Source organism: Quercus lobata, chromosome 5 (genome assembly GCF_001633185.2).
Source record: "Quercus lobata isolate SW786 chromosome 5, ValleyOak3.0 Primary Assembly, whole genome shotgun sequence".
NCBI classification, from domain to species: Eukaryota; Viridiplantae; Streptophyta; class Magnoliopsida; order Fagales; family Fagaceae; genus Quercus; species Quercus lobata.
Genome location: NC_044908.1, coordinates 71,699,241 through 71,771,329, shown reverse-complemented (window position 1 = coordinate 71,771,329; position 72,089 = coordinate 71,699,241). Strand labels below are relative to the sequence as shown.

Sequence of the window (72,089 nt, the reverse complement as noted above, 5' to 3'; positions counted from 1 at the left end):
TGTATTCTTTATTTTTTGCACTTTACATTGATATGATTATATGATTGTGTGTTAACCTAGATCTGAAATTTGGACTAAGTAATCACTTGGCTAATTGACTAGGTTAATCCAATTATGTTTTAAGAGGTCTAAAAATAAACAAGTGGTATCAGAGCGGGTATCTCTTTTGTTTTAGATCTTTTGATCTAAAGTTGATCCTTGACCCCTGTTGTCATGGAACACGGACACTCTCTTGTTATTCCACCTCACTTTGACGAGAATAATTATGCTTATTGGAAAGTAAGGATGAAAGCATTCTTGAAATCAATTGATGAGAGAGTCTGGAACTCTGTTGAATACGGATGGGAGAAGCCCTACCCCTATTAGTGAGTGGCAAACTTCTCAAAAAGAAGCAGTCGCGTTCAATAGCAAAGCTATGAATGCTATCTTTAACGCTGTTTCTATAAAGGAATTTAAGAGAATCTTAAATGTTGAGGTTACTCACACTGCTTGGAATATCCTCCAGAGTGTGCATGAAGGCACAAAGGTTGTCAAAATTAATAAGTTGCAGCAATTAACTTCTAAATTTGATAGCATTAGAATGTATGATGATGAATTCTTTAATGAATTCTATGCTAAACTTAATGATATTGTTGATTCTACTTACAATTTGGGTGAAATCTATGATCAACCTAAAATTATTAGGAAGATTCTTAGATCTTTAACTGAAGATTTTAGACTTAAAGTGACTGCCATCACTGAGAGCAAGGATGTGAACTCCATCCCTGTTGATGAACTTGTAGGATCTCTTCAGTCCTATAAGTTAGACCTACCTGAGACTAGCAAATCCAAATCAATGGCTCTTAAGTCAGTTGATGATGTTGATGTTGGTGGATTTGATGATGAGCTTTCTGTTATAGAGATTGCCTACCTTACCAAGAACTTTAGGAATTTCCTCAGAAACAACAACAAAAGGGCAAGAGATAAGAACACTACTGAACCTAGAAACTTTAGGAAGAATGATCCCACTAAGGTTAACAACACTTATAAACCTAGAGAAAAAGTAGGTCAATCTTCTAATAATTCTATGGGTCCTCAATGTTTTGGATGTCAAGGGTATGGTAATATAAAATCTGAATGTCCTACATACTTGAAGTCTAAGGGGTAGGCTATGGCTGTAACCCTTAGTGATGATGAAGTTTCTGATGATAAGTCTGGTTATGACAAGGATGGAAACTTCATTGCTTTCACTACTACTATTGTAATCAATGAAAGTGTGTCTACTGAAGAGAACCCTTCTGATGGGGAACTCTCTGAGGATGTAGATCTACAAGAAGCCTACAATAAACTTTGCAAAGTTACTGCAAAGGATGCTATGAATGTTGAATTAGGCTTAAAGAAAATTGTATCTCTTGAGCTTGATAAGAAAAATTTGCTTGTGAATTTATTTGATGCTACTGAACTTTTGAATAATGTGAAGACTGAGAATATGCTTTTGCTTGAAAAAGTCAAGAATTTGGAACATGAACTATCTGTTGCTAGAGAACAAACTGATAGGTCTGCAAGCTCCAAACTAGATAACGTGCTAAGTGTTCAAAAGTCTCTCTCTGACAAAATTGGCTTAGGTTTTGTAGAAAGCATCTCTGTGTCTGCACCCCATTCCACAAACTTTGTTCCTTCTTCTTCTTCCGAACCCCCTGTGAGTGATATTGTTAAACCCTTTGTGAGTGAGGCTAAATCTATAGAAGTTACACCACCTAGGAAGATTAGGGTTGATCTGAAAGAGTCTAAACCTAAGGAGTCTACCCTTACTAAGGACAAGTTGTATGGTAAGCCTGCTTGGGTTTGTCATTTTTGTGGAAAGTTTGGACACATTCGTCCAAACTGTTACAAGCTGCAAGCTACTAAGAGAGCAAACAAACCAAAAGTACATGTGCCTCAAGCACAAGATCCTATGATACTCATTAGTGAATTGGTAAAAGTTCTAAACCTTTATTCCAATCCTGGAGTTGGAAATCATTCCCATGTGAATAAGAACTCCAATACTCATGGTGCATCTAAAAGGTTTTGGATACAAAAGGGTCAATCTAATTGAGTCTTTCTGACATGGTCCTTGTGCTTCAATGCTCTACTCTTTGTGACCATTGTTCTTTGTTTTTGTTTTCTTTGTTTCTAGGATATGCACTGCATTACATTCATGCATTTCATTCTAAGTTTTTTTTTATTCTTTTCAAATAAAATTAAAAAAAAAAAAAAAGAAGCAAAATGTGTTTTGCATTATTTTCTTGGCATTGAAAACAAGGTTGGTCGATTTATTTTCACATAACATGTCTTTGTACCTTGTTTAGCTTGGATGAGCTTGTTTATTGCACTTTACTAGTTAAAGCTTTATAGTGCATGTTGTGTGGGAAAGATATTTATAGTTTTTGATCACTTTGTCGTGATCTTGAAGTCACATGTTTTTGATTGTTGGATTTGAACCTTTGGAGAAAGGCATAAATAACCATCTCACCACTATTCACTAGCCAATCATGAACACCTTAGTGCATATCGTAAGATTTTGTGCTCGAGAAAGTGTAGCACATGCACAAAAAGAAAATAAGGTGAAGCCTTAGTTAAATTGCTTAAAATTGGTGTGTATATTATTGGACTTAAAGTTAAATCAATCAAATAAAATAAGTTTGTACATTATTCCGGCTATTTTAATAAGTTTCTACTCAATTAAAATTGGTGTGTATAATATGAGGCAAATCAAGAAACTTACATGATTGCAAGCTTATGATTTAGGAGATGTGGGAGTTATATGATGTAACTCTTAAAGTGATAGTCTCTTTCAAATTCTATGTGATGAATTTTGTAGACTTTGTGTTTGATTTCTATCCATATATCACCTCACATGTATCTCAAGCTTTTGCTAGTTGCACACACTACAAAAGTTACTCTTTGCTAAACTTTGTACATGTTATTGTGTGTGTCTTTTGCATTTATTTACATGTTTCATGCATTAAATCATGTGATTTGGGGAAAATTTTGAACCTAAAAATTCTTGTGGTTTTTATTGATTCAACTTGGTTCTCTTGAAATTGATCAATGGGTTTTTGTTCTAAGCCTATATATAATTGTTCTTGTTGGTTTAATTTGATCAATTTATTGTGTCGTGAGAAATTGAAATTTATAGGGCTTGAATATACCCGAATTGGGGATTTTGTTCAAATTGGGTTTAATTGATGAAATTGGCTTGTTGGATTGATTAATTTGATCATTATGAACTGTTTTCTACCTTGTGTGATGATCAATCGGTCAATTTGGTATAAATTGAACAAGTGGTTTTTCAAAATTTTGGTTTTTGTTGTAAACCCTATGCTCAAGCCAATTTTGTGATTCTAAACTTAAATTGAACTTGTTCTCACTGTATTAGAGCATGCATCATGACATTATACTGCTCATGCATCATATAAATTGTTTCTATTTTTTTATTTTTTTGTGCTAACTTGCAGTCTGCCCTTGGTTTTTTTCTTTTTGTTCTTTTTGATCTTGTCCTTGTGTCTTGTCCTTACCCTAGCACTATGCCTAGGAAGACTAGAGCCCATAGGACAGCCTCCTCTTCTTCTGAGCCTTCCTTTCAGAGTGAGTTGTTTCCGAGTGAGAAAAACAAGGAGCTGTATGAGACTTTGAACATTAAGAGAAAGATTTGGGCTGAGCGTAAGGTTTTGCTAGATGAGCTAGATCCTACCATTAGGGCAAACTTTAAGCGTAGTGGCTGGTTGCCACTGTTGGATATTGGTCATCCTCCTCTAGCTGCCCTAATTAGAGAGTTCTACTTAAACCTCTCTATCCACATCTATGATTCCAACACTTTAGTAAAGAGTTGGATACGAGGTGTAGAGTATACCATTACTCCTAGGGTAGTGGCTGATGCTCTTAGGGTACTGTTGGTCTAGCACCTTGTTTATCCCTATGATGAGTCTCCTCCCTTGGACAACATCATGTCTTACATCACTGGGACTTCTATCTGGTGGGGTTTTGATCCTCGAATCACTTCTACTGAGCTCAATGAAACTACCTATCTTTTCTTTAGGATAGCGTGTCATTTCTTGTGGCCTATCTCTCATCTGCACACCATTCTTTAGGATAGAGTATACCATTTTTGTACACTCTTGTTACTGATGCTCCTATCAATTTTCCTCATTTGTTTCTTCATTTTGTGAATGAGGTTTATAGGAGTTCTTCTGTTGCTCATGCTCTTTTTCATCCTTTTTTCATTCATCAGATTTTGCTGTTATTAGGGTTAGATGACTTCCCCGCTTCTGAGCCCATACACATAGTTGCTTCTATAGGTGCCACATTTCTTAGGCAAAGGGCTACTCATATGAGAGAGAGCTCTAAACGTCCTAGAGTTGAGCCTTCTGGTATCGCACCCCCTCCTCCCTCTTCTACAGGTACTACTTCTAGTGAGGCATCTGCTGATTCTGTTGGTGCTGTTGCTGCTGCTGTTCCTCCACCATCTACTTTAGATGACTTTGACATTCGTCGTACGTTGGAGACTGTCATGACCGTTCAGGCGGCTCATGGTCAACTTTTGGTGGACATGCTTGATGAGTTCCGTGCTTTGCGAGCAGATTTGGCGCATCTTAGACATTCACCTACGCCACCTCCTTTTCATGATGGTTTGTGATTGCCCTTTAGCATTCCATCAAAAAAAGGGGGAGTACACTTGTAGAGGATTTTTGTAGTTAGGGGGAGATTTTTGTATGTTGAAGCTTGTGGAGCTATTAGATTGTATCTAGGTGCTTTATTGTGTACTTACTTTTTGGCTCTTGATGTATTGTTTTGGGGTTATACATGATAGGGGGAGATACATTGAGATACATTGTTATCTATGTTTCTTGTTTCACTACTTATTGATTTATATTTATGAGTTATTCATGATATATGTCTTTATTTTGTGTTTTGTGAAATAAAGAAGTTATTTTTGTTTTGCTTGTATTTTCCACACATGCGTTTATGTGTTTGTTGAGTATTACAGGAAAAATACAGGTTGATTCAGTCATGCTACTGTCTACACTTACAACTGATGGATAGTAGTTAGGTTGAATTTTTTTTTGGTAATGGGCTTTATTGTTTGTAAAGGGTTGTTTTCCTTATAACTTTGAGCATTGTGTTTGTATTTTGTCATGAATTTATAAGTACTTAGGAACTTATGTATTAAAACTCTAATTTATATTGTTGGCAAACCATGATTAAAACAGGTTTTTAGTCTTGTTTAGACTTGCTCAAAGTATAGGTCTTTTGCGTAAAGTTGGAATCGAGCTATTGCAGAATTCATTGTGCAATTTGATCTGGCATGATTGATTGAGAATTAGGCTCGATCGATCGAAAGTCGGGTAAAATGTTTTTCTGTAGAATTTTCCAACTCAGCCCTAAGCCCATATGATGTGCAGGGTTTTATGTTTTGCCCTAGGTATAAAAGGGAAATCCTAGCCACGTTTTTTACGTTGCTCTATTTGCTAGGTGTGTGAATCTCTTGTGAGATCTAGGGGTAGTTGCCTTCACACATACTTAGGATTATCAAGAAGGAGATTTCATTGAAAGCTTGATGATCATTTAGTTGCTGCACTAAAGATCTTAAAGAAACACAAGCGGATGTGCTTGTATTTGCTGGAGAATTCAAGAAAGAAGAAGTCCGTAGTCTCGGAGCTTGCACGTGGTCGTGTCAGTAAGTTTCTATTAGTGGGTAGCAATAGGATGTTAGTGGTCTAAGTCGTTATTGTAAAATTTCGATTCTTTCATAGTGGATTCAGGTTTACCTTGAGGATAGCTAGGTTAAATCCTCCACAGATTTTTACCGATTTGGTTTCCTGGGTCATCATATCTTTGTGTTCTTTATTTTCTGCACTTAACATTCATATGATTATATAATTGTGTGTTAACCTAGATCTGAAATTTGGACTAAGTAATTACTTGGCTAATTGACTAGGCTAATCCAATTGTGTTTTAAGGGGTCTAAAAACAAACACAAATGATATATATATATATATATATATATACCTCATTTAATGAGGTAGTTGGCCAATGGCGAAAATAGTCAAATACCACATTTTGGTAAAATTTGTGACAAATTAACACTGTATCAGAAATATTTAACAATTTATCACTTTTTTAGTACTCGAGTTTCACAAAATCGAGTTCTAAATAGTACTCAAGTTCAATGAACTTGAGTTCCTCGATGAGTCGCAAGTGTGGCACTGTTAACCTGGAATTTGTATAATTTAAAAAAGTAATATAATACTCGATATTACGGAAATCGAGTACTTCTTTATAGTACTCGAGATTAACAAAGTCGAGTACTTTTTTTTTCGTTTTTTCCTTTTTCTACTTTTTGTTTCGTACAAAACTTTTACTTATTTAATCTTCAACTACTTGTGATCGTTGTGTCCACCAAACTAAGCACAATGTCTGGACTCGAAAAAGTTCATGTGCAAGTAACTGGAGTTGCAATTAGCGAGGCACAAAGTAACTGGAGTTGCTTGCTCACTCACTCACACAGTTCTTCAAGATTGCACTTAGTCCTCACTTTCTCTGGGACTTCACTTCTTGCTCATTGGCCGAATGACCTGTCCTTTTATTTCTTCATATTTTCCTTCTTTTCTTCCTTTCACACTCTTGATAGCAAATCACAATAAATGCAATTCACTTGCCTTGACTTTGCTTTAGCCACTTTCTTTTTCCTTCAGCTCTCCCTTAGGCTGAATAGCCTTAATGCATCAACCCCTTTCTTTTCTTCTTTTTCTCCTTAGCGTGTCCAACACACCTAAGTCATTGCCCAAGAAGAAAATAGGCTGACTTTCGTGGCTTGTCCAACCACCTCTTTAATGAGGTGTTTTATCAAGTGTGGGCTGGACCCATGGTGCTATGATACACCCAACATGCTGGACACAATAATCACAAGCAATTGAAGATGAAATAAGTAAAAGTTTTGTACAAAACAAAAAGTAGAAAAAAAAAAAAAAAAAAAAAAAAAAAAAAAAATGTATTCGACTTTGTTAAGCTCGAGTACTATAAAGAAGTACTTGATTTCCACAATATTGAGCACCACATTGTTTTTTTAATCCTTCAAATTCCTAGTCAGTAGTGCCACACTGGCGACTCACCTAGGAACTCGAGTTCATTGAACTCGAGTACTATTTAGAACTCGATTTTGTGAATTTCGAGTACTAAAAAAGTGGCAGATTGCTAAATATTTCCGAAACAGTGCTAGTTTGCCACAAATTTTGCTAAAACGTGGTATTTGGCTATTTTCACCATTGGCCTACTCCTTAAATAGTAACATTTCCTTAATTCTAAACTTTTTTTTCTTCTGTAGCCAACTTTTATGCATAATAATAACACAAATTCGGCTACATTTATGAAGATGTGTGTGCTATGTGCTGGAGATATATATATATATATATATATCATTTGTGTGAAATCCATATAATTCAATTTCTTCATGCACCATTTGACATATAAGAATGAAACTTGAACCCATAAATAGGTATTAATAACAACAAAGAGTGGCAAGTTGTTCATGGTAAGAAAAAAAATGATGTTAGTATTGGGCTCAAATAAAAACTAGTAAAAACTGATCATCTCAATTATTGTAAAAAATGATATGAAAATTGCTATATTTGTTGCATTACTCAAGAAAGAAAGAAAAAGACTACAAAAACATAATACAATCTAAAAACTAAAAATCTATACAACCAAATAAACAAAATTTTATTTTTATTACACTTAAACTCTACTCATGAATAGTGAGAGACTACCCATACAATAACAGAGTTTACCGCTACTTAGACTTACAAGGTGGTGGATTATGAGAGCTTCCTACTACTAAGCCATGGACCTTAGTGATGACCAAATAAACAAGTTGCAACAGTATTGCTACTATTGCATAATATTTGTTTAATTTTTTTCTGAATAATATTTGTATAATTGTGATTACCTTTCCTAAAACCAAATCCTCAATTCCCACACTAACCTAACTGGCTTTGAAATTAAGGTATTGTGGGACAAATCTAACATACCAAAAATAACAAACATATTGGCAACCTAGTAATTAAGCAAGTTCTTGCTAATCCTAGCCAGTTGCAGCAGTTTGGTGACATGACAGACCAACAGCTGGCCACAACGTGACACACAAGAACATATCAACCTGATTTCTGTTACCGACCATATAATAATACATTTACAATGCTTGTACTATATTTTCCCAACAAATGTCAAGCAACAGTCTTTTATTAGTTATAATATGCTTTCATTATTCTAGCCATCGGTAATAATTGGTTATATAAAATTTGTTGTGAAAATATTGTACAAATATTTTACACGGTAAACCTATAGAAAGTTAAAAGTAAATAAATGATAGCCAATTTCTATGGCTTGATATCTCATCTCATGGAAGCAAGGACTGTGTAATGTGTATCTGATATCTCATAAGCGAATCACGCAAAAATCCATTTCGATCCACAATTTGTGGGTCTATCTAATATCAGAATTCTCAAAGTCATAAAGTTATGTGTCTATATTTAGTTTATTTGGCCCATAACTTTTACCAGAATTGAAATATTGTAATAATAAACATTTTGTTTGTAAAAATACAGAATAACAAACAAAAATGAAAAAAAAAATCCATAATAAGATTTTTATATGGGTATATTACAAATTTGAACGAAAGTTTCGAGACTAAAAGAACTGTTAAATATGTTTAGTAATTATTTTATTTTATTTTAATTTAGTATCATACATATATTATCTTAATATATTTATATAAAATGTTATAAAAATTCATCTAATTAAGATTTAATTAATTTTTGTATATATCTATCTTCAAATTTAGTTCTATTTTTAAGGAAAATACATAACAAGTGAATGAAGGAAATTATTTTTAATATATTCTTCAATGCACTTAGCCAGTAAAAAGTATTTATTGTATCATGTTATAATAAATTCAAATAATTTTTAGTTTTATTTATTTTAAATCCAGTATAGATTATATATGGCAATAAAATCTAGATTAAAAACTTAATAAATGAAAAAAAAAATTCATGATTATAATAAAAACATGAAAAATTTTCATTTTAAATATAACAAAAAAACATGAAACGATATTAATTTTAAAATTTTAACTGTTATACATATTGACATGTTAAATTAAAAATTATACTCCCAATAAAAAGATTGAAGTTCAATTTAGTTGAAGTTTTATTTGTACAAGTATAATATGAAAAAGGTTTAATACATTTTTAATATTTTTAATTATAGAAAATGTGTATTTGTTCAGTGTTTTTGTTTTGTACTATAAACGGAGTTTTTATTCAAAAAAAATACTTATGTACATGTATTGTTAACCATGGCTAGATAGTTGTGTGAAAGAAAAATAAAATTATGTGAAAGAAAAAAAAATATTTTATGTGAAGTACTATAAAATAAAGTATGAGATGTAACATGTATTGCTAAAATGGTAATGTAAAATAGATATATTGATTTTTTGGTAAGCTAGAATGGTTTTTTTTTTTTTTTTCATTATAATAATTCTGTCCCAAATCTTTTGGAATCTGTTTGTTGGACCTTCTTTGAATTGGAAAAGGTTTCTCTCCAAACCCTTTAAATTCTGTGTATATCTTTTGATTGATGTGAATTTTGAAAATCTGATTTTTGAATTGTATGTTCTTATTATATTCACAATTCTTGTAAAATTTCAAGAAGGTTAAAGGTTAATAGCATTTTCATCAATAACATGTTTAAATTTCAAATTTTTGTGGTAAACAATTATACATAAAAAATAAGTTTATTGATTGAGATACTCTTAGATGCACGGAGCTGGTTTGTCACTATATGGATACACCATTTTTTTCCTACACTTTTAATTAAAATAAATGAGGTTAAGTCAATAAGACTAGAAGTATAGGACATTAGCTTTTTGTTTCCGTTAATGATTTTCAAGTCACATTTTGGCAATTTTCGTTTTGTTTACAGCACAGAATGATGTTGTACAGATAGCATCCCAAGACTCAAATCAATAACAGTAAATAAGCGAAAATCAAATAACAAGCACACATAAATAACACAAGAATTTACGTGGTTTGGCAAACTGCCTACCTCCACGGAGATGACGGAGAAATTTCACTATAAAAATAGGGAGATACAATAGTACACAAAAACACTCTCAAGAAACCCAAATCCCAATTACACCCTAACTCTCTCTCTCACCCACAAGACAAGAAAACTCTATTCTTCTTCTTATGCGGTTGCTGCTCACTAGGTTAATTGGAATAATCTCTATGGCTTCCCTTTCAACACAAACCTAATATATATATATATATATATATATTATAGGTCGGCTGTACTAGGAATTATATTCCTAGTTGAATTCAGTTTACTTGTGACTGACTTTGGGCTTGTGGCAATTCAAGCCACACACACGGCCCACTTCAACAAATCTCCACCTTGGCTTGAATTGATCAAGCTACACGAGCAAACTCCTCCATCGCCTCTACCTTAGCCCTTAAGGGCTCATAAGCTGCAAACACCAACCAAGTCCAAGTAACTCTTGAACTTATCTGTTGGAACTGACTTTGTCAACATACTAGAGGATTCCCAAGTCTTATTCTTCTGTAGTGACCCCATCTCTTCTACATCCCTGTAAGACAATGGATCTCCATTGCTAGTTATAAGAGCAAAGCTAACCATGTCTTCAAAGCCATATCTCTGTGGTGCTTTGTGAACCCGCTTCTCTCTACCTTTAGCAATTGAATAAGACTCTTCTTGTTTCTGTTGTGGATCAATCTCAACATCACCCTTTTCACTGGGTGAACTATTCTCGTCAAGCTCCACCTCAACAGTTAATTTTTCCTGTGGACTATCATCACATGTTTCTGCTTCATTCTATTTCAACATAAAGGCTTCATCAAATGTGACTTCTCTGCTGGTCATCGTTTTCTTTGAGATTGGATCCCAAAGCTTGTAGCCTTTAACACCTTTTTCAAAACCAAGAAATACGCATTTTCTTGACTTCGAATCCAATTTAGAACACTCTCCACTCTGCACATGCACATAAGCTGGACAACCAAAGATTTTTAGACTCGAATAATCAACTGGTTTACCTGACCAAACCTCTTCTAGAATCTTGAAATCAATGGTTGATGATGGAGATCTATTAATAATGAAGCTTGTTGTGTTAACTGTCTCTGCCCAGAACACCTTAGGCAACCCTGCATTCAATCTCATGCATCCAGCTCTTTCTGCTAAAGTTTTGTTCATTCTCTCTGCAACCCCATTTTGTTGTGGAGTTCCTTTAACTGTGAAGTGACGAGTAATGCCTTCTAATTCACAAAATCTTATGAATTCTTTATCTCTATATTCTAGTCCATTACCTGTTCTAAGGTATTTTATTTTCCTGCCAGTCTAATTCTCAACCTATGCTTTCCACTTTTTAAATATGCCAAACACATCAGACTTATGCTTCATAAAATAAATCCATACCTTTCTAGAGTAGTCATCAATGAAACTGACAAAGTACTGAGCACCACTATGAGAAGAAACTGATACTGGGCCCCAAACATCTGAATAAATGTAGTCAAGAACACCTTTACTTGTATGAGAGTCTGTCTTGAAACTGACTCTATGCTACTTCCCGTACACACAATACTTGAAAAATTCTAGCTTGCATGTCTTCACCCCTTTTAATAAATTTCTCTTGTGCAATTCTAACATACCATGTTCACCAATATGGCCAAGTCGCATATGCCATAATTTTGTGTTGTCAGTGCTGGAATCTATCGGAGTGGTGACTGCAACTCTTCCTACAACTGTGTTCCTAATCAATCTGTAAAGCATGCTTACTTTCTGTCCCTTCATCACCAACAAAGCACCTTTGGTAATCTTCATGATTCCACCCTTTGATGAGTATGAATAGCCCAAATCATCTAATACTCCTAAAGAAATTAAATTCTTTCTAAGATCTGGAACATGCCTTACATTACTAAGAACTCTCACAACTCCATCAAACATCTTGATCTTCACGGTACCAATTCCAATAACCGGGCATGTAGCATCATTATCCATTTGGACCATACCACCGTTGTAAGGCTTATACGTGTCAAACCAATCTTTCTTTGGAGTCATATGATATAAGCATGCTGAATCTAAAACCCAAAATTCCAATAGAACATTGTTACTTGATGAAACTGAAAGTAAATCTGCACCAACTTCACTGTCATCTAATGTTTCTTCAGCAACACTAGCTGATTCTAGGGGCTTCTTTCCATTCTTCTTCTCCTCTAAATGCTTTTTCAACTCTTTACACTGATTCTTGTAGTGCCCTTTCTTGTGACAATAAAAACACTCTACATCTTTCTTTGCATGTGATTTAGACTGTGATCTATTCCTATTGGAGTTCCGTCCTCTTGACCTACTTCTACCCCTATTGCTCGACTCAAACTTTGCAATAAGTCCATCAACTTGAGAACCATCACTATCTTGCTTCGTCTTTATGTGTGACAAGAGAGCACTAGTCACCTCCTTGAGTACTATAGTCTCTTTCCCGTACATCAACGTAGTCACTAGATGATCAAAAGAAGTAGGAAGCGATGCTAATAAGAGTAATGCTTTATCTTCGTCCTCATAAATCACCCCAAAACTTGACAGTTGGGTGTTCAACATATTAAATGTGTTGAGATGCTCCAACAGATCTGAACCCTCCTTCATATGCAAACTATATAGTTGCTTTTTCACGTACAACTTGTTCGTCAAAATTCTTTCTCATATAAAGACCTTCTAGTTTTTCCCAAACCTCCTTTGTGGTCTTTGCTTCTAGGATGTTGTGAATGACCTCATCACCTAGGTTGAGACGAATAGCGCTAGCTGCTTTCTCATCCATCTCTACCCATTCTACATCCTTCATTGTTTCCGGTTTCTTCTCCTTCCCATGCAAGGCCATGTGAACTCCATGTTGAATTAGGAGATCCTTCATCCGTCTTTGCCAAAGAGAAAAATTTCCCTTACCACAAAACTTCTCTACATCATATTTTGTGCTTGACATCTTTATTGTATTCAAAGAAAAGGGAGACATTTTTGTTGTCTTCTTTTGCCCAATAAAACATTAACACTGAGTTTTACCTGTTGGGGAAAGCCACCAATCTCATTCTGTGCATTTATTAATAACATTATGCCACGAAGCAAAGGTGTTGCTTCCCATTCAGACTGTGCAAGTGAAAAAAAAAAAAAAAAAATGACACACTAACTAGTTATTAAGTAAAATAAGACCAAATCAATATATATATATATATATATATATAACCGAATCTTTTGAAACTCCCACAATTTTCCATGTAAGCATTTATTTATTTCTATTTTTCAAATTTTGATTTTTTTAAACTTCGATTTTTTTTTTTTTCCATTCTTATGCGACTGACTCTCTCTAACCTATACACATTCTTAAAACCCAAAACCTTAATCTTTGAGCTTTCTCTCTGTGTGCTTTGTCTTGGGTCTCTCTGTTTCCCCTTTCTCTCTTTATTCCGTAAACCAATTTTTTAAAATAAAAATTACATGAAGAAGAGAGCTTATCTTCAGTTTTGGTGCTACATACAGTTTAAGGACTTTGGAAAGTAATATGGAATTCCAAACACAACAGTAAAAGTTATTCATAGCAGAGTTCCATGATAGCTACGAGCAACAAACTAAGACCTTCAATATATGCAGATTCTTGCCAGGATTGTAACAGGTTAGTGCAGTACTAGTAAGGCACTAAATTTATCAAATATACATTTATGATTGATATAAAAATCAGAGTTATAGCTGTTGAATTATCGTGATTTGAATTCAGTTTCTGCTTTTTTTCATTAAAAATATACAGATTGCATTAGATGGTTGAATTAGAACTCTGTTTTAGAAAATTAGGGTTTGTTTTCTTCTTCTTCTATTTCTTACTTTTTGAGATTTTTTATCAAAATTGCATAAAGTTGATTTTTTTTTTTTCATTATCAAACTTAGGGTTCGATTCGATTAATTAGCAATCAATTAAAATAATTGGATTTTCTCTTCTCTCACAGTCTCTTTCTTTTCTCCTCCGATATTTTCTCTAAACAAAAACAATGTTGAGTACTTCGACTTTTTTTTTGTATGTGTGTTCGGATCTGTAAAACTATTTGTTGATTTGAGTAAAAACTCTATGGATTTTCAATGGACTAGAAATTTAACTAGGGTTTTGTAAATTTTGTTCGATTACTAATCTGCTTGATTCTGATTTGATCATTTTTTTGTTGTTGAATTTTTTCGATGAACCTTTTGGTCTTCACTACTCATTTGATCTATTGAGTTGATTTTGCTTTTGAGTCCATTTGATCTATATGTATATTTGTGTTTTGTTTGTTGTGTACATACTATGTATGTATTTAAGCTTTGCTGAAATTAATGCTATGTGTTTCATATTATTCTGTCGGTTTTGTATTTTATGACTAGGTTTCTGTGTTTGTGTGGTTGGCTTCAATGTTTTGCTTAATGAAATGATTTGGGACATGAAATTTTCTAAACTTTGTTTTTAGTTTTTAACTGCCTTGATTTAAAGCTTTGAGAACTTCTGATTTGTTCACTTGATTGTGGTTTACTTTTATGCCAAAATGAGTTGTGCTTAGAAAAGATGTATTTTCTTTTGGGGAAAACAAAGATTCTAATGTAAAGTTCACATCATTTGTAAATCTCTGTAAGCTGAAATTTTATTTTAGTCTACCACCAAGAGTATTTAAGTTTTTTTTTTTTTTAATTTTTTAATTTTGGGTTGATTGTTTTTTATTTAGGTATTTGGGTTATTGGTTTTGATTAAGGTTGAATGATGAAGAAAAACGAAAAGAATTGCACAATCGAAGACACTTACAACCCTACATAGAGATGAAGCAAAGAATGGGTTTTTTCGGTATTGGTTTCTTTTGGATTGTATGTACCAGTTGAAATTTTAGATACAGTAGGTTTGGATAGATTGGTGGTTGATTAGAGTTTAAATTTCATGTTGTTTAGTAGAGTTTAAATTTCGTGTTGTAGATGAATTTGGGATACCCAAATTTATTTTTAATTTTTATGAATGACCAAGTTTGTGATTTTTTTGGTATAAATAGTTATGTGGTTTGGCATTTTCTGTTTCATATTTTGCAACAAAGTGAAAAGAAATCGAGTTAATGCTTCTATGTCATGTAAGGTTTTGAACATTGGAAGTTTAAATTTTGTTGTTTGTTGCCTTTTCATAATTTTTTATACATTAGTATTGCATAAATTGTACTAGCATAAATTGTTTTATTTTTTTGTTTGTAATCTTTACATCTATGAAGTTAGCTTGCAATTACAATTAAGGCTTAGTTGATTTGTTGAGTTGACTAATGGTTGCTCTATTATTTTATTTGTTGAATTTTTTTTTTTTATGCAAGTTGAGGTTGTTCCATTTTGTTAGAAATTACTAGCCAAGAGGCTTTAGGCTTTGCTTGAGGACTTGTGCTTTTATACCATAAAATTGTTTCTTTCCTTGCCTTTGTATTGATAAGTAACAGCTATTAATAAATGTGTGGCCTTTCAAAAAGCCACACGTTGCATTATTCCTTTGTTTAAAATTCAGTTGTAAAGGCTTAATGGAGTTGCAAGTTATTACTGAGAAAAGATAGTTTACCCACCAATTCATGAACTTTTCTAGGTTTGACATGTTGGATTATATTCTCAAAATTTTAATTGAGCATCTGTTTGGGTGTTGAGGAAAAAAAAATAGTGAAACAAAAGTAAATGGAAGAACAATCTTGTGAAGGGTTTTTTTAGATACGTTGGTGAACTGTGAGTTTTGCTTTGTTAATGTTCAAAGTGTTCACCATTGTGCACATGCTGTCTTTTTTTATGCAATAAATCTTTGATTACTTATCATCCCCCCCCCCCCCCAAAAAAGAGTGAGTTTTGCTTTGTTAATTTGCCAATTGTGGATTACTTTATAGGTTTTGGTAGATATTTTCTATTTGATTTTCATTGCTTATCTTTTCTACAAATTATTCAATCCAACATATTTGTGGATAAGCATCTCACTTTTTTTTTTTTTTTAGGATATGCATCTTGCTTTGATTGGTAATTTGGTGCTTTTAATTTTTTTTTTTTGTTTACAGCATAATTTATATTTTTCACAAATTTGTTATTCCATAAATATTATGAGCTATATTTGTTCCTTTTATATTTGTCTATGGTATTTGGATCCTGTTTCAATGGGTGGGCCCATACAATTGGGTGTGTAAGTATAACAACTTGAATTTTGAGGTGAATACTGTGTGCTTTTTTATCAATATGTTTATTTTTTTTTTTACGTCAAAACTTTTTGAGATGGTAGTAGATTCAAAGAATTCATGTGTAATTTATTCATTATTATTTTTTCCTATAAAGATAACTTTTTCTCTCATCATCACCATTATCAATTCATCAATATTTTTTCTCAAAGTTGAGTTTTAAATTGTGTGTGTGTATACCCTCTCTCTCTCGCACATGTTTTTATTGGTATAATGGTTGAAAGAATGATATAAGAATTGGTATCCTTTTGTGAAAATAAGCCAACCCTAAGTGTTTGACAAAATGTCTCAATGAAATTAGAATCAATGTAGATTAAAGGTTTGGTAAAAAATTTACATCTGTTTTGTGAAAGTCCTCTATTTTGGATTGGTAAAAATTAGAATATGTTTGGATTGGTTGAAAAAGTCTGGAATTTTTTATTGCTCTCTTTATATGTTATTGTGCTGTTAAGTTTAGTATTTCAGGTTATTAATTGCTATAAGTTGATTTTTTTTTTTTTTTTGGGTTATCTTTGAATTACAGCAGGTACTATTGGTGAGAATTTGTATTGCAACTCCCAACTAGAACGGTGAGTTACAATTTTGTTAATAGAGAACTATAAGCGTTTCGAATTTTGGTTAAGAGTAATGATTTTTACTAATAAATTCTCTAGAATTTTGGTTTTCTTTTTAGATGTTGTGCTTTTATTTAAGTAATCATTTTAAAAGGCTGAAAATGATGCTGCAACCTATGACTTCTCTACATAAAATTCTTTTTAGTTGAATATATGTAGCGTAAATGGCAAAGCTATGTAATAGCATTCTAATGCTATGCTTTGGATATCACCTTATAATATTAGGTTTTGTCTAAAATTTTCGTATGGAATAGATGTATTAAACACATCTTTTATATGTATGTGGGATTGACCTTTGTAAGCTCCACATACATATTCATATTGGTATATTCAATTTGTGTTTTCCTATTGGGTTTGTGTGTGACCTTGGGTCCTTGCTATCTAATTGTTACTTACTTTCTCTCTCTAAAGGCTAAATACTTTGATATGTTGAGTTATTTGGGTTTCATTATTTTTTGCAGGTAATCTGGTGCCAATCAGGAATTGTTGCTTTACTCAAATTTGTATCTACCGACCCTTCTAAGAAGCCTTTGAATAGGTCTCTAAAAACCTAATTAGAGCATGATTTGGTCGCCCTAATTCTTGCAAGCCTGAGTATGAGTCCTCCATGACCAGCAGTTGCACTTCAAATCCAAGGTTTTCTTTCTTCAATTATATTGAATTGAAGAAAATAATATAGTAACAGTATCCCATTGCTTTCAATTTATTTCTCCTTCCCCCAATTCCACACAGATACTTTGACATATTTTATTAAACAAGTCCACGCATTACACCACAATGACTCACTAAATGCATTGTATGTAATTGTGGTAGATTTGGTTTTGAATTAGAATTGGTTTTATAGTGGTTGAAACCCTGATTTTGGTCCAATTCTATATACAACCCTCTATATACATCCACTACCACTGGTAAGGTTTTTGTTTTCCCTTTTTAAAATTTGAATTTTAAATATGACTTTGGTTTTGATATTGTGGTGGATTGGTTTTGATTTAGGAAATTGGGTTAGTTTATGGCCAACATAAAAGGTGTTGCGTAAGAAATCATTTGGGAAGAACATGCACTTGGCATTAATTTGTAAAGCGTAATTTTTTTTTTTTTTTTCATGCAATTTTGTGAACAATTATTAGTGAGTATTAACCTCTTATATAGCATATGTATACATGTTATTTTCAGATCTGTAATTGATGTTTTTGGTCAATTTCACCATTGCCTTTGGTAATTATTATGTATAAGCTACACTTACGTCATCAATTGAAGGAGTGGTGTTCCTTTGCAAAGCAACCAATAAATATACAGCTATCAACTTCATTTTCTTTTGTTTTTCCATGAAGATGAGGGGGATGCATGTTCACTAAGCTTGAGTGCATGTTTAAAGAAAAGAGATGAGATTCTAGAAGGAGAATGCTTGGATCTAGATTGTTATAGCATTGAGCAACAGTGATAGCTATTGCAGTTGCTATTGGCTTCTGTATAAATTAAATGCCTACAACAAATATAGATGTGACAATAGTGTTTATTGGAATTCTTTTAATAGTATTTGATCTACAAAATACATTAGAGCGAAAAGTGAATTTATGTAGTGAGACTGATTTACAATTAATGTGAAGTATGTTTTCATTGTTTCAAAATTGAATTTGGATTTGACCTTGAGCCTAGTAAACGTACAAAGGTTGCAATCCCTTGCAAATAGATTTCTTATTGTTTTAATGTTGCTTTAGTTTTCAACATTATTTTCTAAAAAAAAAAAATTACTTTTTTCTTTCTTTCTTTTTCAATATCTTTTTTTTTTTTTCCTTTCCTTTTTGGCTTTTTCTTGGTGGGAAAATCAGCCTTTCCTTGATTCTTTTAGCCTATTCTTTTAATTTGAGGTTGATTAACTAAATATTTATTTAACTAGCCTTTTCTTTTAATGTAAGGTTGATTAATTAAATATTTATTTAACTATCTCGTGCATCGCACAGGTTAGCGACTAGTTATTATTATTTTGTTTACATTTAATTTTTAATCATCTAAGCAAGATGTAAAGTTAGTCCAAACAAATGCTTATAAAAGATATAATACATATTACAAAATATATGTATTATCTATCCTTTAAGGGGATAATTAATTTGTTCTCAATACACTTGATGATACCCTATAAATAAATACACTTGATGATACAGTCAAATAGTATTCATATATTTCAATTTTGTATATAATTTTAAATTTCAAAAAAAAATGAAAATTAAACATTTTGTACATGGGATGGTTATTAATGTTTGATTGCCTTTATATTTTGCATATATGTAGGATATAAGGTCACAATGTAATTTAACAATGATTCTGTTAAAAAGAAAAAATATGTACAATAAAAAATTATTGACTGGTGTACGTATCTTAAACCTATTTATTAATAAGAACTAACTCAACCCATATATCTTGATTCTTTATAGATTTGCAATTTTATTTTGGTCTGATTTACTAAAGATTTAATTTTTCTAACTTAATTACACGTGACATGAACATATACAATCAATGCAAAATCAAAGAGTGAAATAGATAAAGCATGATATATATATAATGTTGTTGTTTAGACCACTTTATACTTAGATTGTTTAACCTAATTAATTAACCAAGTTGATACTTAGGTTTATTATAAGATCTAGGTTAAATACATAAAATCATATTACTTAGTGTGGGAAAGTAAAGAAGGCAAGCAATATGATGACCCAGGATCAGGAAAACTAATGAAACCAATAGTTTTAAGGTAAAAACTTGAGGAGGATTTAACCTAACTATTCTTAAGGTAAACAAATTCACTATGATAAAATGAAAGTGTACAATAGATTTTCTCCCCAAAATCTAAAGCTACATTTTTTAGAATTTACTCACACAACCATGTGTAGCTCCGACTCCACGAACTATTCTATCTGAATTTGCTAAATACAAACACCTACGTTTGTGACTTTGAGATCTCACTCAAAAGTTTTAGATTACCACGGATTCTTTATGCAGCAACTTGTATTTTTGCACAATTGTGACTACCATTCATGAGAACCAACTCCTCAATTCCCACACTAACGTTAACTGCCTTTGAGGAAATGAAGGTTATGGGACAACTCTAACATACATATAAATAACAAACATATGGGCAACTCAAAAAAAAAAAATATATATATATATATATATATATAAATATATACACACAGATACACGCGGAATGTCCCAATTTTAGGAAAAAAAAGAAAAAAGGTATGGATAGAAATGTTTTGGGTCCCACATTCCCCACCTAACCCATCACCCCCACCACTCATTCACACAAATATCTCCTCTCTCAACCGGCCTTCCTTGTCCTCTTCTCTTTTTATTTATTTATTTTTTTCACTTAAACACACACACTTCTCTCAAACTCCCTCACACACTCTCCCACTGATACCACCATTCCCACCATCATTTTTCCGGCAATGTCACCAGAAAATCCTTAGGAACTTTTAAGCATTTTCATTTTTTATTTGAGCTAAAAGTTTCTAATCTTTTTGGTGGGTTTATATACTTTTGCTTGAGATTCTTTAGTCTAACCTTTGATAATGATATTCATGTAATTTATGAGTTTTGGAAGTGATATTCATGTGTTATTATGTATGAGTTTTGTTTTGGTGGATTTATTTGACGAGTGAGTTTATGATTTTTACAATGGTGACTATCTAAGTGGTGAAGATTTGAGGGTTTTGGCTTTTTAATGTGAAAGAAATGGTGAATGTAATTTTTATTGATTATTTGGAGCTAGTTAAATATTCAAATTGTTTGTCTTGGGGGACATTATGATTTTTGGTGTCATGGGTCTCTTGCTGTTGTGGTGTAAATCTTGTGGGAACTACTTATTAGTTGTTGAGATTTTGATGTTAGAGATAATACCTTGGATTAGTCTTGAATATTATGGGAGTCTATGCCTTGTAATTTTTTTTGGTTGAGAAACTTTGGAAGTGGAAAATATTATTTTTGAGGTTAAACACTAGGCTTGTCTAATTAAATGCTTATTTGGCAATTCCTAAATTGTAGCTAGATACAATTTCAAGCTCTATGCTTATTGTGATAGGTTTGCTTGATATTGTTTAGATTCTAGCTAATCTCCTTTGGAGCTTGAAGAATTAGGCTTTTGCGAGTTGCAAGGTAAGTAGCTTTTAATGGGATTTTTGAAAAATAATCATGTTCCATAAACGTTATTTTTGGGTTAAACAAATTTTGAAAAATTATATATGGATATATATTTTCTTAAAATTGTTGTGTTGTGACCCTATTATACATTATTATATATGAATAGTGCATCATATTTGGTATTGCATTTGGGAAAATGCATGAATTGTTGACATGGAAAAATTGGCATCTTTTATTTAATTTTTGATACGAAAATCATGTATTTTATGGTATATTGGAAAATTAAAAAATGCTTATCTTGTCTTGCTATTTGGGAAATGATAGAAAATCTTTTTTACAAGAATGAAGTTGAAAATCTTACAAACTTTGTGGAAGTTGGATTATTTAAGTTTTTTTTTTTTTTTTTTTTTTTTTTTTTTTTTTTTTTTTTTTTAATTACTTGGATGTAAACTATGTATTTGAAAGTATTTATATACCTGTGAGCTTTATGTGGTTTTAACCCTATGCTATGTGTGATTTCCTGGTGATTACCCAATTTGGTTTTCGTAGTCTTTGTGACAACGGAATCAAATCTAGGTCAGTGCCCTTTCACTTTAGATGACGCATTCTTCCTTACTGCCCATGGGTGGAAGAGGTTCCTTAATTGTATGTGGGTGAGACTGCTGCCCATGGGCCAAAAGACCACATGCAAAAGAGGTCCTATTTAACTTGTTCTCCCTACTGCCCATGGGGGGAGAGTAAAACCTTGAGGGCATGGGTGAGGTTGCTGCCCATGGGGCCAAGAGACTGCATATCATAAAGGACAATATCATGCCAATTGTGAATGGGTGGATCCTGTTAGGACATATGTAGAACTTGTTAGAACATATGTCATATAGAATTAGCTAATCCTTTGACAAAACAAACTTTACTTGTAATTTGGTAGATCTAGGATGGGTCTAATACTTCAAGGAATAAGAGTTCAAGTCTAGTATTGAGGTCATGTAAATCTGTCCAAGAATCTCAAGTGAAGAAGTATTGTTCATTAAAGTTCGACAAATATATCTATCGAGATTTAATATGTGATTCTCGACAGCTCTCGACGGAAGCTGTATCCATCGAGAATTATGAAATTCAAATTTCCAGGTCTGTTTTTCATGCATATCCAAGCTATTTGTGTAGGGTTTATTTTCTCACAATCCTAGATATATATAAGGATTATTTTAAGGGCCATCTAAGGTGATACAACTTAATGCAAAGTGATTATTCACTCAAATTGTAACCGGAGACAATTTTCCCTAATTCATCTTTATCTTGAAGAAGCTGCTGCGTTTTTGCGCCAAGGGTTTTGTAACCAATGAGTTTCTTGATCTTTATCGTGTGGATGAACTAAAGAACTTTGCGGCCAACATCTTTCTCAAGTTGGTGTGTTAGTCACGTACTGGGATCTGTGCATCGATTGGTTAGTCATGTACTTGGAGCCGTGCATTGAAAGGAGAGATAGTCATTACATTACAAGTCCAATTATGTATTGGGGTAAGGGTTCAACTGTAGATTGGTATAAAGTACTAGGATTCTTTTACTTGTAACCGCTTGTTTTGATAATAGTGAATTCTTGGGAGTGGTGACCTTAAATTCACCCGGTGGGGTTTTGCTTCATTGGTTTTCCCCATTCGTAAACAAATTACCTATGTCAAATTTATTTTCTGCTACATATTAACTTTGTTGGTGATTTGTTTGTGCTACCACGCTTATTGCAAGTAATTAAACCTAATTAATTCACTTGACTAATTAGTTAGTTAATTTACTAAAAGGGTCAATACATTCTTAGCCTATCAGATCCCCTGACTAGTATATGTGGTGGTGTGGTATATTTGTGATAAATTATTGTATGTTAGATTTTATGGCTTTGGAATTGTATTATTAGTGCTGACAGATTATTGTATATAGTTTCTGTTTTTTCGTTTAAACCCCTTAAATAGATTTGTTTAACATACTATATTAGCCAACTGATCACTTAGATTAATTTTTAGATCTAGGTTAAACACAAATAAATCATATCATGCAAAGATGCGGAAAAGTAAATAACACCACGATATGATGACCTAGGAAAACCAATGAAACTAACCGTTTCAAGGTAAAATCCTAGGGAGAATTTGACCTAACTATCCTCAAGGTAAAGTAAATTCACTATAAGAGAATTGAAATTTTTACAATTAGATTTAACCCTAAATCTATTGCTACTTCATATAGTAACTTACTGACACGACCACATGCAAACTCCGAATTTACGGACTCCTTCTCTTTTTGGATTTACACCAACAAAAGCTGCCTTGATTGTGACTTTGAGATCTCATTCAAAGGTTTCAGATCACCTTCAGTAATGATCTTGATGCAGCAACTATGTTCTACCAAATACTTGATTGAAGTTTTAGCTCTGGTAAATTCTTGTGTAATTAAAAGGTACAAAACCCCTCAGATCTCACAAAGAGTAACACACAAGTCTTCTCTGATCACTTTAAAACGTGGCTAGGGTTTCCCTTTTATATGCGGAGAAGTTTAGATGAAACCCTAAATGTTTTCGCGGGCTTGGGCCTATTTAAAAATCTGCAAAAAAAACTGGACCTACAATTTTCGATCAGTCGAGCCTAATTCCCGATTGATCGAGCAAGGCAAAACCACACACTCTTTTCCGCATTCAATTGGACTTAAACCTTGAAACAACCACTTTTAAGCATTGCCTAAAAACCTGGACTAGACATATTTTGTTCTCAGTTTTCCAACACAATACAAATGTGATTCTAAATATTAAAATCTAAATCTTTAGAACCTAATAGTTTCATGGTATTATTTTGAGAAACTATATGTTTCATCATTTACTCATTTTTGTCACATTATTATTGAAAATGATCTTGCATATTCAGTTACTATTCATGGGTCAATATTGGAGTTAAAATGACTGAGATATCACGAAAACCGGGATGATGCACTAATCGATGCACCACTAACTTTCGAGAGCCATAACTTTTGATCCGACCGTTGGATTTCCAAGATCCATACCTTTTTAGAAACAAGAAGTCAGGATTTTTCTAGGGTTGTCAAGATCAGCCCCCTCTCTGGCCTTTTGAGGCCAACAGCCCTGCAAGGGCCACCGCCTCGAAACGCATGTCGGGGCTATAAATAGCCCCAAGCACCCTTCAAACAGAAGAGGAAGATATTTTTCTGATTTTTAACTCTTTACTTGGTTTCTCTACACGTTTTTCTCTCTTCCAAATGCCAAAAAACACATCAAAACCTCTTGATTCTTCTCTCTTCACCAACAACACAAGGTATTGTTCTTATATGCAATCTTCCTTTCCTTCGTTCTACACTTTGGATTTGGGGTTTAGGGTTGTGGATGTAGCTTTTTTAACTATCATCCACACCCCTAACCTTCTAAATCTTTTGCTAGCATTTATCTTGCTCTTTTTGCTTGAATAACATGATTTATTGCTTTCTTTTAGCATGTTGCTTGCTTTATTTGTGTTTCTAGCTTAAATCTCTTTGTTGTTATGTCTTATGCCATGTTTCGTGCATAGATCTATGTTCCCACATGTTCATATACTTAGATCTACATGCTTAGGCTTTTATGCCATGTTTTTCTATGTTTTATGCCTCTTTTTGTTTTATGTTGATGTTAGGGTTACATGCTCACATGCTTGTATGATGTTATTGGGCAATGCCTTGCTGCGATCTATCTGTCTATGTGTTTATTTCCATGCTATATGGTTAGATCCAAGTCTTCACATGCTTATATGCTTGGATTCATGCCCTTCCATGTCTATGTGCTAAATTTCTATATGTTTACATGCATGTTTCTATGCCTATATGTCTAGATCTATGTTCTCACATGTCTATGTACTTGGATCTATGTTCTCTAAATGCCTTATGCTATTTCCATGTGCTTGTGCACTCTATGCCATGTTTACATGCCTAGACCTAGGCTATGTTTGTCATGCCATGTGCTATTCTAGCCCTTTTATCGCTTTATCTTTCTTTCTTGTGTTTTGGCCTAATGGTCGGGACTCGATCTAGAACCTATGGTCTTTGTCATCGCCCGTACACCTTGGCCCACATTAAAGGGTTTGGATCACCCCTATTTGCATGTCTATGCTTGCTTGCTTGCTTCTATGCTTAATGCTTGTGATAGCCACTCTAGTACATGGCTTTGTCACGCTTGACTCCCTTAGCGGGTTTGTGGTTGTGTGGTTACGTTTGACGCCCATAAGGCCTTGTTTGGATGTGACCATTTGGAATGCATTGCCATGATGCCGATTGCCTCATGCACACCTTTCCCCTTTTTCGCTCTGTGCGATGATATGCTTACCATACTTGTTTGTGCCACCTGTTTGCTTTATATGCATTTTTACATGCTTGCTTACATGTCCATGCATGAGTCTTGCTTGCTGGTGTGTTGTCCATGCTTCAACACAATGAAGCTATGGACATCCGATCCAAACCTGCATTTGTCCCTCGTAGACACCACCTTTTGTTTGCTTTCTTGTTTGTTTGCCTTACCGCTTGTTTTCTTGCATCATTGTTTCTATGCTTGCCATGCACATCATGCTTATCTACTTTATGCCTTTCATAGGCTCTTTGCATCTTTTCCTTCCATGGCTTGTCTACTAGTTTCTTGTCTTTGCCTTTGCATGTACGCACATGGAGCGATGATGCTTAGAGCTAGGGTACAGTCTCCCAAGTGCAGGTAAAAAGGGCATGGATGCAAGCATGTGGTTAAGCCAAGTGGCAGTGTTCAGTAGATTTAGGAGTTTAGCCCTTCCCTTTGGTTATGTACTCTTTTAAATCCCTTTCCTTCCTCCTCACTTTCTACCCTAGATGGTTGGTATTAGGTATATCATGCATGTAGCATTCATCCTCATCTCTAGAGTATGGCGACCCCTGTTTACTTTCCTACACCTATATTTTGGGCCATGCTCTAGGGATGTAGGCATTTACTTTCATACTCTGTGTGCTTGCATTGTGCATGATGTATATATTTATATACCTGCTTGCCCCTTTCGGTGTGATTGTCACAATCCATGTCACCTAAGGCAAAGCGATGCCTAATTTCCATCGCGAAAGTAAGGTGACTTGTCGCCAAATTTTCACTGTAGAAATTTGGCACTTTGCTCGAATGCCTTGGGAAAGTATAGATTGGGATCACACCCATTCAAAAGCCAAACCTTAAAGCCCCCATGCATGCAAAGCCCCGATAGCCAATGCCAAAATCATGTTTTTACTGCCAATTTCTGAAAATTAAGGTTTTATCAAAACAAAGGACTGTCTTTGGACAAACGTTGTGAGGTGCCTAACACCTTCCCTACATGTAACCAAACTTCTGGACCTAAGAATCAAGGTTTTTTGCCATCCACATTAGATTAGAAAAAATGCCATTTTTCTTAACTTAGGATTGGTAATAAAATCAACTAGAAATAGGTGACTAATCACACTTTAGAAAAACCCAATGATTGGTGGCGACTCCACTCACCTTTGGTAATCCCTTAAAATTTGTTCCAGATTCCTGCCATAATGCCAAAGGTAGACAAATACCCTTCTCCACCGAGAGAGAGAGCACCCGAAGCCCTGCGTGAACCACACCATCATATCGAGAGGGGCCCTCCAACAGGGCCCCACATGCGCAGGAGTTGTCGCTATGGCAGGTGGTCGAACGAGGGCCCGCAACGACGGCAGCAGTTTTTCCGCCAAGTTTAGATTAAGGCCAGGCGTCGACAATATTTTTGACGGAAAATCCATTGTCTAAGGAGATTTTCTTTGGTTGCCCAGATGATGAGCACAAAGGTGTCCTATTGACATTGATGTCTAGGTCTAAAAATTAAGAAGTGTGGGATTTCTTGACCAACTTTAGATTTGCTTTAATTTCTTGGAATTTGTTGAATTGCTTTACGACATACTTAGAAATCTACGCTTGATTTTTAGCCAATGAATATTGATGGATTTAAGAAGACATGTCTACGGTTTGAACACAAAGACAATCTCTGTGCCCCACAATTGCACCACTCCAAAGCATTGTTCACATGGAGTCTAAACTAGAATAATTTTTATGTTCTATAAAATGAAGGATATAATAGTAATTGTATTATAAAATATTTTCATTCCATCCCTTCTAATGTTACTTCCAAATATGTTATTTACATTTCATTCCTTTTTTTAAAAACATCTAAACAAGATTACTTAATTCTATTACATTCATTTCCATGGCTTATAAATTCCATTCCATTCCTTTACTGATCATTATGGTCTATTTCATTCTATTCCCTTAAGAACTCCCAAATGAAGGCTAAATCTCAAGCATAAAAATGGGTTAAAATAATTTAAATTGATGCATTTAAAAAAAAGTCCATACATACAATATTATATTAAAAAAAATGAAAAAACTTGATGATTTCTAATTTTCTTTGTTTGTGTTAAGTAAAAACTTGACAACTATAGTTTCAAGCTTTCAGCATTTGTGAGACATCAGTGCAGCATGATTCGTCATACAAATCACTTTTATTTTGCTTATTTCTTTGGATCATCATGTGCCTTCTTCTCTTTTTACTTTCAAAGTCAAGAGGAATCAACACTTTGCTTCGCATCTTAATGTTATTAATAATCCATAGGCATATCAATATATTCTAATTCTTTCTTGTGATTTGAAATGAAATTTTTACTCTTTATTTTAATTTTATTTTTTTATAGGTGTTAGTGTTAAATATAGTATGGCCCAAGTGACCTAAACTAATTGTAGGCTCATGTACTTGTAGAACAAGCATATTAACCTTTGTTAGTTTATGGGTAGCCTAGGGTTAGTAAAGCATTCTCTAGTATATAAACTCTATATTGGATTAATTGTAACACAAGTGCTTAATCTATATCTATATAATAACTAATAGCCAAAAAATTTGACTTTTTGTTGACCGCGCCTCATTGCGCTAAAATTATTGAATAAGTATTAATAAGTGTAATTCATTCTTGATATAAGTGGTAAATTCAAAGTAATGCATTTTATATCAAGTAATTTGTTGGATGACTTTCTAAATGGTAAATACATGTTATTTTCTAACCAAAAAAAAAAAAAAAAATTCATGTGAAAAATACGGGTCAACCTGACCTGACCTGACTCAAAACTTGATTGACCCAAACCCCTTTTTAACTCGCTTAAAATGACCCGTTTTTTAACCCACAACCCATTTGACCAGCAACTCGATTGACCCGACCTGAACCTAACTCGACCCACCCGTTTTGCCATGTCTAAATTTACCTAAAACTTTCAAAAGAAATATGGTTAACGCCCCAAACTCTTCATATTTCTTGTATGTCACTCTTAAATTGGTTCGATTTTATATTTGTTATTATTTTGGCCTCCCATATGTAACATTCTAGTTCCGTCCCTGCTTGTAATCACATAAAATGTATTAGTAAGTTGAGTGCCCAAATTTTCCTAGCATCCAATATTTGTGTTATAAGGACACTGCATAAAAGCTTTCAATTTGAGGTATATTTTCGTCTCATGTTAGGATAGCAGATCACTAAGAACTATTAATCACAATATAAAATAAAAAATAAAAAGCTTGCAATCAAGAGCCATGGGTACAAGAGTTGACGATTTTTTATTTTTTATTTTTTTCCCTTCTTCTTTCATCCTATTTTCCAATAGGATAAAACTTAAGTACAGTACCTTAGGTGTTGTTTTTTCGGTTCCCATCTTAAGATTCAGTTATATAGCTACTTAACTAAAAAATACACTTTCATCCCATTAAAAATAATTCATATGGCTGAATCTTAAAAAGGGAATCTAAAGAACAATACCTAAGTACTGTACCTAAATCTTACCATTTTCAATAATATAATCACCACCAGGATACGCAATGCGTAAATTCCCCCATCCCCATAATTCGATGTGCGAAGTGCGCACTAGAGAACCCAATAATCCAGCAGCCTAAGGAGTTATTAATGAGCCCATCAACGCTTTCAGTTCAGGATTATGTAAGAAAGAAGAAAGACCAACTAGTCACCAAGCTTTTCATGGGCCTATTATGTAAAACATCAAGGCACTCACCCTACGGTCCAGTCATGGCTGATTCAAAAATGTGGTTTTTTTTTTTTAAAGAATTTATTTTATTTATAAAAATGTGGTTTATTTAGAGTGATGGGTTATGGGAGAGAATGCTTATATTTGTTTTCTTTATAAAAATGTGGTTTGTTTTCTTTATTTTATTTTATTTTTTTATAATTTAGATATAATAAGCTTTCAGTGTACATTAAGAAACTGTCAAATTGACAGCGTAATAAAAATTGTGTATACCTCATGGGAACATATTGTCTTTCTAGTAATTTACGCCTTTGTTAGCTCGTGGAAATAAATGACTTCTGGTTGGCTCCTCGGAAAAGAAAATCTAAGGTCTAGCTTGTTAAAACTTAAAACTTACAAAAAGACAGCGTTCCACTGTTTACATAAGTTAAGTTTTATTGACTAATGAAGTCAACTCATCTCGATGAGTTTAAATTTTGATCCATATTTTTATATTCCAATATTGTTAATTAATATTCTTTGAACCAAATAGTATCTCCTATTCTCCTATTCCATAAGCAAAAGAACACGGTATATTTTAGCCTTCATTAAACAGTAAATTCATATTTTAATTAATTTCATTGAATAAAAGAATATAACAAAACTATCCTAGAAAACTTTTACTCATAATTTTTTGTTTTGCATTTGAAAGGGGGAAAAAAATTCTGCATTTGGCATGCCTTAATTTATAAATTAAAACAATTTACTTTCCTAAGGTGCAGCTTATTTTTATCTCATCAAAATAGTATATACTAAACTCACACTAAACAAAACTAGTAGGTCATTAAACAAGTTTAGTGAAAAGAAAAATGGAACAAACTTTGAAAGCAAAGAAAAGTTTAACAACTTTCCCCTTTATCTTTACTTTCCTTTTGCATAGAATCTCCTCGGTCAATTTGCACATGAAAGAAAGAAAGTAAATGCATCATTTGACTAATAACGTACACAAAATTAGCAAATTGCTATGAAAAAAAAAAGCACATTATAGTGCTTAGAGAAATATAGCAATAAGTACAAGCATTTTGAAAGAGTATATATCACCTCTCATCAAATATTGAGATACAAACTACTAAACACAATAAGCAAATTCCATATTAAAAAAACTACTACTTTTCTTGGTTAATTACATATGAAAGAAAGAAAGAAAACAAAAAACTAATTCTCTTTTTACAAGAAAAAAAAAAAAATCAAATTCACTTCAGCAAAAGTAACATAAATAATCTCTCCAATGAAAATAAATAATTGTTATAATGATAATTAGTAGATAACTTTTCAATAAACCTTCTTAGTGAAAAGGCTTCGCAGGTTAAAAAGATTATTACCAGTACTGTTACTTTCACCGCTACTCCCACCAGTAACAGTTTTACGGTTATTGTTACCGTCACCGTTACCGTTACCGCCGCCGCCGAGTGCACTCTGCTCGTCGCTTCTACAGCTCAAATGGTGCCGATACCCAATGCACATCGGCACGTTCAAATTCAACACCTTTGTTTTGGTGGTGGGCCCACCGCTACTACTGCTTGGTACGGTTCTGGCTCGGCGCGTGTCCGACACGTCCTTCTTGTTTGTCTTTTCGGAGCTCCGAAACAGAGGGTCGGAGTTCTTGGAACCCGAGCCGGATCGACGGACTTGCCAAACGGGGCTGCTCCGACCCAGATGGACTCCGGGTCGACCCGGACTGCTCGGCCACTTCCTCGACTTGGACTCGCCTGCTGAGTTGCTACGCGAGCATGGCGCGCTGTTAACTTTCCGGGTCGACCCGGAATTTAGTTTGGGTCGGGTCGTGGCTGTACCGGCGGATCTGCTCCGAGAAAATGGCCATATGTTGATGTTTAACTCGGCTGAGCTAGCTCCGGCGGTGTTACTCTTTCTCTCCTTATCAACTTTCTTTTTCTCCTTCTCTTTCTCCTTTTCTTTCAATTTATCGTCTTGATTTTTCTTGTCACTCTTCTTGAAAATGTCTCGCCATCTCTTTGACGCGGAAGAGGCGGCGGTTGACTCGGAGGCCGTTATAACGGCAGACAACAACTCGGGGCCTGGGCCGGGTTCAGGGTCCGGATTAGAGGAGGGAGGATCCGGGTCGGGTTGAGGAGTTTGGATGAGACGGTGGAGAGGGAGGAGAACACCGTTGTCAAAGAGTTGGTCAGCTGAGAGGAGATTGGGCTGTGGGAAAGATGGGTTTCGGACCATCCAGAACTCGAACTCGGGCGATGTGGAGCAACTGCCTCTACTTCTTCTTCTTCCGCTGCTGCTTGGTGAGAGGATTTGGGCCGCTGCTGGGCTCAGCGTTGGGCTCTCCATTGAGAGAGAGAGAGAGGTGGGTGTGGGTGTGGATGTGGATGTGGATGTGAGCGGTGGGAGTTGAGAGAACTTTCTTTGTTTCTTTCCTAAGGAGCTTGGAGTTCAGAGTTTCAGTGCAAGTGACCCTACAAGCAATAAAGAAAGCAGAATGAGTAAGTTAAGTGAAGAGATAGGGAGAGGAGAGGGGGGTTGGGGGAATAAGAAGTGGAGTGCAACCAGGAAGAAGAAATGTGATGTAGTACAAAGTAAAAATAAAAATAAAATAAAAAACATGGGAAATGATGATATTTCATATTTGTTTTGTTTCTTTATGGGGGATGAATGGATATAGTCATATAGCTGCTTTTTTTTTTTGGTTGAAAATGTTGAAGTGATCGATTATGAAAGATCTTATATGGATGTAACAATAATAAAATATAATATTTGATAACCAATGTTTGAAAGATATATATTAAGATTGTATAGGGTTGTAAGTAGGAGAGTTCATGGGTCGAGTAAAGTTAGGTTTAAACTCAATTTAAATACATTGGGTGAGGGAGGGTAGAACTTGTCATTGATAGAGTAAAAATGGTGGCTTGACAGCACAAGTGTCTATAAGTGGTAGTTGAATGCCGTAAAAAACCAACTAAAAACAATGATAATTGCAAATATGATGACAAAGAAACATCTAGGGACAAGGAGAGCCATAGATCTTAAGAACTTCGTCCAAATGTGTACCATATTTGGGTTAAAACATGACCATAAATCAAGGTAAGGGGAGATGGGTCGATCATGTTAGATTCTCAAGTGGGAAAATCAACACTTGACTGATAAGAGGTGGGTTACAAGGTAACCAACCTATTAATGAACATCTACCGCAATCAAAACCACTCAAATCTCAATGGGTCGATTCGAGTCAAGCATATTTTGGGTTGGTTTAGGCTAGTGTTTGTACAATCCTAGTTGCAAGCACTTTATCAATTGAGTTCAACCATAAATAACCTAAGCACTAAAAGGATTCAAATAACATTAGCAACTAAATATCTTGAATATATATATATATATATATAAATAAAAGGATGGTTTGTCTTGAAAAATTCTATAATCATAATAAAAATTATTTGTTAAACCAATATCTAAAAGATATCTAAATTAGATAAGAATAAGGTAGACATACTATCAAATCAAATGAGTTTAGCCATAACTAAACCTCAATTCTACTCTACTTGAGTCTAAATAAACATTAGATAATCTACCTAGTACCTACTAAAAACCAAATTTGTGCCCTCAAATATTCGAAGTTAACACATTAGATCCAGCTAAAGCATATAAGAGTGATTCGTAATATGTACTATACTGAATCATTTATGTACTTTTTATTTTATTATTATTGGGTGAGTTCTAAATCATATAGGTATGGTTTGTGGTTAGAGAGGGTGGCTAAATTATTAAGAGCTGTCTAATTCTGGAATCTTGGTTGTTCGCGAATCATATTCCAATAAAAAGGTTGTTAGATAGATTGATGTCATGGAAGTGAGATAACGCAAAAAGTGATGAGGCTATATATCTAATAAGATAATCTCTCCAAAGTAAAGGGTGGTGTCATGTCATGGTGTCATGGTGTGGGGAAAACCAAGTTGCTCACATTCATGGTGATGGATCTTCCTCTTCTTTTGCTTTGTAATTTTTTTGAGCGTTGACATCCACCACCATCATTGTCCACCACTGTGTGTGATCCACAACCTTTGTAGTTTGTAGTGTCTCAAGCGCGTGGTCCAACTTATACCTACGATGGTGTAGAAAAAGACAGGACAAAATTCCCTTTCCAAAAAGGAAAAAAAAAAACCCAATTCTCTTATATATAATCCAATTTGATATGGGGTCCATTTGTAAGAGGATAAGTTTAGATTAATTTTTAGTATATACGAAATTCAAATTCTAATATTTTATTTGAAAATAATAAACTTCGCATGTTGAGTTAACTAAAATCTACCGAAAGAGAAAATATTAATCAATGGCATGAGAGAACAATAAAATTACATATAAAAAAATCTTAAAATTTAGAGAAAGAACAAAGTTGTCTCCATTATATATATATATATATATATATATATAAATGTTGGGTTGAGTTTTAAGACTTTAGGTTTAAATGTATTAGAACTTCATTTTATAATGTTGGTAAATCATGATCAAAACGTTTTAATCTTGTTTTAAACTTGTTCAAAGTATGTTTATGTGTAAAGTTGAAATCGAGTGTTCTGCAGAATTTATTGTGTAAATCTATCTGGCTCGATCGATGGAGAATTATATATATATATATATATATATATATATTGATATGAGCTTCCGCAGGCTGTGAAGGGTGTATGAACTATGAAGCCAATCTTAGCAACATCTTGCAGGGATTGGTCCCTCCGTAAGGGCCATTGCTTGGGAAGTTTATGTCTTCGTGGAAAGACATAAAAATGGACACCTTTGTCAATAACCAGAGAAAGTTAAGGGGCCCCCAAGTACTAATGCCAACATTGAATCTCCACCATTGATGGATCAACTGCAAAAGATACCATTTTCAGTTTTAGACCCAAAATTTAAAAAAATAGGGTCCACAACAATTTTTACAATCTTTTCTTATAATTTATAACTACCGACTTGACATGATGTAATTGATGATAACAAAAGTAATGTCAGTAGAAAGTTTGTGTTAATTTGTTGTCATATACCTAACATCACTGTTTTTGGAGTAAATGCATGCAGAGCATAGATTTAAATCACACTATTTACAGAAATTTTTAGGTAGTGTGTGTTAAAATGTACACTTGCAATGTACTCAACTAGCCTCCAAAATAGCCTGTCAACAACCATTAATTTTGTACCATAAGATGAGCACAAGATCGTAAGCATTAGGGTTTAAAATAAAGATCACAGGGTTTGAATCTGCAATATGAAATATGGGTGTACAAAATGACAACCCAGGTGGACCCAAAATGTGTATATAAGGGTGATGGATTAGTGTTTGTGGTCTACCAATTAAGCAATGGTGGTGAAGGTGATAGCCCGTGGGGACTTTGGAATCTGACAGAGATAGAGAATGGTTGAGAGAGATTTTTTTTTGGGGGGTTAATGGCGTTTGTTTGTAGGCAAAATGATGAGCCATGTGCAGGCAAAAACAGCATTATTACATTGATGAGAAAGGTCCCACGCCAAACAGAGCCTTTCCTTTCTTGATAGCAACTGCCTCGTGTTTTCGTACCCTATTAGTTAACACTGTTCATGCTCTCTAAAATCCTCTAATGATCCTGTGCACAAACCTCATAATGATAACATGAATTTGTTTACCCATACACCATGTGATTGTCAGGCATGATTGTCTATTATTCGTCTGAGTTATTATACTCTAGGACACCTTTATTGATAATTATGTGAAATTGAAAGAGGTGGGGATAACATGAAAATCTAACACAAAAAATCAAAATTAAGATTGTGACATTTAAATTGATTCTTGGTGTGATGGTCACTTTATAAGTACACGTTTTTATAGGGTGAAAAGTAAAAGTCACGATTCAAGTTTTCAAAAGTGAATTTCACATGTACGTATAGTTAAATTAAGTTAATGTAGAATTTCTATTTCGGAAAATAAATATGTGATACATAAGAATAAAGATTTTTATACATTTTACTCAAAAAGAAGAAGAAGATATTTTTAAAATTTTATACAACTAAAGCAAAAAGGCATGTTAAAGTAAGAGTAAAAACAAATAAATAAATAAATCAGCATGTGTGACACAAACTTCACATTACTGGACCAGATTTTTTTCTCACTAGTTTTCTACAGAAATTCTCATTAGCTATTTCTTACTTCTTGTCACTTGTATGTGTTTTGGTTTCAAAATTAATTTGTGCTTCAGAAACATGTTGAAAGCAGAATGCTAAATACGCTAATTGCTAAAGCCTCAATACCATGGGGGGAAAAACAAAAAGCATAGGGACAAAATATGGGAGTATGTTTTTAATAATAATCAGATTTCAATAAGATAAAATTAAGATTTTCTTTACTTTTAATAAATTCTAGGATTTTGATAGATTCAAGGAACCACTTATTGATATAGTGATTTACGTTTAAGTTACAATGATATCTAAACTTTGACATTGTCGTTTTGCGTTAGCTAGTGTCTTCCAAGTTTTAACTTAAGAATATCTAAACTTTGACATTGTCATTTTGTGTTAGCTAGTGTCTTCCAAGTTTTAACTTAAGAATATCTAAACTTTGACATTGTCATTTTGCGTTAGCTAGTGTCTTCCAAGTTTTAACTTAAGAAAATAAATTTTATATTGAAGTATGTTGTGTGAAATTATAGTTTGTAGTTCATGACTACTTGGCTAGTTAAAATTTTGAGATTTATGAAAAACATTAGACCTCTTACAACGGTTTTCTACCAATTTTAAACAATTTGCAAATTATTGTCCAAGTGATTAGTTAAACACTTTCACAAATAATGGAATGTTAGGAATCCATGGGTAGAACTGACCTTTATAAATTGGCTTGTAAAGGAAGGCTGCCCAAGACCTTATAAACACATGGTTAAGCTTATATTTAATCCATGTGGAACACTAGAATCATAACATATCATCACGCTCCGCAGCCAACAGTTATTTTAATCTAGCCTCTAGGTCGCCCCCTCCAAGATCCAACCACAAAGCCACAACTCATTTGATCACATAATCAATGAGCTACACTTGATTACTTAGGGTGGTGGTTGGCTCTGATACTAAATGTTAGGAACTCATGAGTAAAACTCACCATTGAAAACCGGCTTGTAACGAGAGGGTGTCCAAGAGTTTATAAACACATAGTTAAGCTATATTTAATCCATGTGAGACATTAGAATCATAACATGGAAATAAGGTAGTAATCAAGTAATCATAGCAAAATTCAAACACGCAAACACCGTGAATTGTTTACAGAGTGAAAACTCAAAATGGAAAAAACACACTGAGCTATGCCCAATTTATAAAATCCACTAAGAAGATAGTCGCGATTATATAACTTACAACATCTCTAGTATATGTAAATGTTTTTGTATAAGAGCTCCCTGCTTCTACTGGCAACATGTTGCATTAGTTGCTTCTCTTCCCAGCAATCCAGTGACACTAGTTAATTGGCTAGGACAAATTTCGATCTCTTGAATACTTGATGGCCTTGAAGATTTATGATTACATTTATGGTTTCCAATTGATTCTCTACACTTGGGATTGATAAATAGTGTTTGGATGAATCTCCTCTAAAGAGTATGACAATATAGAGAGGGTGAAGGTTGTGAGGCTACTCTAGGAAAACTCTCTCAACCAATAGTTGAGCAAGTTTCATATGAATTGTTACTCAAATTTAAATTTTGACCATCTCACTCGAAATGTTTCTTGACACGTTGAATCTCACTTGATCGAGATTCTCACCATCACACTTTGAACTCTTCCTTATAAGCAAGAACCTCAATGACACAATGCAATTACAATTGAAAAATTTTTGACATGAAATTTTGCCAAAATAAAATATCATGCATAGCGCGCAGTTCTTCCTACGAATGAGAATGATTAGACAAAAATTATATATAGAGGGCTACTTAGGATCTCTATCTCTCTCATACATATAAGCAGGACAATCTTTAATTGAATACTTTTGACAAAAAGAACAAAAGAAATGGGAAACAGAAGCATATAGCTAGTCTAGTTGGTGCCTTGGTGGTGGGCAGGTGATTTCAAGAATGACAATAATATGACAATGTAAGAATATAGTATATAGTATATACCAACCATTTGTGGTGCTGTACAAAATTTAGTTGTGGTGACAACAGCTGTAAGTAACTCAATGCTCCTTTTAAGAATTGATGTGCATTTTAATGATAGAAAAATTATGCTAATCCCATTATTCTATATCATGACAAAATACTATAAGAATCATAATTGTCTTTGGTCGGATGAGATTAGGGACTAAAGATATGGTTTTAAAAAAAGGAAGAAGAAGAAGACAATTCATTATTTTTTCTTGAAAGGAACAACTTTTGTACTTGGCAGTCTGTAACAATGAACCACATTGACTAGTTTTATATTGATGAAAACGTAAGAAATAAATATTAGAGATTGTTAAACATATGAGATAATAATGTGGCATGAGTGGTGTGGGGAGGACCTATTAGATTTCTTGTTGCTTTTGATGAATTGGACTTTTTTCTTTCTTGGCTGAAATTGCTTTGGATGGACTTAGCTTTTGAGACAATGGTGGACTCGAATTAATTTCCAAATGCTGATGTATCTATTGTATCACGTGAGGTTTGCAAGGGTTGGGGGGAAAACAGTCACCATCAATTAATGCCACTCCCTTTTTTGTGATAAAAAAAATATATTTGTATTAATTTGAATCAGTTTTTCTAGAAAGTTTATTTCTATAATTATTAAAAGTGGCAAAAAAAAAATGTATCTAAAAATTGAGGTTTTGAAAGGCTATGCATTAACAAACAAGTTAATAAACTAATGCAAAAAAGCTACTCACTAGACTTCTCATTCAAGATAACAAACTAATTAGCATTTTTTAATTTTGGATGATTTTAATCAGTGAATAATTTTTTTTATGCAAGCGAATAGCTCGTCTTTTCAAACACGTTCTTGTAATCAAATCACTTGTTTATTATTTGTATATCCTAGATTCTATAATTTATTTTAAAGATAATATTTAGTGTGCATTTGGCTAAGATTAAAAATTAAAATTATTTCATTATTTAACTTATTTTTACTACTATTTATGAGTTTCATTACACTTTTTGACACTATTTATGAGCTTCACTGTAAAATTTCAACTAATTTTTACATTTATCTACAGTACTTTCAGTAATAATTTTTCAATTTCAACAAAATAAACGATATCTAAACACACATTATTGATTTTTTTATCCATCCCTTTTAAACTTATCACTCTATATAATCAAATTTGAATTTATATTAAGGAATTACTATTGATTGTTTAATTACGTGCCATGTATCAGAATTAAGTTATCAAACTATACTTCAAAAAAAAAAAAAAAGAAGAAGAAGTTATCAAACTATAATTATATGTGTACTATTGATTTTAATTGAAAAAAAAAAGTTTAGTTTACTTTCAAGAAATGATGAAAAACCTTATGTAATATGATAAATGGAGCTGAAATTCAATTTCAATCTCAGTGGATCCTTAGTGAGATAGAATGAACAAAGTATTGACATAAAGAGGAACAAAAACAGCATTAATGCAGTATAACCCAAAAGTAAAAGGACAAAATTTATTTATAAAATTAGTTGTAGCCTAATGTTTCAACCTTATTCAAAAAAATAAATATTATTACATATTTTGAAAATCTAATCATTAAATTGCATATTATTTATGCTCTTAATACACATGTCGAAATTTGTGCCAATCGGATATTATTTACTACATGATCTATAAGTTTTTATTTTATGCATAATTTTAAATTACAAAAACTTGCAATTTAAATATTTATTGATAATATAGCCATTGATCTTTAATTTTTCTAGAAATTTTGCAAGTATGGAGGATATAAGAAGAAGATGTAAATCAATGGTAAATTTGTCAAAATTTACCTCCAATAAAAATATATTGAGTAAGGTTGTGGTCTAAAGTTACAACCAATTTTATAATTAAATTTTGTCAAAAGCAAAATCCTACTTCTACGAATTGACCAATAAGCTACTAGAGATGGAATTTCTCTATATACATATGGGATTCAAATAACTAAATTCAAATCTAAATGAGAGATCATACAAGGATTTGTCATATGAGATACATTCCTATGTATATATATTGTAAGACAAAACTTAGTATGTGTTATTCTCCCTCCCTAGAGCAATCAAATTCAGATATAATTTCTTCCAAGTTAACTTATAGTGCCCAATTGGTCATACCCAAAAAGTTAGATATAATTTCTTAAATCTTGAATCTACATTTTCTAATTAAAGAAATTATATCTAACTTTTTGGGTATGACTAAATATTGAATAGTTAATTTTAATTAGAAAATGTAAGATACAAGATTTATGCAATTATATCTAACTTTTTGGGTATGACTAATTGGGCACTATAAGTTTTATGGACTAGTTAAATTTAATTAGAAGATGTAAGATACAAGATTTAAGAAATTATATCTTACTTTTTGGGTAAGACTAATTGTGCACTATAAATTAACTTGGAAGAAATTATATCTAACTTTTTGGGTATGACTTATTGGGCACTATAAGTTAACATGGACTCACTAGTGACCACTATAGTAGTGCCTCACCCACTATATATGGCTCACTTCGAACCCAATACTACTAATGTAATACTAATAAGGGAAATTAACCTCGAAAAAATCCCCGAAGTAGGACACCTAAGCTAAACGATAATGGTTGTGAGTTTGGACAAAGCAAGCACATATGGGTTCAAAGCTCATAGCACTATGCATTGGGTTTCACCATTTTTTTCTCTTCCTCGTTCATCTCGTGCTTGACTTTGATACTTATACGAATTCTTCTGCATTACTCTTCTATTCCTTCGAAGTTGCTTTTATATTATCAATGTCTCTAAGCAAAAAAACTACTTATTTTATGGTGGTTTCGATGTGATGCCTACCTACCATTTGAATGTGGCTTTTCAAATTACAACCAAGTGCAATTATTCTCTTCGACGACTCTCACATGCAAGGCATAAATAAAGAAGTTTTTCCCCGTGTACGAGTGAATTCAAATTCCCTCAAGTTACTGTTTTTTCCAATTGCAAAAAGGGTTGGTGTATTATCAATTATGGTTGGTTTGACAAATGTATCAAAGGGTCTAGTTAAATAATATGACCTGGATGGATGCTAAGATGAGTCAGATGACCATGACAAACTTTTTCTTCTTCTTTTTTTACTCCGTAAGTGGTAAGAATATATTTACTGCAGGAAATATTTGATGTACTGCGTAGATTAATGAGACTTCAATTTGATGGACCTGCAGTAGCAAAAAGATGCTTATACTTTCTGATGATACCATTTACCAAATCTTGCTAGGAAGTAAAGAATAAAGAGAGAATAATAAGGGTTCGTGTTTTGGTTTGCTTCTTTGAAAATATTTTAGGGTTAAAGGTATTTGGATTAAATGAGAACTTCTAAATACTATCAGACAATTTTAAAAGTATTTGGATTACATGAGAAGTCCTAACTACTATCATATTAATTGCTTTAGAGGTTCTAGTGGTAGTGATTGATGGTCATCTCATGCCTTTATTTTAGTTGTAGATAAGGTTGCCTAAATAGGAAGTACTATTAATTTAGGGTTTTGTTAATGAGTATTCTAAGAGTATAATTTAAGAAATAACAAATATTTAATAAAAGTTGTAATTCATACTTTTAAAAAAGAAAGTACAATTATCAATAACTAGATGATGTCCTGCGCGATGCGCGGACTATTTTAGAATTTCATTTGAAATAATTTTTATATATATCAAGACCTACATATAATACTTATATTGTTGTATAATATTTATGTTTGCTTAAAATATTGTCGAATACTTTAAAACTTGATTTTATTAATTCATATTTTATTAAAGAAAATGTATAACACTTTAAGACTATAACACATTATAACTTTACCGTCGAAAGTAGATTTTATTTTTTAAATTAATTAAATGATTTTTAAATTTTTAAATAAGAATTTAAAGTATGAAATACTTTTATATCCTAAAATTACATAAATTTAAGCAACCTCCAAAACACTTAATTACTCTATTCTCACAACCAAAGACCTTAATTGTAAACACTCAATTCATCATCTCAATGAAATTAAGGAAATCATTTGTAAGTATCAACATAAATAGAACATGATTAAACAAAGAGAAATTGGTTAAAAACACATTCAATTATCAAAATTTAATTGTTTTTAGTTAGGCTTTCATATCCTTTTTTATAAAAAAAAAAAAATTGGAAAATACTTTGTAATTATTATCAATTTTTATTTTTATAACTATGGCTCATACTGCACAAAATAGTAGCAAAAAAACCTACAAAGAAACCTACAAATTATGAATTCTAACACAAAAAAAAAATAATAATAAAATAAAATAGCTAACTTCATAAATAATCAATTAGAATATTTCTTTTTCTTTTTCTTTAGTTTTAAAACAAAATACATTTATGACTTTCCAAAACCAAAATCTCAAACACCTAAAGACTCAAACCAAATCACAATCTTCACAAAATTCACAACGTCCAACTTCATCATCAAAACTATAAGCTATTGTCACTGAATAAAAAACGCAAGCCCCCTTCCTTGCAATGTTGGAGATATGCAGGTGTTGTTTAAAGGTTGAAGGTAAATGATATCACTTTTTGTTTGAGTGTATTTGAGATGAGATGGCATGAAGAGCTGTGGGCATATGTATACAAAGGAGTAGAAATTAAAAGGGTGAATGAAAATGCAAAGAGTTTTTTGTGTGTGAGAGAGAGGAAAAGTTTTGAAAAATTGAACCAAATGAAACAAATAGTAGTCTTAAAACTTTGAATAAAAAATGTAACAAAAAGTAATATTGAAACATTGAACCAAAAGAAATAAAGAATCTCTATTTAAAAAAAAAATATATATATATATATATATATGTATGTATATATATATATATATATATATATTTTATCTCTAATATGGTTTAAGAGTATTTCAATTTTTTTCATAGAATACGCCACATGGAAAAACCTTATACTCTCACATTGGATCTTTGCTTTTTAATATTTATAGATTTGCGCATTTTCATTGTGATTATGTGTATTTTTCTTGATATTTGATTAACATGTGCACTTATTAATTTCATTGTTAACCAAATCCTTCATTTTAAGTTTGCTAGTGTTTTCCCTCCTACCATATATGTTGTTGCCTTGGGTTATCACATTTTCTTTTCTCAAAACTTCTCCAATCCATTTTTATCATTAAACTATATGAAATTATATATAATGTAACCTTCTTAGTGACCATAGAAAAGAAATGAGGTGGCAACCCCTTTTTGTCATCTTCTCATTGAATGTATAATTTTTAATTTAGTAACTTTATCCAATGGACCAAAAGGTAAAATCGAATACAACTTTTGGTGTCTACTTCCCCTTGGTAATGATAGGTTCAAGTTGCATGAAAGGTAATTATGCTCTTACCGACCATGTGGGATGTTTCAATCTTAGTGCAAAACTATACAGCTCTCTTGGCTTTATATTTAAGTGACATGAACATGAACTCTATCTAAAGTACTTTATAATATCAATTTATCAAAAAGAACTTTATAGTATAAAGAAGCAGGTGTCATTATAAGTTTATAACATATTTTAAGACTTTGTATAGTCTAAAGTATATTATTAAAATATGTAGAAAAGATGGATAGAGCAAACCCATAAATCTAAAAGGTGAGGCACACGTGACCATCCACAATAGGTAGCAAGAGGATATTACAGTGCCAAATCAGAAGCATGTGATTCATAGAACTTTGGATATAAAGTCTCAAAAGATAAAGCATAGCCGTGCTGTCTTGCTAAGAAAAAGTGACTATCCTTTAAGCTGCATCAAAGCTTTTAGAGTGGTTGCAAGGCACAAGCAGCCAATTTTATGTGGCAAAACAGCCAAGTTTCAGACTTTCTCTCTTTTCCAGCTACTACAGGAGTTCAAAGTATTATTAGGGACCGACTCCCTAGATTAACCAGTAAGATGATTAGGTGATAACTTTGTGAGCAATAATTCATGACATGAGGTTCACTAATGGAGAAGTATCCCCCCACCCTAAAAGTGTCATAAATTTTGTAACTTTCTATTTTTTTTTTAAATTTTTTGGTCAAGCTAAAGGGACTTGTCATCTTAGAAATACAAGGTGCAAGGATGAGGAAGGAGATTTGCTCCTTCAATAACACAAGTGTATGGCATATCCAATTTATCCTCACTTTAATTAAACCATTCAAAGGGAGCATAATATGGTAAAATTATGTTCAGTCTTTCCATCACCCTTGTCTAAAATTTTTGTGGCTCACTTTAAAGTTTAAACCATTAAAAGGGGACATAATATGGTAAAATTACATTACAAGAAGTGGTAAAAAATTTTGTAACTCAATGGCATTACCCGTTTCTCTTAATGAGAAGAAACTGTTTAGAATTGATGTTGGGACATGGAGGGGAGACCAACAAATTATATTAGGATATAGATACTATTTAGTGTTTAGAACTGCATTAGGCATGGCTTTGATTTTTCTTTTTTCTTTCTCATTGTATGTATATATTCTTTTTTATGGATGAATATGTATGTATATATTCTTTGGTTACACAGCACAGAGAACTTTTTGAATGAAGCTGGGCTTGCTGTCATGAATGACCTCTAATTCTAAATCGCCCTCCAAATCTTCAAAAAGCCCTCCTTAGAAATCTTTTCATAGACTCAACTTCTCAATGACCCTACTCTTTTGGGATCAAGCTTATGTTTCTGTTCTTATATACCAAGCATCATCCCGAACCTGAAGATGTCAACAACTTGTAAAAATTGATGACAATAAGCTGGTTCTTATGTTGCCAACGAGTAATGTATGTACGTGACTCGTTTCGTTTATGACTTTCAGTTATTACGAGTCATAAAGTCCTAAAATTGCATGTAGATTTGAGGATTTAAAATCCATGGATTTGAAGAATAATTGTGACTAACTTAAATTGTTTCATACTATTGGATTGGATTGATTCTTTTAATTTTAAATATTGATATTTGGAAGTGATTGAATTTGAACTTTAGATGTTTCTATTGAAAAAACCAAAAAAAAATGTTGGTTAAATTACAAGGTTCTTGGCATTTAATAGGAATTTTAAAAACATAAATTGAGCTTCAACAAAAGTACTTCAATTATAAATGAGGATAATATCCTACCCCAATAATTTCATATCCATAGATTAATAAGAATTAAATTGATTATCAATTTCTACAATATAGAATTAATACTTAATAAAGTCATTTAACAAAAACTTGAAATCCAAACACATCTCTACAAATATGGGAACATAATCGTTTACAATTGATATTTTACTGTATGCTAATAGAGGGATAAAAAGTCTTCCCTCACAGTGAGACTCGACAGGCAGGGACCAACCTGAATTTTTTTTTGTTTTCTGGCTAGTGACAACCGAACTATTCGGATAGTGATTATTAGCTTGAAGAAGTGTTTCAATGAATCTCAGCTCATTTCTCTTATCTTGGGATGGGACTTCAAATGAAGTCCCATCCCAAGATTGAAGTCCCATCCCAAGATAAGAGGCATCCGCAAGAAGCTTCAAAAGCATCTTAACCTATTAATGACTTGTAGCTATAGTGAAATTTGTATTTGATGCTACAAGATAGGGGAAGCTTCAATCTGCCACCTCGGAAGACATCTCTGGTACACATCCCCTCAACCAATTTGAGGGGACAGAAAGTTGTCAGAACAAACTCATTCTCATAGGGAAAGTATTCACCAACCTCACCAATTATTGTTTATAATTGCACCTAATAAGACTTACAAAAGGTATAAGATTACTATTGAGAGAGTCTGAGGGAACCAACATTCTCACATAATTTTTAGTCGAACATACCTTTTATCTGTGTTAGAGTGAGACCTAGTGAGTTGAATACGTGAGTGGGGTATGAAAAATTTTGTGAATTTTTAGGTATTTGGATGGATGAAAACTTAGTTATATAACTCAGCTTTTATCATCCAAAACTCAAAAAATGTAGGGTCTATCGAAACAGAAAACACAATTCAGATGTTTTAAGTTTTGAGTTATGGGTTTCAACGAGCCCCATCACTTTATGCAAAAATTATAGTTATAGAAAAAGAATATGTACCAAGATATGAAACCAAACAGATTATTTCTAAAGTAAGTAAAAAAATAAAGATAAAAAAATGAGTTACGAGAATTGAGTTTGAATTATGAGCAATGCTCAATCCAAACAGGTAACACCATTATATAGCAGAACTCGTTACTATTACCAAAACTCTAATATTTTCATTGTAGAAGAAAACCATGCTTTTAGCTTAATCTACAAAGTATTTGAAATCAACTCTCATGGGTTGATCCTTGATTTTGGAAGTAGAATTTAGTTTGCATCTGCAGGTAACATGACCTTCAGCGATAAGTCAAAGTATGTTTTTACAGCGATTAGTTTATCAAGTTTACTAAAAGTGGAGCAAACTAATCGCTGTAAAAACTGTCAAACCTTCCATTTGCTTGATTGGAGTCTTTACAACTCCTCTCCTTCCCGAACACCCATTCCCTACAGTTACTAACTTAATATCAATAGAAGTCCTTTTAACATATCCTGCCGTCATTTGCAGTTTGTGACAATTTTATGTCTATTGTATTAGTTTTTTTTGGCTGAATATATATGGTTTACTACAAGATAAGAGGTAGAGGTAGAAATAGGTAGTACTTGACCATCTCTGTCCCCAGCTAAAAATGGGTAGCCACATTGGCAACTCTATTAACGTGTGATTCGTTTTAAAACTAATAGGACTTCAAAAGATATATATTATATCATCAACAATTAGAGTAGTAATAGACTAATAGTCCAGTAAAGAGGATGGGGAAAAACTAGCCATTGGGGTGTATAATTGATAGGATGTCAACAAACACAAAAAAAGTCTATATGGCCTCCGTAATAATTTATGGAAAGACCAGCTTGGGTTTATAACTATACAAGTTCTTAACCCACTAAGTAATCAGTAGAGGACCCAAGTTTCTTGTTAGCAATGGCAAACCAAGAATAGATATATAGATACTCCCAAGATTCTGGTCTCTACATTACAAAGAGTGCTCTCTGACATGGAATCTCTGGCTAAAAGGACAGCTTTGGGACTATGCCACAAAGTAGCAAAATTTCAGTCTCTCATGTAACATAAGGATCGCCATTGTTTCCTAACGGTCCATGGGAGAGAATCTAAAAATTTGGTCCCTGAGGAAAACGGTCCCGTGGGTGAACGAGAATCTGATATCTTGATCAACGAGAAAGGCTTACTGTGAGTAGAACGGGCTGATGGCGCCAGATGCATTTTCTTTTTATTGTGTACAAATTGTGCATCCAAAGGGTTGGACCAGTTGGTTACTTCTACAGTTTTACGTTTTGCAAACTCTAGTGTCATGGTTAATGAGGTCTGCCACTAGCTAAATATTCACCACATTTCCGATGTCGTGGATCGGTTTTACAGGGTATTTCACTTCTCTGCTCTATTTGAAATCCTTATGGCTCCTTTTTTTATTTTTTTGGTAGAAAAAATCCTTATGGCTCCTTCACCACCTTATTTGCCATCCTTTCTATTGGATGTCACCGAAGGCATTCTTACTACCTTCGAAACAATAAGTGGTGGTTACAGTGAAAGTGACATTGAGATGCCAAATTGTGATATAGACAACAAATTTCACAATATTTTTCACGACTATTGAGAAGAAAAATTGTGATTAGTGTTTAATAAAAGCTCTATAGGTTTTGGTGAACGTGATATTGCACTATCACAAATTCACCTGCTTTATAAGGTATGAAAAAATTGTGAAATTTGTTGTCTATGGTGTTGTCAAAATGTAGCAAAACAGATGTTTCTTATGAATTATGACAACAAAACACCCACTTACCTGATAGATCATCTCAAAATACATTAAAAAAAAAAAAGAAGAAGAAAAAAAATACAACTCTCAAAATTCCTCTAGCAAAAGCAAAAGATAGAAATCCCAAAGATGCACAACAGTGTAGGTTTAATTTGTTCCTCTAAAATACATGAACTTGCATCAAAGCATGAGTTCAACGACATGCCTAAGCTTGAGCTCCAAGTTCCAGGAGTAAGGTGTGATTAACGGCAAGTGATGCTGGGCCATTAAATTGAATAGGACCTGCAATGAAAATCATTAAAGACAGAAGTTACATATTTAAATTAGACACTCAATTTTTAGTCAATGCAAACAAAATAGATAGCAGGCGATATGATGAATTGTTTGCATTTGGATGGGACAATATTACGGAGAGCCATAAAATGATGGTTGATGAATTCGAAATTAATGACCTACCAGGACTGAAATAGCAATTCTTGATTGCCCACTCGTCCCGCAAGGACGCAAATTTCTTGAAAGGTGCACCTGAAAATTCATCATGTTAATTAACTTGCTGATCACTTTTTTCTTGGTTCAGAAATTAGCACAAGTGATGAACATTGCATATATATACCGAATGCACACCATGTGTAAAGAGAAATACTACAACTGATCTGTACAACTTAATACGTAAGTGAACATCATGAGAAGCTTGCCGAAAACACTTACCATCAAGCTCCACCATTGCCTTCTTGATCACAGGCTTGAACTTACCTGGAAAATGAATTCAACTTCAATAAGGGCTCAAACTATTGAGAAAAATGATAAATTACATGAAAGGTATGCTATGTATGCTATGTGAAACTATAGACCCAAAATCCTAAATACTTTGCCAAAACAATTTTCTTCAGAACTTCTAAAACTTTAACATGGTACTAATAAACTGACTCCATAAAACACTCTGCCATGACAGTTCAATGAAAATAATTCTTTTCCCCTAGAATATGTGTTTTACTTGCATAGAAAGGCAGCTACACTACTGCTAGCTAAAAAAGAAAAAGAAAAAAAAAAGTGTTTAAACAGGTTGGAGAATATATTAAGAGTAATGGAATAGTGTGTTCTGTTCAGCACGTTCACTGGGAAAGGGAGAAAAGGAAAAGTTCTCATATATCATATCTGCAGATTTTGATGAAGTGAAAAGGTTAACATTAACAATACCATGTCTTCTCTCGACATCCATTAATGAAGTCAATGCAGTCCCACCAACTGTCCATTCTTCAACAGGAGCAGCTAAATTCCCAACCTGGAGACATTATGCAAAGTACAAAGATTTGGCTTAGTTATCATTTTCATTATCAGAACAATTAAACTTTTCCTATCAAATGGAAAATAAATAAATAAATAAACTACCAAACAAAATGTGAAATCAAAAGCAAAGAAAAAGGTAGGAAAAAAAAGTAGGGGGGGTTAAGCAGATTGAAGTAATTAAACATAATGGAAGGAAGTGTTTTCGTTTTTTTTGGAAGTTATAAAAGAAGAAAAGGAAAAGAAATAAAAATATACTAAACTATTACGTCTATTTTATATATATATATATATATATATATATCAAATGAAATTCTGACTTTTTAATGTGGCCGCATAGGCTTTCAAAAGCCCAAATATTTCCATGTCATTTTTCTAATATATATTTTTGAGCAAGATTTAAGTACAGTACTTAGGTGCTGTCCTTTAAGTTCCCCTTTTAAGATTTTACCATGTAACTTTTTTCTTATAAGATAAAAATGTATTTTTTAATTAAGAAGCTACATGGCAGAAACTAAGGAACAACACCTAAAATATTGTATAAGTTTTCTCCTATATTTTTTAATTGAGTTTTAATTTTATATTCTATATAAAACCTCCTATATTTATACTCTTCGTAGTACGTTTATACTCTTCATTAAAATCTTATTACATCATATTTCCTTCAAATGGTAGAATCGATAGTTTCACATACAAATAGAATCATAATAAATGCCTATTAATAACTACCATAATTATCAAATTCCATATATTTTTCATTAAATTGGGTTTGATTTTCTCTAAACAAATTCTAATCAAAATATTTATATCCTTTTTCATACTTTTAAAATAAATGTGTATCATATATGAATATATTCTTTTGTTGAATTTTTCTCATGCATTGCATGGGTTACTAATTATTTTTTTGTGTTTTTAAGGAAATGAGGGTAAAAACATTATTTTCTTTTATGGGGGGAATGGATCATTCTGCCCACTTTTGGATGGATTACATTGAAAGGAATGAAATGAAATAGAAAGTCTCACAAAACTACCAAACAGGGGAATAAATGCAATATGCCTTAAAAATTCATCCTATTTCCCTTTCCCCCTCACAATCAAGTGGTAAGGCAAAAAGAGATAGAAACACAGACCGATGATATCAACCCAGTTTTTCCACTGTGAAGGAGCACTCCTGCACCATATCCCAATGCATAGCAGTAGCTAGAATCAAAGTTGGTAGGCAAACCGCATCTCCCTTCGTACCTACAGAGAGAATTACACAGAAGTTACTTAAAAGATAACAAACAATGTCCTGGACATTAATCTAGGAAAAAATTTCTCAATATCAATTGCCCCACAAAATGTGGAGAAACTATGAATGTTAAGTTACTATATGAGTCAGGACCATAAGGTTTTATCAAGGGTAGCCCCAAGCCTGATGCCCAAATCACATACATCAACATGCAGACCCACCATCAAGGCATAAAAATTATGTTCAACTCTGTGACTCGAAATGTTAGCATCTTTTCAGGGAACGAATATAAGTACCCGAAAAAGTGGGACTGCCCTTTGAATTCGCCTTTATATGTACCTTCCTGCTTCCTCTTCGCCAATTCGGTTTCAACCATTTGAATAAGCATTTTCTCTGTTTCTATTTTAGCTACCTGGTTGTAGAAAACAGGTATAACATAAAAACAATTACTACAACAACTCCAAATAAGTGAGAATCATATACAGATATAGTAATATACATAAAACATATACCTGGACATTTCCATGAGGATCTCTTTCAAGCAGCAACTGTTCCTGGATTGCTTCAGGTAAAAATTCAAAAAGTTGTAGAGATTGATTGCCAAGTTTCTTTTTCCATAGCCCACCCTCATCTACAACATCATTGGCCAAAATCTCATTCAGTTCTGAGATAAGATGCTGTACCTGCAAATGTCAAAGAAATAAAATAATATATCAACAACTTGATGTTCTCATTTATGTACATGTAAAACAGTAGCTCATCGATTTCCCAAATATCCAGATTCCAGTCAAAAAAAGAATAAGAAAGAAGGGGGGGATAAAAAGAAAGAAAGAGAGGGGGGGGGGGGGGGATAAAGGACATAGTACTAGATTACATGATCGAGAATAATACCTCTGGAATGAAATCAATAAGACCTTCAGGAATAAGTATAACACCATAGTTATAACCAAGTCCCGAACGTTTAGAGATTACATCTACAATGTAGTCAGTCACATTTTTCAATGTCAGCTTCTTAGCAGCAACCTGCAGCAAGAAATATCCAAATTAGAATCATATGCATATGTCAATTCAAAGAAGTGTCTCCTAAATTTTAACCAACCATATGTTTCCAACAAATTTCTACACATCCCTCATCAATCTCTGTGGAGGTATGGTATGACTACTATTTTTAACAGCTGCAACAAACAATCCTCAGTTGATATTGAATAAAAGGCTGTGAATCTTAAAGAAGTTTTGCCAGATAAAAAACTCAAAGTTCTGTGTGATAGAAATTGCTGATGCATATTGCATAGAAATTGGGATGAAAAAATCTCAATGCAGTCCTTTTTGAGATTAGGGTAATCTGCTTAAAAAAAATTTTGAGAAATAAAAATATATAAAAATAATAAATAACATAAATTATGTATTAAAGCAATTAAAAACTATTTAAATAGATTAAGTAATGCAACTTGGGTCAGGAAAAGGTCAATATGTCCAGGAAACCTCATCTAGTCTGGTCTGTTCATAATAACAGGAGCTCAGATTTACCCATTTGTTGACAATCCTTAAATTGCAACTCGAACCTTTTTATTTCACGTAAGTCTTCATCAGATGCTTTGATTGTCATAAAGATAGAAGAAGAGCCTAATGTTTCTTTTCTCTTTTCTTGAAAAAGTAATGAGCAACTAAACAGGCTAGACAAGTCTCTTCAAAGCAACATAATAGATTTATGAAGATACCTCTTCTCCAATGATAGAAATATTTGGATGAGTTTGTAGAGCACACTCTAGTGTAATGTGTGAAGCAGCACGCCCCATAAGCCGTACAACTGCACAGACATGATTTAGTAGTAATTAGCGTACAGGAACCAATACATTTGGCAACTGATGGATGAGATAATATGAGAGGATATTGGAAGAGTTGGTTACAACTCATTGATGTGTAATCAATTGCGATTTCACAGTACTGAAAAAAAATATATGACCCAATTTTTGACAATCTCAAACGAATGATACGTACAATGATAATATTTTCCAGTTGACCGGGCATCGACCATGACATTTCCAATCATTTCTGCATAAATCTGCAAGAAAATAAAAACAAATTATTATGAGAACAAACATGAAAGTTTTCAAGTGCCTCATAATGACAACATTCACTTTAACAACATGTTGATATTTTAGAAATAAATTTCCAGAAAATGAGATCACATTACATTACATTACGGAGTTCATGTATAATTGCCAAGAGCCTCATGGCTCAGTGACACTGCTCAGTTTTTTTATGGAGAACTTGGGTTCAAATTCCCCCCTTCACCATTTGTTGTAAGGAAAAAAAAAATTCACATACAAAGCTCCCACAAAAGTGAGAGCTTTGTATACTGGGTATGATTTTTTTTTTTTTTTTTCTATATAATTAATATCATAATATGAAAGATGAAACATATACAAAACAAAGGGGAAATTTTTGTTTTATACTTATAATCACCTTGCAAGCGGTATCAAACCCAAAACTTGTGGGAACCTCTTTGCATTTCAAATCACCATCAATGGTCTTAGGGCATCCAATTACCCGAGTTTTCATATTTTTACTCCTGAATGAACAAATAAAAAAAGACAAGTTCACAAAAAGATTACTAACACAATTATATGGGGAAATAAAAGATTTTATACGGAAACTTTACAGCAATATACTAAAGTCTAAAGAACCCTGTTAGTTCAACCCTGGGCTGCTTGCTAAGAGCTAGAATAAGATATCATATGGAAAATGCCAATGAATGACCAAAATTATCTGGAGTTGATGAGGAGGAATCTGCAACTAAGGCAAAAACAGGCAACTTTGTTGAAGTTGGAGTTTTTTTTTTTTTTTTGGATGAGTATGGTTGCATTTTATGTTCCTTTCATGACTTTGGAGTTACAAAGAGAAAGTGAAAGAGAGAAATGAAAGCACTAAGGGTGGGTACTTGTCTTTTTACAAAGCTTGCAATCATTTTTAGTTAATGTCAAGCTAACAGCTTTCAACATGAGACACCTAAGTGTGATATTGATAACTTTAGGCATCATTCTGAAACCATTATTAAAATGAAAGTGCAGTTCTCCCTATAATAAAAGAAATTAAAATGCAAATTTATAAACAAGCATAGATTACTCCAAGATAAAAACCTATTATTTCAACAAGATTTCCTCGTGAGATAACCTGAAATTTTCAGCAAGGAGGCAGGCATTTGTGTTGGAGTCATCCCCACCAATAACAACAAGTCCATCCAAATCCAGCTTCAATGCTGTTTCTTCAGCTTGCTTAAACTGAAAATCATATCCATTTGCAATCAGTTAGTCTTAGCACATAAAAACTTAGTAAAAAGTTAATAAATAAGCCAGACAAAAAAAAAAAAAAAAAAAAAAAAAAAAAAAGAAGAAGAAACTCACCTGCTCTGGAGTTTCAATCTTGTCTCTCCCACTGCAGATCATATCAAATCCTCCCTGATAAAAAGAAAAGGCAAGCAAATTAAATATTACTATCTTATAACTTTTAACATGCATGACTACGTGTATAGCTCATGGCTAAATTACATGCACAGTGATTAAAACTTTTGCACAGGTGTGTTTGGCAAGCCCAAAACACCCAGTTTTTTGAGCTTATTTTGGCAGGCCTCACACTGAAAAAACAAACCAACAAACTTTGCCCTCTCCTTTTCTAGGTTGCTTTAGCAAATAAGCAATCAGCAAAGTGCATCCAAACGCACACATTAGAATCAACATGTACAAAATCTTAATTCTTAAGCTCGGCCCAACTAGTACATAGACATATACCAAAGTCCAAACCTAACTAATGTTGGACTCTCCAATACAACCTTTGCCAACTAGGTCCTAACTACACAAATAGACATTGGTCATAAAGCCAACAAACAAACCAAACTCTGATACCATATTTAAGTATCCAACCCAAAGATTAAGCCTTTATAGTAGAATACTAGAATATAAACCCATACTAAAGTCCAAGTCTAAAAGGTGCCAGACTCTCCTAAAATCACCACATCATATTCACATTAATACACAATATAACTTATTATCAAATACAACCTTCAATACTACTCACCTATTTCCCAATGCATATGCAATTCCATACAGCATAATTGTTTACAAAAACAATTTTTTTTTTTTTTTCGCACAAATCACATACATCAAATTATACTAATCAAAAGACATCACATTTGTTTGCGCACTAATTAAGTCGAATACTAGAAATCAATTCGAATAACACGAAAAAGGCCTCACCTGATTTCTGTAGGGGTAAATGAAGTCTGCATCGAGTTCCACATATTTGCACTTCATGATCCCCGCAGGGCCGCCTCTAAACCCGTACAATGTGCTTCCTTTCGCGCGGTCCTGCAAGTAATCTATACCGCCACCAACCAATACACAGTAACACAGTCAACTACAATTACAATAATTGGAAAGAATATTCGAACTAATAGTTTATAAAACGACGTCGAATAACAGGTTCAGTGAGATCCTCACCGTAGATTCCAGAGATAACATTGTGGCCTCCGGGAGCTTGGCCTCCAGACAAAACGACGCCGATTTTGAGCTTCTGATCCGGCCGGAACACATCGGTATCGCTTGGTACAAGCAACGTCGATGGTTGCCCGAACACATGAGGAAACAGCTTCGCGATCTCATCTGAAAAAGAAAAAGAAGAAAAAAAAACGAAGCAACACATTCAAATCCAATAACCAAATGCCTGAACACTATCATTGAAATCAAAGAGAAAAGCGCGAAACCGAGACTCAAACGGAATCGAAGTTTTTTGGATTCAGCGAAAACTCGGTGGATCCGAACAAGTAGGAATTGCGAGAATGACCTGGATTGCCGGCCGCAGAGCTAGCGGGACCGTCGACGATCTTGAAGGAGTTTCTGAGAACAGAGGGGAGAGGAAGCGCGTGGTCAATACGGCTCCTTTGGACCTCGCTGTATATGGCCGCGAATCGGCCGGTAACTGGAGACGAGGCCGAAACGATGGCGGCGATATCGCCGTTAGGGACTAGAGTAGGAGGAGACATTATTGTGTTTTGTGTGTGTGTAGAGACTGTTACGGCGCGTGAAACCTATCAAACTGTCGAAGATTTGGAGAGTGAGGAGTGACGAGTAATATAAGAGTCTGGTTCACATGGGGCAATATGGTCTTTTTCGGTGTTTCGGACTCTTCGCCCTGAAATGTAGTTGCAGTTGGATCTGACTGATGAGAGTATTTTTATTTTTTAGAAAATAGCGGAAAAGGTTCATTTTATATTTTTATAGTGCACGTGTTGGCTTGCTTGATTAGTAACTTTTTATTATTAGTAGTATTATTTTTAATAATCAAACATATATATACCTTTTACCATCAAAGTAAAATATTATGGGATTCTCAACCCAAAAAAAAAAAAAAGTAAAATATTATGGGTTTTTATTTGGTATAAGTAAAATTCGATCATTATTCTCACATTCAATTATATGAGATTTTTTTTTTTTAAGAAAATAATTATAAGAGATTTGGAGTTTAGTCCTTACTTACACCAAAAATCAATTAATATTTTAGTTTAATAATAAAGAACATAATCATCAAAAGCTGACGTCGTAGGTTGAAACTCTATCAAAAAATTATGAGAGGTATTGTGGGCTTAAGTTAACTTAATTGGTAAAATATCTTAAAAACTAGCGCCACAAGTTTAAAAGTCTCTCAACCAAAATAAATAAATAAATTTATAAGAAAGAATATTATTAATTGAAATAATTAAAATTTATATTTTTAATATTTTATTAGGTAAATGCATTTTTTTCCTTTTAATTATTTTTATTTTTTTGCTGCAACACTTGTCTTTTTTATTAACAATAGTAAAGTTGCAATGTAATTCACGCCTTAGAATGTCTATCAAATTTAATAGAAAAATATTTTTAAAAAAAATTAAAAAAGTAGTTGTTTAATAGAAATTTAATTTTCCATCTGGTTTAATGAAAATCCTAACAAAAAAGGAATAAAGTGTTCATTACCAATAAGAGCATTGCGTAGTTTTTATTTTTATTTTTATTTTTATGGTTCATAGGTCACAGCAATGGCTTCATAGTCAGAGAGAGATTACATAATCTAATTTATTTTGGGGGTAGGTTTTTTTTTTTTTTTTTTTTTGATGAAATTTTTTTGGTGGGTAAGTGATGATGGTCGCAATAGAGAAGGTATTGGATCATAGTCTTTGTGCTTCACCTAACCTTCACTTGATTGGTGGGTGGTTGATTAATGCACACAAAAAGTATATTCCGGTTTTATGGTATTGTTCCTCTTTATTTTATTTTATTTTTGGTTTATTTTGTTTTACTTTATCGAATCATCAAAGGTGACATGGGTAGGTTCGAATCCATTGGATCTGAGGGTATTTTGGAAAAATTAAAAAGAGTTTTGAATAGTATGGAATATAAGGTTATCTCATATCTGGTTTGGTACGAAGAGTATATCCTGGGAAAGGTGGTTATCAATAACATATCATGATCATCAGCTTTTCATTGGCGTCAGCTTTCTTTTTGGTCCTCCTTCAACTTGAGGTCAATGTTTGCATAATATAACAATGTTACAAGCTAACTTAACATTTAGGTATCAAGTGGGTAAATTACTAATTACCCACTTATGGTTTAGTTTAAATTTAAGTTGCCTACTTGTAATTTGAAATTTGACATTTTACTCATCTGAATTATATTTTATTAGACTTCTGTTACCCATTTACCATTTGAATTAAACATTTGTCTTGTTTCTTATACTTCTTGTTTACTCTACGATGGCAACCCTAGGAAATGGGTCCCAGGCCATTTGAGGTGGGTCTCATCAAATCAAACCTTTTGTGTCATGTTTTTATTGGAGTTCAAGTTTTATCCCTCTCTCTCTCTCTCTCTCTCTCTCTCTCTCTCTCTCTCTCTTTTTCTTTCCACTTTTAGGCCAACACCTTCGTTTTGATGGGTTTGTGACAAAAAGATTAGTGTTTTTTATTAGAACGGTTTTTTTTAGAGAATTTTTTTATATTAAATTTGAATTTTTTATTTAATGTTCATCTTTCTTCTGCAAAATTTTAAACCCTTAACTTTTTGATCCATTTTATGTTATATTTTTGTATTAAAATGTGTTTTTTAACAGAAAATTGAGAGGTGGGTGACAGAAGCCTAACAGAACATAGCTCAGGTGACTAAAGTGCTAAATTTCAAATTATAGGTAGACAACTTAAATTCGGATCAAACCATAAGTGGGTAAGTTGTAATTTGCCCTTATGAAAAATATTTGGATTTTATAGCTAAAATTTCATTAAGTAAAAATGAACCGTGTGATCAAATATGAGTGAATGTTGAAAATGATGAGTTATTTTTATTTTTATTTTTTTGAGAAGAAGAATGATGAGGTTGTTTATTGTTTATGGTTTAATTATTTGGTTAATTAAATAATATTAGTGTCTATAATGGTCTTTTTCTCTTTTTTGAGAAGGTTAGTCTATAATGGTCTTGTTCAGTATGTATCATACTGTCAACGTGTTACACTGTTACCTAATCTTCCTCTGGGTTGGTGGGCGCGTGAAAATCAGCGCAAAAAGTATATTCGGATAATCTGATCCCAAAGGTGCTTTTGGATAAGTCCTTTTTTTTTTTTTTTTTTTTTGGCTGAATGGATGCTATTGGATCAGTCTTAACCAGTGCGGTTCAAAACTTCAAATTAAGAATTAAGAGACCCATAATATGTGCAAATCAGTGGGTATGGTTCTTGCCTATCTACTCCCTAAAACGACATTGTGTTTTGTGATACTGAATAGGGGTAAACTTTCAATATTTTTACTTTTAATTTTGATTGAAAGTTTAAAGAAAAATTATTCAACGCTCGTTGAGGTTGTATTAGGAATTTAGGATCCACATAATTTATTTGTCCATTTATTAATGAACCTACCAGCATTTGTAATGGTGTTGTATATGTGGAACAAATCAAAATTTCTACGTAGTTCATTGCGCCTTGATAGTGACTAGTGAGATGAAGTGATGGCCTCCTCACTCCTCTGCTTGCTGTTGTCAAGTTTGTGGGGTACATACAATAACACTTGGGCTTGGATCTGTCAGATCCAATATTTCTAAAAGTGATAAATCTAATCAATCCCGTTAAGACAGCCCAGTACTGTCAAACATTGCAAACTGATGCATGGGGTTGCTCTTTATATATAAGCCAAGGGCCTGGAGTCTTGGACAAACCCACAATAGCCAACCCGCACCCAACCTTAGCAATTCCACTCAAATCCAACCACTTGGCCCAATAGATATGGAAGAAAAAAGCGCACCTAATTGGCTTATTAGGAAGGCAAGTTGGAGAGAGAAAGGGGTTGATATGTGATAACATTAATTGCATGCATCCCTTGGCTTCAAGCAAGATAGAACTAAACCCAAAAAGCTGACCGTATGTCAATTGGTTCCAAACCCCATTTCTAATCTTCGTCCTTTATTCTGATTCTATAGGTGTGTTTGGATAGAACTTATTTTACTGAAACTGAAAACACTGTAGTAAAATAATTTTTAAATGTGTGAATAGTATTGTGGGACCCATTTTTAGTGAAAAAGTTGATAAAAAATGGAGTTTGTGGGACCGTGAACAGTGTATAAATACACTGTTCACCGGAGAATGGGTCAACCATTGCGGCTGAAAAGGCAAAAAAAAAAAAAAGAAAGGAAGGAGGAAACGCAGACGCAGCAAATAAAAGTGCTATCCAACCTAGCACTATGGTGCCGTTTGGATCCAGCGTTTAGCTGAGTCTTTCTACGTTTGCGTTTTACACTTCGTGGGACCCACGCTACAGTGTGTAAAAATAAACGCGCAACTCTTCCCAGCTGAAACGCAGGATGAAATCAGCTTAAACGCACTGTTTCAATGCTGGGCGTGTGCGTGTATTGTTCTTCACCGTTCTACGTGTTCTTCACCGATCAAACCCAGAACATGACTATTCATGTTCTTGAAATCTAGCAAACCCATCAACCAACAAGTGATCAAAACGGTAAAACCAAAACCATATGAATCAAACCCATGTGAAAAAAAAATAAAAAAAATCAAACCCAGCAACCGATCAAACGATCAAACCCAGCAAACGTAATCAATCAAACGGATCTACCCAGCAAACGGAACCGATCAAACCCAGCAAACCCACCGCCAATCAACCCATCAACCACCACCGACTTCCGATCAACCCATCAAACCCCCCGCCGATCAACCCATCCACCACCACTGACTTCCTAAATCAAACCCATCAAACCCACTGCCGATCAACCCATCAAACCCACCGCCGATCAATCTATCCACCACCACCGAGTTCCCAAATCAAGAAACTAAAACATTAGTTCTTCATAAGACCAAACTCCATGGGAGAAAGAGAGAGGAAGCTCCACCTCGTGCGTATCGAAGAGAGAGAGAAATCGATGTCTACCGGGAAAGGAGTAAAAAAAAAGGCTACTGAGGAAGGAGTGAAATAAAAAAATATTAAAAAACAAAACAATAACAAAAACGCGCTACAGTAGTTAAATTATTTGCTACAGTGTTTTCAGTTTTCAGTTTTCAGTTTCAGCAACAATAAGTTCAATCCAAACAGACCCTATATGACCAAAATAGGATATGATGGCGTATATTTCTTGGGAAGCACGGGTGCGCCATTTTGGTTGCCACAGTTGTGTCGGATACATTGGGACGCAGCTACACATGCATTCCAAACAAATTTTTGTTCCGACACAGCCCAATACGCCAGGACACGAGTTCAAAATCTGAATAAAAGCGACAATGATATAAAAGTTTCTCATAGGGCTATTCGAGACAGACATGCCAGTAGTAGACTACTATCTGGAAATACCAAAAACAAAGAACTAAATACACAGCTTGCATGAGATTTGGGATGTGGGAATAATGGGGTTTGGTAGAGATAAGACTTAAGTGAAGGAGGATAAGGGAGCACGTAAGAGAGAGATTATAGACAAATAAAGAAAAGAATTGGTGAGTATATATATATATATATCAAACTGGTATATTAAAATTGTTCGGTACCAAAATATTTCATTCTAATATGTTGATTTTTTTTTTTTTTATAAGTAAAAAATATGTTGATTGCTCAATTTAATAATTGATATATGTTTACCATTATATATATAAAAAATGCTTAGCAATATATAGAAAATATAAATAATTATATATTTAATAATTAATTAATAAACGTGTCCTGCTGCACTCATATCCTACTTTCTCAAAAATTATTGTGTTGTCGTACCGCGCCCAAACCCAAATCCACACTTGTGCTTCCTAGGTTGCACTTTAAAGCAACTATCCATATCGTGGCTAAGTGGCTTCAAGTTTCATACCATTCTCAGATGTAAATAACAAATAAAGATTTGTTTTGCAAGTTTGTTTCTTATTTTAAAGAATACTAGCTTTTAGCATTGTGTTTTGTTTTAATGTTATGCATATCTATATTGTTTAACTTTCAGCGTTGGCCCTTGTTACGTATAGATGGGTTCCAACTCATTGACCCAAATGATGAGGAGCTGATCAAGATGAAGATCGACTACCTAATCCCATTGTGCATGGGATTCATAATGTTTCCTTATACCCATTTAATGGTCAATGATTAAATTTATATCGGTCCACGTAACATGAGTTTTGCTCATGGACAAAGTACTTGCCATGCAGTAGTGATGACAGGATATGGGAGGAGATGGTGGAAGCCTCATTGATCAAGTATTAGGAGTTTTAAAACTCGTGGGGTCAAAACTGGAACACCAAAAGATTTGGGAGACTTTTGAGAGAAGCAAGCTCATTGAACTTGCAAACAGGTAAGTTTGATGTCAACCTAGTTACTTGTGTTATTGAATGTGGTAATGCTTATATAGAATAGAATAGTTTGTTAGGGTTTACCTAATTTATAACGTATATGACCAAGAGTTTTAGGGTCTTGGTTGGGTCTACATTAGGGAAATTACCTTTTTGGTCCTTATATTTTGATCATATAGAATTTTAAGAAATCACTTTTGGTTTGATTCAGGGAGCATTAGTACTCATGTATCTATGAACAACTGTACAATTTGAAAATTTTAAGTTATGAGTTGAGAATGTCTCCTTTTTTGTTTTGGATTTGTTCTGTTCCTTTTGTTTCTCTATTATCTCCTATTTTCCTACGTCTACATCAAATTGGTATCAGATTAGACTTGAACTAGTTTCAGCCAACCCAAAAAAAAAAAAAAAATTCCAAACCACTACCACAAGGAAGACTTTGTGTTTTCAACTAGTCCTCCAGCCACCATTTATCAAACCACCTAAGCCACCCATAAAAAAACCAACCAATTGTGAAAAAAATAAAACAAAAAAACAAAACCTACATCCACCCACCACTACTACTGAAACAAGTCACGTGGTGAAAAGTCAGGGTCAAAATCGTGGCAAAACGATTAGTAATTGCCACGTCATATGATAAATTAATTCCCTTGTAGTAAACCTCCACACAACACAAAGAGAGAAGGCTATAACCATACCCAAAATTCCCCTTCCCAAACCTCAAACATCCCTAAACCTCTACCAAAAATCCCCAAATAGAAATGCCAAAACCTAAACTCATGAACCAACCAAAAAGAAAATTAAAAAAAAAAAAAAGCAAATAGAAAATATAGAGGAGAGAGAGAGAGAGAGAGAGAGAGAGAGAGAGGGCGGCGGCCACCATGGTGGTGGCTCTTAGTGGTAGTGGCGCATCAGCCTTGGCTAAGTCCAAAAGAGAGAGAGCTTGTGCGATGAGATTGGATATAGGGAGAGGTAGAGAGAAAGTTGGTGGTAGGAGGTCAAGAACCATTGCTATTAGTGGTGGTGGAGTCATGGAGGCTTGGTTAGGTTCAGCCTTAGAAAAGAAAAAAAGAAAGATAGAAAGTTCAAGAGAGTGATCGTAAGAGAGAGAATCCAAGAGAGGGAGGCACTTCATGGTGGCTAGTGGTGGATGATAGAGTTTGGTGGTAGCCATAAAGGTCGGCCAAGGGAGACTAGGAAAAGAAGAAGAAAAGAAATGAGATTAATAAGAAAACAAGGAAAGAGAGAAGGAGGGACATGGATTAGAAGCTTAAGACTCGTTTGGTTTAGAGGTGTCTCAGTTTTCATAACTCAGTTTTCAAAACTCATAACTCATTACTCAAACCTCACCTTCACTCAAAAATTGCAAAACACCTGTTTGGACTCATAACTCAGTTACATATCTCTACAACTTTTCTCCAAAACCGTAGACCCCACCCACTAACACTACCCAGTGCAACATTGTTGCTACCCGTGTCTTATTAACAAAAAAATCTTCCTCCTTTACTTCTCCCACGCATCCTCTCACCTTTCATTTCTCTGACTCTCCCTCTTCTCTATCAAATTTTTTTATCTATCTCTCTTTCTCTGTCTCTCCCCTCTTCACTATGTATTTGATTTTTTTTTCCACTCTTCTCTGTTTCTTTCTCAGCTTTCTTTGTCTCTCCCCTCTTCAATCTATATTTGATTTTTTTTTTCTCTTCTTTGTTTCTTTCTTAGCTGTTTTTGGTTGGTTTGAATCGGTGGTTATTGGGTTTAAAGTGGTGGGTTGTTTCAATGGTTGCTAGGTTCGGATTGGTGATGGTGGGTTTCGGTGGTGGTCATTTGGGTGTTGGCTGGGTTTCATGGTGGAGATCGGGTTTAAGATTGGGTTTTTGGGGCTGGGTAACGGTGGAGATTGGGTTATGGGCCACAGCGTGGCTTGAATTGGCTGGGGCTGGGTTATGGTGGAGATCGGGTTATGGGTCACGATGTGGCTTGAATCGGCTGGGGTTGGGTTACGGTGGAGATCGGGTTATGGGTCACGACGTGGCTTGAATCGGTTGGGGTTGGGTTACAGTGATGATCGGGTTATGGGTCACAGCGTAGCTTAAATCGGTTTGTTGTGGATCGGCGTTGGGTTGGTGTTTCGGTGGTGTGGATCGACGTTGGGTTTGTTGTGGTGGTGCTATGGTGGCGTTGGGTTTGTTGTGGTGGTGCTGTAGTGGTTATTTGCAACAGTAATATCAAACAGCTCTGAACTGACGGGACAGCATAGAAGCGTTGGGTCCCACAGAGTCCAAATATTTACAGCAATGCCATTGAGTTATGTAACTCAGAAACTAAAAACACCAATTTGGTGTTTTTGGTTTTACATCACCCTCACTCAAAATTTTTGAGTTTGAGTAATGAAAACAAGATTAGGAAATCAAACCAAACAAAAAAATTTGTGTGGGTCCCACATTTTTTTCATTACTGAGTTATGAATTTCTACTGATATCACTCAAAACACCTCTAATCCAAACAGGGCTTTAATCTGATGGGATTTTGGGTTTTGAAATAAAAAGAAAAGAATCTAAAGAAAACAAATCCAATTTTGGACCCTATCTAGCCCATAGCCACACTTAAATCAATCAGGCCCATCAACTCACACAACATAAGCCCAATCCTTAAATACCTTAGCCCACTCACTTTTAAAATAATAAAAAAAAACCCACAAAGTTTTTAGCCCAATCTGAAATTACCTACGGGCAACTCACTAATTAATAATAAGTGAAAATAATAAAATTGTATCAGGTGAATTTCACTATATTTATGAGTAATATTATAGGCACAAACTATTTTACAATGATTTTACAAACTGTTGATATGACCAATTTCTTATTGATAACCATTCACCACATCAGTAATTTGTAAAAAAGTTTATATCTCTTGCATTACTCTATATTTATTTAGATATAGACATAGTGCACCTTATGGAGGCAGGCATCCTATGAAGTGTCCAAATGAAAAAAGTTACTAATCTTTTTGGGTATTTAAATAAGGGCATTTAATATTGACATTAAGTAATATAAATGTGTTGTTAATTAATTAAGGGTTTCAGGAGGCGTTATTTCCAGTATTCTACTTTGAGGGGAGTTCATGTCAAGGCTGGATATCCATTGCCATCGTCGGTCCTGTTGCTATTGCCTGTACGAAAACAAAATCAAACATGTAGGTTAAGTAATTTTCTTTGTACAGTTTACCCGCCCCAAAAAAAAAAAAAAAAAAAAAAAAAAAAAAAAAAAATCTTTGTACATTTTCCTAGCTAAGCCAATTATTAACGCCAATTAACCCATGATATTGCACATGTATATTTCAATTTTTTGTTGGGCATAAAAAATGGGCAAGATTTTGGAGTTGATTTTTAAGTTAAATGACCAAATTGGATCCATATCCATATTCAAGAGTTTATGGAAAAAGTTGGTAAGGAATCATGGTTTTTAGACCTGGACCATTTAATAAACCGTAAAAGAAAGAGGTTCAAGGATTTTGAGGTCAAACTAAGGTTGAACCGAGGTCAAACCATGATGACTTTATAATAAATTTAATAATTATTTAAATATATAAAATTAGTATAAATAGAAAAATTAACTAAAATAATCCAATTAAATATAAAAATCGATCTTTTTTAAATATATTTTTTCATATCATAGCTTTCACAAGACAAATAAAAAAATATCAAATCCTAAGCAAACTTAAATATAGTATTTATTTATATGTTGATTAATTAAACTTGTGATAATAATAATAATAATTATTATCATTATATAAGAATTAGAAGGACACTTGCATTAAATAAAATATTTTTTAAAATTAGATAATAATTTTAAATTAAATAATTATTATATACTTAATTTTATTTATTTCATTTTAAAAAAATTGTAAATATTAATTAAAAATAGAGTAATGCTATTTACACAATTTTTACCACATTTTAACTACTCATATTTCATCCTGTGACAAGTTATGACAAAAGTTGTATAAATATTATAATACTAACATTACTCTTAAAAATACTTAAAATATTTATTGCACACGTCACCTTATATTGGGCTAAGCTGAAAAAAGAGCTAAATCTAACGACTGGAATTTTTTGCTTTTATTCAAAAATTAGAACCATTCATCATTTCCAGTGTAAGTCACGTGAGAAGATTAGGAATTCAAAAAGAATACAAAAGAAAAGAAGAGAAAGAGAAAGTAGAAATAGGGTAGTATTAAGCTAAAAAGAGAGTAAATTACAAAGTGATGAAGAAGAACAAAAGAAAGAGAAGAAGAAAAAGAAGAAAGAAGAAGAAGCAGCAAAAGATGAAGGTGTGACCACTGACCAGAGACTGTGTTGTCAACTTGCTATCTTAACTTGGTGCAGTCCTGCTTCGTTGTCTTCTTCTTCCCTAGTGTGTGTGTGTGTGTTTTTTTTTTTTTTTTTTTTTTTTTTTTTTTTTTTAATTTAATTTAATTTTTTAATTTTTTTACAAATTCTTTTGTTCAAGATTTGAAAAAAAAAAAAAAAAATCTAAAGTGCAACCGTGAGAATTGTTCATGGTTCTAAGGACCATGCAGTTCAACCGCGATTCGTACAGGTCCATGTTTTTTTAGCATAAAGAGGTTCTTAAGGTTAAAAGAACCGCAAAAATGAGGGGTTCACGGTTAACAAGGTCGAACCGTACGGTTTGGTCCGGATTTCAAAACCATGTAAGGGATACAAGATGGACCTAATTGAAGTATTTGAGGGATACAAGATGAACCTAATAACATTATTTAGGTGGGTCTACCAAAATGGGGTTGCACTTGAAAGTAACTATTCATGCCGTGGCTATGTGGCCTCAAGTTTCATACTATGCTTAGATGTAAACAACAAATAAAGATTTGTTTTGTGTGTTTGTTTCTTCTTTTAAAGAATGCTAGCTTTCAGCATTGTTTATTATTTTAATGTTATGCATGTCTACATTGTTTAATTTTCAGTGTTGGCCACCATACCAAAAAAAATCTATTACATTAGTATTAGACAAAATATCGCATCTACAAGTTAAAATTGTTGCAATAGTAACTTTAAAATGTTAAATTATTGCATCAATAATAATAAGTTGCAATAACTTATAATTTTCGGTTGCAATAGAAGCTTTAATATATTAGGAAAAAAATGTTAAAATAACTTAAAATGAAGAAACCATTGCAATATATTGATACCAATTATTTTTGCAATTTATTGCAGTGAACATTATGAACTAATAGCTTATTGCAATGAAGTTATCATTTAATAATTTGATATTAATTCTTTTACAATCTATTGCAATGACAAATATGAAATTGCAACAAATATATCATTGTAATAACATGATATTAATTATTTCATAATCTATCACAATAAAATGAAGTAATTATCTATTATAATGAAGATATCATTGCAATAATTTAATTAAGCTTATTTTTGTAAATTATTTGCAAGCTATTGCAATAAGGTTCGTGAATCAATAGCCTATACCTACAACACATTATTTGAATTTTATTGTAATAAAATTTTTTGTCGCACAAACCTATTGCCTCAAATTTTATTGCAACACCCCGTATCAACTATTGTAATGATTCTAATGTTATTGCAACGTTTATTTATTTATTTTTTTCCTCTTGTAATGGGCCTTGGTATGCATTGATGGGTTCTAACTCATTGACCCAAATGATGGAAAGTTGATCAAGATGAAGATCGACCAGTGAATCCCATTGTGCATGGGATTCATAATGTTTCCTTATATTCATTTAATGGTCAATGATTAAGTTTATATCGGTCTACGTAACATGAGTTTTGCTCATGGACAGAGCACTCGCCATGCAATAGTGATGGCAGGATATAGGAAGGAGATGGTGGGAGCTGCATTGATCAAGTATTGGAAGTTTCAATACTCATGGGGTTAGAACTAAAACGGTGAAGGATTTGAGAGAATTTTGAGAGGTGTAAGCTAATTGAACTTGCAAACAAGTAGGTTTGATGTCAACCTAGTTACTTGTGTTATTGAATGTGGCAATGCTTATATAGAATAGAATAGTTTGTTAAGATTTAACTAATTTATAACATATATGACCAAGAGTTTTAGGGTCTCGGTTGGGTCTAAGTTAGGACTTGGTGGGACGCGTTGTGCGGCCTGGACATGGCTGCACACGTGTCCCTTGACAAAATTTTTTTTTTCCAATGCAGCTCGATACGGTCCAAAATAGGATCTAATATGGGTCCGATTCGGTTCGAAACAATTTGAAATTGGATCCGATATGGGCCGAAATACTTATAAAAAAAATGTTAATTTTAAACTTATCTTTTATTTAGTTCTAGTTTCAAACTTTTGATATTGTATTCTAATTTATGAACATCATGTAGTGGTTATGTATTCACTTTATTATCTATTGTTACTCTTAATTTGATATATTTTTACCATTATATGAAAAAAATGCTTAGCAATATATAAAAAATATAAATAAAAATATATTTAGTAATTAATTAATAAACATATCCCGTTGCACCTATGTCCTATTTTTTCAAAAATTGTTGTGTAGTTGCATCGCACCACACCGCACCTGCACTCACTCCCAAACCCGAATCTGCACTGTGCTTCCTAGGCAATTGCTCACCAATCAAAAAAAAAATTGATTTGATATTTTGGATGATTACACTAACTTTAGAGGGTATTTTGCCAAGAACTGAAAATGAAAATTATATGGTAAAAATATGTGATATCATTCCCTTATTACCATCACGCATGGCCATCTCATGGTGTGAAAATGACCAAAATAGAATAAACATATATTTTCTCACATATTATTTTCATTTGACTTAAAAAGGATATTCAACTGCAATGTAGGGATTGTTGAGATAATAACACAAGTATTGAATTGCTTAGAATAAAAGGAGAAGAGAGACATAATTAGTATGAACAAGAAGAATATGCAAATGAAAAGAAGCCTAACATAGCATAATATACAAATTGGTAGTCAAGGAATTGTTGGCTCTCAATCAAGGAAGAATGGGTGAGCCATTTTGGTCAGTGCACCTGCGTCAGACTCGGCGGGCCGTGCCATGTGGTCTGGATGGGGTTGCACACGCGTCCCCTGACAAATTATTATTATTATTTTCTCGATGCGGCCCAATATTGTTCGATTTGGTCTGATACGGTCCGAAATAAGACCCGATATGGACCAAAATACTTATTAAAGAAAAAAAGTTAATTTCATACTTATCTTTTATTTAGTTTTAGTTTTAAACTTTCAATATTGTATTCTTATTTATGAATATCATGTAATGGTTATGTATTCACTTTATTATCTATTATTGCTCTTAAATTGATATATGTTTACCATTATATGAAAATAATGCTTCGAAATATATAGAAAATAAAAGTAAAAATATATTTAATAATTAATTAATAAATGTATCCTGTAGCACCCGTGTTTTACTTTTTCCAAAATTGTGGTGTCGCCATTTCACACCCGCACCCAAACCTGATTCTGCACATGTACTTCCTAGTATATTTCTTTTGGGAAATTTAGATGAAATCAATAGAAATACAAGGAATGAAAGTAGGTTTAGTGGCATGAATGAATTGTTTTCCTTAATGTGATTTTTGCCCCCATTGGATTGATTTTGCTAACAAGTTGCAAGCAAATCATTTTCCGAATACAATTAGGCATGGATTATACAATTAAAATCAATTCGGACTTTTAGTGACGAAATTTTTTGTCACCAGGACTTTTAGTGACGGGGCTATAGTGACGAAATGGGTTTCGTCACTAAACGTCCAATTTCGTCACTAAAGGTCCTTAGTGACGAAAAACTGGACTTTTAGTGACGAATTTTTTCGTCATTGAAAATACATTTTGTTGTAGTGCAAGAAGTAATTTTGAAAAATCTTTTGAGTTTCTTTGTATAGTGTATTAAATATGTAAAATCTGTTATATCATTGCCAAAAGTTGTAGATAACTTAATGTAAATGATGAAATATAACCAGCGAATAGTTGCCAATGAAAAAGATCCTTTAAAAGGTGAATTATGTTAAGACAAGTACTCTAAAAAATGTTGTCATAGCTATTACTACTTGTAAAGGATTCATAAGAATCATTTTCCTTGTTTCTCTACAAAATTCTGTATACAACACACTTTCTGCAATTGTCTCAATGAGAATGCACCTCAATCGAGCTAACTACCCTTGAGCAAGGTCCAAATAAAAAGTTGCCTTGTCCCTCGCTCGACACTCCATCAAGCTAGCTTCAATCCCACTCAAGCGGTACTTTTAAACTTAGTGTTATTCTTTTTTATCATTCCTTTTTTTTTTTTTTTTTTAAATAAAATTTTCTCGCATATGACACCCTACATGAATATATCTATATATAACAATTTAGTCATTTTATAATCAGTATAAATATGCGACCACATACTTAAGGAAAGAAGTCTTGAACCAATTATCCATATTTCATACTTTCTTTACCATTGGAGTAGGCCTAATAGTGTTAATTTGGATTTCGGAGTATCATAACATAGCTAAATCCAAAAACGATTTTGATACTCTCAAAATCTTTTGTGCTGGATTGTATTAGAGTTCTGATTGTGGCTACTCTTAACATTTCTCTACATTAATTTGACTCTAAGCAAGTAAGCCCTTTCTGGTTATTCATTTTTTTCATGCATTCAATTACTTTAGTTTTTGTTTTGTCAAAGTTCTCTTAATTGAGGCATAGTTGAATCATTTTAGTAAGCTTTTTCATTGGAAACCCCCTCGATAGAGAACTTAGATAAACACTCTTATAACCAAGTACACTATGTGACACATCACCTTTCTTCATAAGTAAAGGCTCCCAGTCTCTCACTCTGATGACCTATGATGTCATTTTTTTATTTTAGGAACAGACTGTCCTGTGATTAGCCTTTGTATTATTTTATCACCAAAGACTTTGGCTTTACCTTTAAAAATGATCATTATAGCAACATGTGGCAGCGTGATTGCTTCACAATTTGGTACAGATAAACAATACCTTATGAAATAAGAGAATGAGAATCATGTTTCCTATACATATCAGTTACTCATTATAACGTAGTGTAGAATCTGTAAAAGAGATTCCCACAACCGGTGTATATCTTTGTAGGATTTTCTCCATGATTGGGTGAGGCAAACGGGATGCATTAAACTAGTGTATGAGAGAGATGCTTTCCCAATCAAAAGCAAAATAGAGCAGAATTGCAAGAACTTCTCCTTCATTCAATTCATTTAATCAACCAGAACTTATATAAAGAGAATTCTCTCAAAAAATTAATAAAACATATGCAGCAAAGTGTAGTTAATACATGCTTTGTCTCTAAACCACCCACAACCCTCTTTTAATAAATATACCAAAATCATATTTGGACCCCATCTTTCAGTCAACGTAATCCACCAATTATTATTATGTGTTTATCTAAGCAGATGTTAGGTCAACTTTAGCCTCAAACCAAACTGTTTTTTATCATTAATAATTTCTACTAGTTAGATAGATTTTGTTTGCTATTAAAAACATATGTGCTTTATTTACTATCTAGGCACATATCATCTATGTCACATAAGGTGATTAAAATTTGTTCATTGCCTCCATTGGCTTAATTAGATTGAGTATTCACTTTAGCATTAGCTCGGAATCTATGTTTACCCTCATCCCCCAGGCTATCAGCACATCTTGATTCCGTCCTTTTTAAGTTCAGCAAGTACACTGGAGCTGACACCCACAAATAATGCATGTGAAGCCAACCCAAGTTTTCTTTTGCCATGCCTTTACTATTTTTTATGAGTATGCTACTATAGTCCTATTCAAAAGGCATCATGAACTACCTACTTTCCATTTTAATCATACTTTCAAATGCATGCCACCTTACAATACCCTATAGAGGAAATTATTAAGGGTCTACTTAAAACACTATAATCACTTTGCTCTATTAACAATACTAATGTTCCCCATTTGCCTTCCAACCTTCCTACTAACTTATCTTTTAAATGTTCTAAACACAAGACATAATCATGATTATTGTGACCTACTTGCCAATTGTGCATAAATGATTATGCTTGAACAGGTTTTCCTTCAAAGCTTCCAGTTCATGTCTAAGAATGAAAGCATCCAGGCAATACAACAAGAAGCCACAGCTTCAACAGAGAGGATGCAGGGCTTTGTGTTGCAGTTGCCGGCTTAGTGTGTCTTCGTCAGAGGAAGCAGAGAGCTCAAATTCCGACAGGTTTGCATCAATTTCAAGCCTAGCGCATGCCATGGTGCAAGAGAGACTGGATCAAATGATTAGAGAAAGGCAGGAGGCAAGACAAGTGGAAAGAAGAAGGCAAAGCAGTGAAGGGACTAAGTTCATTGTAATGGTAGCCTTGGAAAAGTGCTCTTATGATCCAAGAGAAGATTTTAGAGAGTCCATGGTCGAGATGATCATGACTAATCGCATTCAAGACCCAAAAGATCTTCGTAGCCTCTTGAATTATTATGTTTCAATGAATTCGGATGAGTATCATGGAACTATACTTGAGGTTTTTCATGAGGTTTGCACCAATTTATTTTTGTCTTGTAAATGCCATTGATGAACAATAATGTGAAATTTTAGTGTAAGGCTGGATTAATGAGCATGCATACGACGAATTGTGGAATGTTTTTTGATCTTTGTTTTTTCAAAGTACTCTCATATTATATATAATAGATCTCTATGATCTTTGGATGGGGGTGCATCCGTCGTAAATCGTTATCAAACTATGATTTAAATCCCATGGCAGGTAAGAGGGATAAGGTACAGAATAATTATTCTTCAAGGAAAGTATGCACATGACATTTTGAAAGTTCAAAAAACGTGTAAAAACACCTTTGAACGTTTAGACCCCCAAATTACAACTTAACCAATTCAAGCAATATGTCAAACAACTAGTGTGCGGAAACTTAACATATGCTATAATATGAAATTGGTTAAAAACTATCTAAGCCAAAACAATATAAAATCCACAGCAGATAATAAAAAGGCAAAAATAGAGAGGAAGGAAGATGCAAACACAAAGACAACACGCGATGTGTTATCGAAGAGGAAACCGAAGCCCTCGGCGTAAAACCTCTCCGCCGCCCTCCAAGCAGTAAACAATCCACTAGAAAATACAGTTGGAATACATGGACAGCAATAGACCCTCCAAGCCTAATCTACCCAGTGCATCTAAGCCCTCCAAGCTTCTTGCTCCAACGAGGTTGCGCCGAACCTTTTTCTTTTCTAGCTTCCCGAATTCCGCTACTAGACCGTAGCATCAACCAATGAAGATTGGTTCCTTCCTAACTACTTCCCAGAAATCCAAACGGCTGTCCCACAGTGATGATGATGGTGAGAACCAGGTTTGGTATAATGCCTCTCAAGGATTTGACAATGGAGAGGAAGAGAGTTGAGGAATTTGAAGAGACTCTAAGGTATAGATTGTGGGTGAAACAATCTTGTTTTTCTTTAGGGTTTCTCTCTCAGAATTCTCTCTGGAAGCTCTCTTTCAATCGTGGGTAAAAGGGGTATTTATACTGGAGTAGGAGAGGAATGTGAAACGTCAGGTTTTACAAAACAGGGGTGGCTCGCGGCTTGACCTCGTGGCTTGACTAAGTCGCGAGATC

General features: G+C 33.5%; 2 protein-coding genes across 2 annotated transcripts; both read right to left on the bottom strand.

The window, feature by feature from the left end:
• Positions 1 to 30,221: 30,221 nt before the first annotated feature.
• Positions 30,222 to 31,721, bottom strand: LOC115988630. Its single transcript, XM_031112210.1, has one exon. The coding sequence runs from the start codon at positions 31,461 to 31,463 to the stop codon at positions 30,435 to 30,437; it is 1,029 nt and encodes a 342-aa protein (XP_030968070.1). The 5' UTR covers positions 31,464 to 31,721; the 3' UTR covers positions 30,222 to 30,434.
• A 15,294-nt stretch (positions 31,722 to 47,015) lies between these two features.
• LOC115991612 (pyrophosphate--fructose 6-phosphate 1-phosphotransferase subunit beta) lies at positions 47,016 to 54,809 on the bottom strand. The gene is made up of 16 exons (XM_031115432.1): positions 54,438 to 54,809; positions 54,095 to 54,256; positions 53,852 to 53,973; positions 53,003 to 53,056; positions 52,773 to 52,879; positions 52,065 to 52,170; positions 51,597 to 51,660; positions 51,317 to 51,405; positions 50,490 to 50,621; positions 50,111 to 50,281; positions 49,895 to 50,010; positions 49,498 to 49,609; positions 48,281 to 48,365; positions 47,792 to 47,836; positions 47,540 to 47,608; positions 47,016 to 47,365 (listed from the first exon to the last, which is right to left on the bottom strand). The coding sequence occupies exons 1-16, from the start codon at positions 54,634 to 54,636 to the stop codon at positions 47,289 to 47,291; spliced, it is 1,710 nt and encodes a 569-aa protein (XP_030971292.1). The 5' UTR covers positions 54,637 to 54,809; the 3' UTR covers positions 47,016 to 47,288.
• Between the last annotated feature and the right edge of the window lie 17,280 nt (positions 54,810 to 72,089).

Coding starts and splice junctions, on each gene's coding strand:
- LOC115991612 (XM_031115432.1), bottom strand. CDS start 54,636: ATGTCTCCTCCTACTCTAGTCCCTAACGGCGATATCGCCGCCATCGTT. Junction 47,837..48,280: donor GGATGTCGAGAGAAGACATG/GTATTGTTAATG, acceptor TTCATTTTCCAG/GTAAGTTCAAGCCTGTGATC. Junction 47,366..47,539: donor GAATTGCTATTTCAGTCCTG/GTAGGTCATTAA, acceptor TTTTCATTGCAG/GTCCTATTCAATTTAATGGC.
- LOC115988630 (XM_031112210.1), bottom strand. CDS start 31,463: ATGGAGAGCCCAACGCTGAGCCCAGCAGCGGCCCAAATCCTCTCACCA.